General features: G+C 29.3%; 3 protein-coding genes across 3 annotated transcripts; all 3 read left to right on the forward strand.

Moving 5' to 3' along the window:
- Window positions 1-17,740: 17,740 nt before the first annotated feature.
- On the forward strand, window positions 17,741-22,419 carry LOC113378006 (programmed cell death protein 2-like). The gene is given in 9 exon segments (XM_026618494.1): window positions 17,741-17,864; window positions 20,069-20,232; window positions 20,461-20,670; window positions 21,033-21,139; window positions 21,238-21,365; window positions 21,428-21,593; window positions 21,661-21,835; window positions 22,093-22,214; window positions 22,217-22,419. Coding segments are annotated over 9 exon segments (1,377 nt in total). The 5' UTR covers window positions 17,741-17,756; the 3' UTR covers window positions 22,414-22,419.
- A 2,674-nt stretch (window positions 22,420-25,093) lies between these two features.
- On the forward strand, window positions 25,094-30,837 carry LOC113376882 (dihydrolipoyl dehydrogenase, mitochondrial; the record flags this gene model as incomplete). Its single annotated transcript, XM_026616971.1, has 11 exons — window positions 25,094-25,126; window positions 27,034-27,102; window positions 27,167-27,337; window positions 27,512-27,655; window positions 27,718-27,819; window positions 28,900-29,124; window positions 29,418-29,554; window positions 29,660-29,849; window positions 30,032-30,169; window positions 30,271-30,360; window positions 30,535-30,837. Coding segments are annotated over 11 exons (1,365 nt in total), but the record flags the coding sequence as incomplete, so codon positions are not given.
- Window positions 30,838-32,075: 1,238 nt separating this feature from the next.
- Window positions 32,076-34,500, forward strand: LOC113376881. Its single transcript, XM_026616970.1, has 4 exons — window positions 32,076-32,335; window positions 32,546-33,250; window positions 33,504-33,669; window positions 34,166-34,500. The coding sequence occupies exons 1-4, from the start codon at window positions 32,191-32,193 to the stop codon at window positions 34,320-34,322; spliced, it is 1,173 nt and encodes a 390-aa protein (XP_026472755.1). The 5' UTR covers window positions 32,076-32,190; the 3' UTR covers window positions 34,323-34,500.
- Window positions 34,501-72,089: the final 37,589 nt, after the last annotated feature.

A 72,089-nucleotide genomic window follows, 5' to 3' on the forward strand; every position in this document is an offset into this window, starting at 1 on the left:
GAGAGGACCGCCGTGCCTTTCGTCCTGCCGATCTGTTTGCAGTAACAGTTGCGACCAGGATTACACTACCCTTTTTTAATCACTCTCAAGTACCTGTACTTACAATTTTAATTGGAAATACCAAAAAATTGTATAGTCCGAAAGATTTGGTTGTTTGTAAGAACGGCTTAAATTTTTGTAATGCCTTTAAGAGTATCATTGATATATTTTTACCGGGATTATTTAATTACTTGCTTGTTATGCGTACTTCCAACCACAGGGAAGTGTTTAGAGACACTCGAGGACTTAGAGAATAGTTTTCAACATTTTAGTTGGCATTGATATTTTTGTTCAAATATTTTTTACTTGGAAGAATATTTCTTTTATGTGATGCATCAACTTAAACTTTTTAAATAAATATCAATTATTTGATGATATCAATTAAATATGCATTATATTTAAAAAAATATATGGATACTAAATAAGCCATTAAAATTATAAAAATAAATTAGTTAACTTTTGTTGGAGCCAATTATTGACTTGGAATTACAGGACAATTTAATATAATATCATATAAATTTAATATATATATATATATATATATATATATATATATATCAAGTATTATTTGGTGTAATATTAATATTGCATTTGGACTTTAGAATATATCAATGTTCTTCTTGATTTTTTCTTCTGTGTACCATCAATTTTGAGATATTTTCTAATGTATGGACCTACAGATCTATATGTCCATACATTAGAAAATATTTTGAAATATCATTTTGAAAATTTATGTTGTTCAAAGTAACTGTTAAAACTAGACAAATGCAGTGAAATTATATTTATTTGTTTTATATTTGACTGATTAGTAATTAATGTGTAAAATATTTTTATAAATAATTTCTCATAAATTAATTTAATAGTTATTCCATCCCTGCTGATAAATATTTCTGACGAAATACCAGATTAAGGTATATACGGTGTAATTTTTGTAAAAAACTTGCCCATGAAATTTTTATTTTGCATTGGTTAAATAATTCAGTTATATTTTGTAAAATCGTTTCAAAATTACAAATAAGATATTGGCTTGCTAGGCGTCCTATTTTACTCCGCCTATGGGGTAAAAAGGACCAGGTGACAAATTTTTCAAAAACAGCAAGAAACACACTTCTACAGTGATGAATTAGCTGGGAGTTTTACTGAACATAGTCAGATAGTTGTTTGTTTAATAAGTGTTATTTGTGCCACAAATTTTGTGGTAATATAATTGGTTTATTTCATAATGTAATTGCTCAAAGTTGAACTGGACCTTTGTGTTCCGTCCTAACCTACTTATGTACATGTAAATCTTCATAATATTTTAACTAAAATGTCTAATTTCTTCAAAATATTATTTACTTGAAATTTCAATTATTTTATTCAATTTCTTGAAGATATGGGATGGCGCCTTCCACAAGAATTACTGGTAACGTATACTAAAAATGATTATTATTAATTATTGAAATAATTTACTTTTTACTATTATAACTGAATATTTTACAAATCTCACATGAGCATTTGGAGGATTTTCAATAACCTTTAAACGGTGAATAAAATAATTGAAAAATTAAATAAATAATTTAAATAAAAATGAGGCTTTCTTTTTAGAAGGTTAAAAATTATAGATAAAAATAGCTATCCAAGAAAATTTAACCAATAGCAAATATATGTACGCTATAGATTTTCAAATTTTGTATATTATTCATTTTATTAATTTATTTTTCAATTCATACCTTTTATAAAAAAAAATTAACTGAAAAAAATCGATTTCAGAAAAAAAAGCACTGCTGATTTGAATAAAAGTATCTATTTCACATCTTCAACTCTGGTTTATCCTTTTGTACATGTTTCTAGGCCAAAATTATTAATTAGTAAATGTAAATATTAATTTCTTTTGGAAAGAATTTTCAAATGATATGGTATGTAAAGAATACTCTCTGAATGAAAATTATTACTTCTTGGGTTAGCTTCGTGAACATTTTGAGAACTTGTCACTCACCGATTGAGAACCTGTGCAATAATTTTAAGTACAACATGTATATTAGCGCAAGCACTTCAGTGTCGGTATTTCTGTCGGGTTTTTCGGTATTTTTATGTGATTATATGCAATATATACTGTTATGGTTTTCGGTCTGGTCATTGTACAAGATTTGCTTGTTACCTTCGGATAATAATGCCCGATAATACCTTCTCATTGTACTGCGGTGTTCTACGATAAATATCGGACGGTCATTAAGGGATGTACTTATTCCTTCTGGCCGTTGTTCGGCATCATCCCTCCTCCTGAGATGGACAATGACACAGGAGATATAGTTTAAGGCTTTCTTTTATACCTTTGTATATAATTATGGGGCCGTGAACTGTGCATCGGCTACCTGTGTTTTCGTCTTTCAACTTTCAATATGTTTGGATATGTTTATCATTAGAATAAATTGAGAAGGAATGGGATATAAACAATCGGAGCTGCAGTAGGTAATGGAAACAGGAATGAATTTATATCGGATATTAAATGGACTAAATAATATATATATATATATATATATATATATATATGTAATTTTTCAAATTAAATATTTTCATTAATTTTCACAAATGAGGGTTAATCAAGTACTCTATTCATTGAACTAATTGTGAGTAAAATGCGCGAGAAAACTCATGTTATTTTTAGGTTTTTATTTTTTTACTCGATTTTCTCATTATGGATCTATCAAGTATATTATCTTTTTATAATCCTGATTAAATATGCCAATTTTTTATAAAACTTACCGATATGCTTCAGTGCTTTTTTTAAAAGAAGGGCCCCTCAATGTTGACCAATTTTGAAAATTTTTGGTTTATAGTTTAACAAAAAGTCTTAATTCTTGTAAACTTGGAGCAGTTGTATTATTATTTTTAACTCTTGCCCAAAATAGTTTATTTACTATTATGGATCCAAAGCTTCAATAAACAAAATTAATAAAAATAAATCACAATAACCAAAAATGGACACATTTTTAGCAAAGCTAAATTTCTTAAACAATGAGCTTAAAAGCTCATAGATTTCTAACTACGTGAGATGAATGCTCTTGATAGATATGATGAATAGTATCACTCTGTTTCTGCTTGACGTTGAGTTCTGGGACAACATGTATATATATTGTTTAATTTTTTCTGGAAAGCTGGTATTATTTTGATTTTGAAACTGAACAAAAGGCTTCCCCAAGTTTATCAAAAATTATTTATTCTATTTTTATGTATATTATTTTACGTTTCATCCCTTCTTTAGGAATGATTAAACTGAAGAATTTTCTGAATTAGACACTCATTAAAAATGAACTTATACTTTTACTAAAAATAATTTTTAAAAATGCGTCGAGTTATTGATAAAACAAAAATTTCCAAGTAATTTTTATATGGGTAAAATTTAGTTTTTCTAAAATTTGTCATCTATCCCTTCCTACCCGATAGGCCGGGTAAAAAGAGACAGCTAGGTGGCCAACAGACTCAATGTCGAATTAATAGCTACATTATTTAATTAAAGCAAAATATATATTGATGAACACATTTTTTGCAAAAATTACACTTTACATAATCTTTATCTGGTATTTCGTCAAAAATATTCATCAGCAGAGTATAGCGGGAATAACTATTCATTTAATTTATCTCTTTTAAAATAGCCTTTTTTAATTTACTATTTTCTCAATATTTACACCTTTATCAGGCTAAAGTTTTAGTTGTTTTTTTTACCCCACGCATATGTAAGCTTTTATAAAGGTTGTATAAAAAATCTGTTGAATCTAACTTAAAATTAACAATTAAATAACGTATACTTAAATATTATATTCGCGTAAACTATACAACAGTGCTTACAACCAAAAAACTAAAAACGGAGGAAAATACTTTTGTGATGGATTTTCAGACATTGCAGTTTATATCATGATAGCGATATAGTTAGAATTAAATTGGTCATACATCTTTTGCCCTTTGATTTCAAATATCATTGCTAAACACTTTACTTGTTTTGAAATATTAAGCCCTGCCATATAAAAAAACCATATAAAAAATTCATGGAAAACGGGAGTGCTTTTTGTTCAGATAATCAAACTCATAATATATCTATACAAATCTGAAATTTGATCATTTTGATCTATATTTGGTTTGTACTTTGCAGGGCTGGTACAACCTTGAATGCGATGCATGCGAAAAATACGGGTGCACGTCTTAGGGGGCGCCAACACGAGATTCGGATATAAAATTTATAATATAGTTTTTTCAATATAATTTAGGGATTATAAAATTTCTTTGCATCACCTACTAATCGTCGGGCAAAGCTGTAAAAAAACCTTAACAATTCAACTTTAATACAACAGTCCAATACATGATGGGAAAGTAAAGATAAATACATAGAATTCGGCTTTTATGATATCAATTTGCGGAAGTTTTCGATGCAATTTTGGATATTTTAAATAACGAAAAATTAAATTTGCATAATCCAACATGAAGTACAAGTGTTATGTTTAATAATGAAAGGCTAGAATTTTTTGCTCTCTATGAGTTGCTCAATGGAATAAGTCGCATAAAACCCCCAAAATAAATAAGTAAAATGTTTCAGAACCCAAACATTAATATTACACATGCGTTAGAAATAATTGAAAATTTAAAAATATTATACATGCGTTAGAAATAATTGAAAATTTAAAAATATTATGCATTATGCAAACAATAATGAACACACTGAACGTTTTGTCTTAAAAAGTTTGGATTGAAAATAAGAATTGAAAAATAGTTCGGTAGTGCGACAACGATTGAACAATTTGATTATGAGTACCTACGAATCACCTCGATTTTGTAAATAAATTTAAAATCAATGTATTTTATGCGCTTTTAGATTATATTTAACTTTCTGTGTACTAAATCCAAAATTATTGAAAAGTACTTAAAAAAAATTAACGTAAATGTTTATATAATTTTAATGATAAACTATTAAAACAGTTAAAATAATAAGGGGGAGGGGGCGCTTGAAAATAAAAGGCAGGGTAAGGACCCCAGGACCGGCCCTGGTACTTTGTCATAGCTTAAATTGGCTTAAATAATAATAACGGAAAAATAAGTGAATAAAATTAATAATGCTGCAACAGTATGGGTCTTGTTAGTAACAAGATGATTTTTAATGTATGCATGTAACTCATATCGTACATGGTATTGAACTATTTCATTCAGTGGTGGATCCAGGGGGTGGGTCACGGGGTCATGACCCCCCCCGAGCTTGTCTTAAGACTTAGATAGAAAACTAATTCAGCAATAAAATTACTTTATAATGATTTTATTTATGTATTTTGTTGCCAAACATATTTTATAACTTCAATATGCAACTTATTACAGACGAACGGCGGAGCCAAAGACTCCTAAAATTTAACATACTCATTGAGAACTATAATTCAATTATGTGACCCCCCTTGTTACAACATTTTTTTTAAAATAAAATATCAATTGTCATTATTATTATAGTCTAGAAGTGCTGCAGGATTGGATTCGGCACTGCCGCGGTTCAATGTTTTGACCGCCGTTGACAATATCGGTTATTGTGTGGGACTCTAGTACATAGGTGCGAGGTGCGAGGTGCGAGTTCATCAGCGCGAAATAATTCGCCTAGGCGTATTTTTCTTTTTCGGCGTCGTCATGCACACATTTCCTTTATACGAAGCCGCTTTATTCTTCTCGAAAATCGGCGACAAATCATAGCTTTCTTCATTCGGATCAGAACGAGATGTCTGCTCGAGCGTGGACGCTAATAATTTTCTATTGAATTTTTCACACGCACGATTCAAATTTAATTATTTACTTTGTGTTTATATTTATATACTCATGTTCTGTTTCATTTCTATTAATGATAGGTAATTGCAATTTAAGGAAATTGTTCTGTTGTTTCTACTAAACTTTTTAAAAATAACATTATTTATATTTTTGGTACAGCGATTCATTGAAAAACAGTGTTTTGACACCTTTTAACATTTATAACTTGCAATAATTTTATGTTAACGTTTTTTTAATTGCTAATATTTTTGTGTAATAAACGAAAATCGATCACAAAAAATATATTTAGTAAGTGTTCAATTAAAAAAAATTGTTTCAAAGATAAAATGTGGATTTATTCAATTTTCAAATAGTGTTTAACTGTGCCAAATTATATATATATATATATATATATATATATATATTTATATATACATATATAGGGTAGAACAGGGGCTTAAAAGTCTCCGGGTAAAAACGTCCATCACCTATATCTTAAAAACCAGTAAAGTTAAGAATTTTTTAAGAACAATATTTGAAAGTAGAGGGAAAAAGATGTATAAATAGATACCATCTTGATTCTTACGACGTTGCTATCGGTGGAAAATGGCAATGTTTGAAAATCCATAACAAAAGTATTTTCTGCGTTGTTCTTTGTTTTGATTGTGAGCGCTTTTGCTTATTGTTAGTTTTCCAGACCTTAATATAATTTTTAGGTATACGTTATTTAATTATTTTATAAGTTGTATTGTTAATTTTAAGTTAGATTCAACAGTTTTTATATTACCTTTATAAAACCTCACATGTGGGTGGGGTAAAAACAAAAAGGACTAATTGGACTGAACTTTATCAGGGTAAAGGTGTAAACCATAAAAAATAGTAAATAGAAATGTGAATTAAGTTGGAAAAAGCCATTTAACAAGAGATAAATTAAATAAATAGTTATTCAAACTCTGTAGATGACTATTTCTGACAAGACACCAAATCAAGATTATATTTACATTGGTTGAATAATTAAATATAATCCATTGGACTTGTTAACTTCCCGTAGGGTAAGTTATTGTAATGGGCCGAAAATCGAAATTGAACATTTTTACATTTCTCGACGTTTTGAAAGTTTCTGAACATTTTGGCATCAGAAAAAATGGATGTGTGTGTGCGTGTGTGTATGTATGTATGGATACAACTTTCCAGTCACGTTTTCGGGCGCACGGATCAACCGATCTGAATGGTTAAAAAAACATTCGATTCCTATTGATAGGGAGAAGAGCTGATTAGTTTTTGGCAAAGGCAGGTCCAGCCCTTTCGGAGATACGGAGCAAAGTGTGCAGAAAATATAAATCGACTTTTTGAGAGTACAGAGTATCCGATTTGAATGATCTAAAAAACATTCAATTAGTAATGATTGGGAGAAGTGTTTATTAGTTTTTGGCAAAGGCAACGCCAGCCATTTCGAAGATACGTAGCAAATAAAAACTTGCAGTTTTTGAGAGAACTAAGCGTCCGATTTAAATGATTCAAAGAACTTTATGCTTGTCTTAACAAAATAATTGATTTTGAAAAAAAAATTTTGTTTCAACTTTTTTTTTCAAAAAAAAAAAATTTTTGTATATCGAAAATAATTCAGATTTTATTTTTAATTCTGACTGTAGTTCTAATATACTTTGAATAAATAATTTCAACTTTGCAATTCAGTTCATATAATTCTTATAAATATTAGACAATGTTACAATATTAATAATAATCTATTTGAAAACATTCAGTATTCTTCGAACATTTCGTTACGTTACGGGAAGTTCTAGCAATTTGCCTTAAGGCACGATGCCATACACCCAACTAGTTTTTTTTCTAGTCGTTTCATTTTACTCTGCATATAGGGTAAAAAGGAACAGCTTAAAATTCTTTGAAAAACAGCAAAAAACACATTTCTTCAAAGATGAATTTGCTGGGAGTTTTACTGAACATAGTGAGATAGTTGTTTGTTTGATGTGTGTCATTTGTTGTGATATAATTGGTTTTCTGCCTCGTCCTACCCAATATATATCATCATTTTTTTGGTAGTTCTTTTAAAAAATATAATGTTTCCTTGATAATGTTGTTGAGCATATTTGTTTAGAGGGTGCTAGAATTGAATGAAACAGGCTTCAAACAAATGATATTTAAAAAGTTGTATAATAGAGTCAAAAAATCCATATCGCATTTAGACGTTGGACGTTATACTATCATTTCTTACAAAGCTAATATTGGTATATATATATATATATATATATATATATATATATATTTATATATATATGTGTGTGTGTGTGTGTCTATATTTGTGTGTCTATATTGTGTTGCTTGTTGAAAATGAAATCGAGTGCGTCGATACGGCCGCTGCGAGCTTCGAGCTGCGAGCTTGGAGCGGAGGTAACATCTTGCGTTGGATAACAACGGTGCCCAATACAAAAAGCCCGGACGGATTTTCAGGCATCACTGATTCCGACTGATACCTTCTGACTATAATCTGTATCCGCGTGCATATCAAGCGGAAAAACTTACGAACTACCTATATGCTGTGTATATACGCCAGATACACACATCGCACTATTCTCTGAAATAAATGAAAACAAAACAAGATACAGGCGCTCGCTATTCGAGAGAAAACGAACGCGCAGAGCTGCGACTAACATTCGATTCAACAGCTACAGCGAGCATTTTAAGGTGTTCCACTGGCTTAGATATAAAAATTCTTACAATTTGTAAATATCAGAGTTCTATAGGGTTCCGTATACATAGATGACTCCAACTTTACCAATACTTTTATTAACTTTTTGTGACCAAATTTTGTTAGGTTAAAATCGGAACGGCAAATTGTAGGTGCGCTCATTCGGGACAGGGAGGCGCGGTTTACAAATTTGCTAATTTTCGTACAATTGAAAATAAAAGACCGAAATTTTCAATGTCAGATGATATTCGAATACTTTGGTATTTTGTATTCGGACAGTTTCCCATTCATAACCTATTGTTTCATATAAGCATGCTCGTTGTCTACATAATTTTTAGATATTTGTAATTTTATTGTCAATTAATTGCGAAAATTCAGTATAAACCTATATTTTATAAAATCGGGACAATCCGCGACAAAAGAACAAAATGTGAGACAACTATTGCTTTTAGGAAAACCTGGGACACAAGGTGAAATCCGGAACGTATTGTCACCTTAGTATAATTAACTAGACCATATCTACTAAAATTAGATAAGAACTGAATGAAATTTTTTTTTTTTGAAAAATTTTGAGTAAAAAAATAAAAACCTAAAAATAACACGATAACAGCTAAAGCATTTCGCTAACATTCAGTTCAAATGATTCTTTCTCGCACATTGGGCAAAAATCATGTCGTTTTTAGGTTTCAGTTTTATACTCAAAATGTTTCACTAACAAATATTTTATCTTCTTAAAATTCTGATTCAATTTTACTTGAGAACATTTTTTTTATATTCAATGTCGACCAATTTTAAAGTGTTGAAATTTATAGTTCAACAAATAATCTTAATTCTTATAAACTTGGGGAAATTGTTTTATTATTTTTGACTGTGGTTCTAGAGATGTTGTTATGTGTTATTATATGGTGGCTCTAGTAAGATTCTTGGTTTAAACTTTAAATGAACAAAATTAATAAAAAATTAACCATAATGACCGCAAATTGACTAAAGTTGTAGGTTGCATTCAAAAGCTCATAATTTTATTTCATAATTTTTTTTTAAAAAAAATCATGATAGTTAATGTCAATATTTTCACCCCGTTTCGGTTTGACGTCAAGGTCCCTGTATAAACACATTATTTGAATTTATTTTATACTATCGAGTTAGATAAATATAGTAATAATAAATGAATATATTACTAAATTTAGCCAGTTCAATATGTAATTACCAAATATATAAATGAAATATTAATTACCTACATATCACAGTACTATACGTAAATTATATAAACGCGCAATCATCCCCCAGGATTGAACAAATAGTAATAATATTTATAATACATATGAATATATGTGTCTAGTGAAATTATGAAGTGTGTGTGTATGTACTTAAAGCATACAATACAAAAAGTCAAATCAAGATAAAAATACAATAAATTTGAATTCAATCTACCTAAATTATAGATAATAATTAACTGATGATGAACACGATTCTGCGAGGAAAAATAAAACAATATGAAAATCCTTTTTAGGATCGTTATGAAAAGACAAAAATCAAAGATAACCACCAAATAAAACAATATAGATTAATTGGTAATTCAAGAAAAAAATCAAATTTTATAAGAAGTTCAAAGGAGCAACATGAAGTATCTACATAAAATACAATGGTGATTATAATAAAAACAAAACGCATGAATTAGTCTGTTATTAGATTCTAATAAGACTTTATATTTTTGTTTTAAATTTTTGAAAATTGGTTGTGCTAGTATCATTATAATCTTTAATCAAGCTACATAGTGTACATAGTGTAAAATAATATAATGACAATGATATTCTCATATAATTAAGACAGACTGCTTATAATATATATGGCTTATAATTACTATCTAATGTAACGCACTTTTTTATTATTGGTCCATTATGAATAAATACCATCTTTGATAAAAAATATACATTCGACCAATATTTTTTATTGATGGACTATATTGTATCTAGGCGGCAACTTTAAAAAGGCGGCAACTTTAAAAAGGATATATATGACGATTTGTAATTCCCTAAAAGGACTTTGGGTTTGTCGGTACATTTTACCGAAAAAAACAAGTACTTATTCTATTCCATAATCCGGGCGCTCCGGCTCTTATCTCAAAGATAAAGACTTAAAGATCGTGCGACGGCGTTACAGAATGAACTTTTATTATTGTTGTATACTTAAATATATTAATAACATTATTAATTTCTAGTCCGAAAAATAATTGCTTGAAAATTGCACGTTTTATATGTTGCCCACAGATATCATTCAAAATAAGACTTGTCTTATTGTTGTTGTCTTAGCTTAATCTTATTGTATCGCTAATAAATAAGATCTTAGTTAAGAAGATGAAATATAATTATAATTTTTACCTCATTATATTTAGATCAGTCAAAGTTCAGACCCGATTTTTTTTGTTATTTGATTTTGAATTGCAATCTGGGTATTCTAAAACGTTAAGCATAGATTGCTAACATATTTATATCTGACCAAATAACCACTGGGCCACAACTGTTCTTCCAAATCCGAAAGGAACCATATTTTTCTTAAGATTAGATGTGTATAATATACATCGAGCAAAAATTTGTATCAGCACACACACGCACGTATACACACACACCCATACACACACACCCACACACACACACCCACACACACACACATATATATCCATTTTTTCTAAGGTATGCCAAAATGTTCAGAAACTTCATTTTTCATTTTTTCCCGATTATTATAACTTACCCTATGGGAGGTTAAAAACATGCTTTACAATTTATTTGAAAATCATAATATAAATTCAATTCAAATTTTATTCTAAATATTAAAATTATAAATATATGATATTTTCATATAAATTGAAATTTTATTTTTATATTATATGTAGAACTTATTATTTTTATTCAAATTTTTGATATATTTATAGATTATTTCTAGCTTATCGTAAGTGAACGTATATTATTTATTGCATTGCAACTGTGTTTTTGTATTCTAGTTTAGTTAATTAATTTAGATTTTTTAGATTTACAATGTTTTATTACAGTATAATTACGGACTAATACCCTTGCGTATTATTTTTTCATGATTAATATATAAAAAATTATATACATTATAAAAATTGTTAATATGCAATATGTAAGAAAAATAGTGATAAAAATTTGCAATTCTTTCAAAAAAAAGTTTGCAATTTTCTTTGAAAAAACATTATATTTTATTTATTAATTTGTTATAGAAATAGTTTATATAACAATTCCAACGTTGTGGAACTACTGGTTCAAGATTTTACCCAGATTCAATATTAAATGCAAACCTTAAACGCCACCATCTAACCATGAATAACCAGATCAACACAGTAGCTTCATTGTATTTTATTTTTGTGGCTCGGCATTACAGATTCGTCTTACAATCTCTTTTTGTATTTTTTATTTATTCGCAATGCGTGCACATTTTTATTTTGATTTTTTTTAAAGGTTTCGTATCAAAGAGGTACGAAATGCTCCCTAGCTTTGTCTTTTCATATCTGAACTATTTTTTTCTACACTAATATAGATACCATTGTAAAACATAATGGCCAGTTCGGGTTTTTAAAACCGCATATATTTTTTTTATTTTATCTAACAGTATTTAAGTTATCACTTGAATCTAACGGTAGTTAATAAAATCGACAGCCCGCACCCAAAACTGATTTGTAATAATCATGGAAATTTATAAGATTTACAATTAGAAAACGATGTAAATAATTAAAGTTGTGTATTTATTTAAAACATATCCTAACGAGTATTTTTATGGTATTTTGGTAAAACACTTTGTAATATAGAGTACGGTTGCTTAAGTCGAACCCCCTCAGGAAATAATGCTGTGAAATTAAGTTCATAGAAAATATTTGGCTTTAATTGAATCTTTATTTAATTAGAATATGATTAACAATGACGAAATTTTAATTTTTTTTATTAAAATTTTACGTTTTTTTTTTAAATGTAATGCCTTAGTCGTACCACCTACAGCCCGAATCGTACTTACCACTTATAAACTGAATATGATTTAATGTAAGATCAACATTAAAATAAATCTCTGCATTTTATACACGTGATAAATACTTTTGTCTATCTTTCTGTCTATATTTTATGCTATGCCTAATTTGCTTTTCCTGTTGATTTTTTTAGAAGAAATTTGTTAGAAGAATGTCGAGTAAGGCTGTGGCGTTTGAGCACGTTTATATTAAATCCAATTAGAATTACTAGGGGAAGTATGGACAAAATGACTTGGTGTTTTGTTTTCTTAATGATATTTATTTATTTAATAATATTATAATGAATCTCAATAGTTTACTTTTTACTCATCTTAGATTTATTGAATACCAGCAACATAGTCTTTTAATGAAGTATGATAACATATATATTAAGGAAAAATGCAATCAATTACAATAACTATTTTGTTCACATGGTATGGACAAAATAGCATATAAGATAACGACATACTGAGATACTAATTTTAAAGAAGACACTTCACAAATAAATTCTTTGATAAATTTTTTGACATCAGCGCATGACCCATGATCCCAAAGGGAACAAATCATAGTTCGTAACCAGCTTTCGAAGGGCTGAGACAAAAATGAAAAAAAAAAATTATCAAATACCTGATTATTGCAATAAAATTTATCGAAATCACTAGTACTAATGTAAGTTCGGTGATTTTAATAAAAATAATTATAAGTAACATATAAGTCTCAAAAAAATACGACAAAACCATCCTCACAATAAACTTTTGAAGTCGTGATACACGTTTGAACTGATTAGGGGCGTCCATTGAGGGGCGGGTTGACAAAAAATCACAAAAAAATACGTGGGGGGTCTAATAAGATATCACGTGTATGTACCTTTTACCTACATTTTCAAAAATAAAAAAAAAATACGTTTTTTACGTAAATTTATACGGAAAATTATATGTAACTAAAAATACACGTGATGTTTGGTCGGGGAGGGGGGTAATACTAAATATCACGACGTATCATCAAGGAGGAGGGGGATCCAAAAATTCCTAAAAAATCGATCACGTGATTAATGGCAGCCTCCTTACTGCGACAAGACTGTGACAATGACGCTCAATATCTGACAGGATTTGATTATGGATTTCTTCACGTCATACAGTCGCGGAAAAGTTATTAAAACTGTCCAGTTTTTAAATAAGGCTTCTTTGTCATTTTGTCCATATATACCATTTTGTCCGTATTTTCCCTAATAGATAGAATATTACGTCTAATATATGTCTTCATCTCTGCATTTTATTTAATATGGATATAAATAAAATGCACAATATATTTTGTACTATATCATATTTTTAGTTTTTCAATAGTTTCTATCGACTAATGCTAACTAAGTCTTTTTAGTAAAATTATTTATTATATACTTTCCCCTAAAAATACTTTATATTAAATTATAATTATATTACTATTAGGAGATTAAGAAAATTAAACCCATTAGATTTAGCATAGTTAATTTACATTTTAGATTTATAATTATTTTGTGTGTATATATTACAAATGGAAAATGTCTACTACCGGGTAGTATTTTAAAATATTACTCTACAGTCTACACTTTAGTCATAATAATTGCTGAATGCTTTCTAGGCAGATGGAATTGGGTGGAAATTAAAAAAAAAATATAATTATTTGTCATTGGACAGAATGGTATTTCTAATATAATATAGATATCAATCTCTGCATTGTTATATAACTACAAGTATCATCATTAGATAGAAAAGCAAAGTAAGAACTATCTCTCCACCGTTCAATTTTTTTCCTACAAAGGGTTTATTACCTATTTTATGGGTGTGTAAATATACTTACCTCTTCAGAATTCATAAGGTCTGTTAATAAATATGTTCAATACAAACATGTATTCATTCGCCAAATATTATGCCGGCGACAAATATGATCCCATTCATATTGCATTGTTGCCGTCTGTCAACTGTCATAAATTTTCTATTGGGGGCGTACTTGACGAGGGCTGAACGATGGATTTGTTTGTATGTTCAAGGAGAAAAACATACTTAAGTTATTTTATTGTATTGCCACTTCTAATTTCCTAAATTTATTTTTGAAATTATATTGAAAAAATATGATTGGTTGAAAAATTATTCTGAAAATAATTTTTTACCTTGAGATGTTTTAAGTACTGAAACTGATTGCAACATATAGAATACTAATATTTTATTATTTAATAATAAACTTGAATTTTTGCTATGACTACGATTGCTGTGAAATTATATTTGTAATTTTCAAGGAAATTGAAATATATTATTTTTTGTGTTCATTCTTCTATGTAATCAAATTATTTTAACAAAAATTAGTTATGCAAAATATAATATATACATATCAGGTAAAAAGTAATTTGTTTATATATGGATTGTTGAGTTTCTTCGTAAATTAGTGATTAGAGCTACAGGATTTCAATGAAACGGTTCATTTTTGATACCCGCCCCGGGCAGTCTGATGTCAAGCAGTAGGAACATCGGTTTTCACTTCGATATATAGATAGCAATACGTTGAAAGAAGAATAGCACTTCCTCGGTATAGCTGCATAAATAAAAAATTCATCATTATTACTTAATGTTTATTAATAATATTTATTTATTTATTTATTTATTTATTTATTTATTTATTCATAAGCAAGCCGTAATCAATAATAATAAATATTATTTCAGGCTCTTGTCAAAATTGTTATTATTATTATTATTGTATTATATTATATATTATTATTATATATATATATATATATATATATATATATATATATATTATGAATATTAAATGCACGAAATGCCGTAATAATCGTAATATAATAAAAATATTTTTTATTTCTAATCTAACCGATTAATAAAGAAAACCTTATTAAATAAAATTTAAAAATAAGATCATAACACTAAAACTAACTAATTCTAATATATTTCTTTTAAAATCTTATAAGAATCGAAGTCTGTATCAAAAGAATACAATAGGATTTTCTCAACATTGGGTAGTTCCGATAAGAGTTTTAGTATCTTATTAGAATCATATTTATTAGAATCACATGAACAGTGAAATTAAATAATTAGTTCACAATCTACACATTTATTGAATAACAATTGGCATCATTTTATTCGAAAAGATCTTGCTTTTGTTCTAATATATTGAAATATAAATTTTATCAGTTGAAATTTTCAAATGAAAACTGCTGGGACTTTAAACTTGGTGTCTTGGAAATCATTCAACAGTCTGTTAAGAATTGTCATCTACTTTATCTATTTAATATTTTCTCGTATAACTTAATTTTGATATGCTGTAATTGAAATAAGTTTGAATTAAATGGAAAATGAAATTAGATGTTTACGGTAAATTTTCCATAATAAAATAAATTTGAAAATTAATACAGTGATACCGCGCTTAACGCTTCCTTGTTTAGCACTCTTTTATTTCAACCCGGGGATTCTTTAAAATATGGGAAAAATCGTAAAATTTGCGGAAAAAACGATTTTAAATGAGTTAAATGTGGAAGATCCCGAAAAAATAGACCAACTACTAGTCTTTCAAATAATAATGATAGGGAAGAAGGGCAAATATTTTAGTGGTGCTTGTAAATAATTTTGTGAACACTATGAGTGAAATTATGGATCATTTTTTTTAAATGATCCAAATTTCGGCTTCATATTTTGAATTCAGAAGATGCTTTATCCACTTAACAACTTTAGAATAAAACGCAAACTACATTAGATGCTATTTGACAAAGAGTCAAAAATTTGGAAACACAGAATACACTAAATGATCGGAACTAGATAGTATGTAACTAAATTTGTTTATAATTATTTTATTTTTGTGTAAAATTTTATGAATTTAATGTAAGTTATAGTAATCTCAAAAAAATCGAAAATAAATTTTTTTCCGTATCTTTACGTTTTAAAGTTTTCTGAGCATTTGGCATATTTTTTAAAAAATGGATGTATGTGTGTGACACAAACACAGTGTGTATGTCTATATGTGTGTGTGTGTGCGGATACAAATTTTCGTCGGCGATTTCGGGAACACGGATCAACCGATTTAAATAATTCAAATAACATTCAATTTGTATTGATAAAGAGACGTGCTGATTAGTTTTTGGACAAGGCAGGTCCAGCCGTTTCGAAGGTAACAAAACTTGTGTTAACAAAATGAAGAAATGATTAAATTGTTGGGAAGGCAGGTCTAGCGGTTTCGGAGATCAAGTCAAAAAGCATTATTAGACATATGCACATCAAATTATCAGATATTTTATAGAGATTGTAATAACAAGTATAAATTTTGTCTACATTTCTGCGGGCTCCGTAACATTGTTTGTCCGTTAGACTGCGACGCTGCGCTTACGCGCTTCGATATTTTGTCTCTATCCATATTCAGCGCGATTGCTTTGAAAAAAGTTCAAAATTTCCAAAATATTTGAAAATATAAAACAATATTGATTTTTTAAAAAAGTTTTTTTTCAAAAAGTCTTTTTTTTTAATTTCAAAATTATCAAAAATCAATTTTTTTCAAAGTTTAAAAAGATTAATTTTTGGTATAGAATGTTCCAGCAATTTGCCTTAAGCAATTTTCCTATTAATCACGTGAGGTTTTCAGGGGGAGGGGGCGTTTGACAAAAAATTAAAAAATATTACGAGGGAAAGGAGGGGTATATTGGGGTATCACGTGTACTTATTTTTTAACTAATTTTTTTAAAAAAGTTCAAACATTTTTAAATAAATTCAAAAATTGTACAGTTTTTTCGCGTAACTAAAAATACATGTGATGTTTGGTGGGGGAGGGGGGTAATTCTGAATATCACCATGGATCACCAAGGGGGAGGGGGGTCCAAAAATCCTTAAAAACTCGCTCACGTGATTAATGGACGTCCCCTACAGCACGATGCCATACACCACTAGTTTTTATTAAAAATTAACAGAGTTATTATAACCAATTTTTTGTTATCTTCTCCTAACTTCATTCCTAACATGTTAAAATGACCCCTTTAAGCGCGGTTTGGCTTTACGCGTTACTTTGAGAAAACGTAACTCCCGCGTTAAACAGGGTATTACTATAAATTTTAGGGGGATGTTTAGGAGTAAATATGGCACTTCAGGCCACATCTATATTGAAAATGACAAAATAAAGCCATTTTACATAGTTCTCCTACCCCATGATAGATGTCACTTTTCTTCAACCGTCCGGGTAACAGTAGGTCACTGTCGAAGTTGCTCGCGTCAGTTCATCATGGCAAAACATAATAATAGAGTTTATTTAGGATATGTAGATGAATATATAAGTGATAAACATGCATCTTTATTAAATAGTTGTTTAAATAAAATCGGTGGTTATGCTGTGAGTGAATTTTGTTCATAATATTGTTATAGTTATATATGTATTATTTTAGTTCTATAGTGTGACAATCGATAATAGCACGACCTAATTATTCATTACAGATAATAGTACAGATTTTTTTGACAAAATATATCCAGTTGTTTTAGCTGTGATTTTTGAAACAATTATTTAGTTTTTAAATCTTAATGTGTGCGTTTTTATTTATATTGACAATAAATTAAATTTTTTGAGGTTAAGCACATTTGTCTTGTCTTTTAAATTGACATAAATCAATTTTTATAACCATTCAAGTTGTTTCTAATCTTTATGTAAAATGTATTTATATATCATATTATTTTGATTTTAGTTAGTTTTTATACAATGATTCCACAAACAAAATGATACAAATGTTTAGTTAGTTTTTATACAATGATTTCCTAAACAAAATGATACATTATTGCCATCGATGTGTAGAATTTGTATACACATTCAATTTTAATTTTTAATTAGTTTTTATACAATGATTTCATAAACAAAATGATACATTATTTGTATATACATTTAATTTCAGAATGATATCAGAATTTGTATATACATTTAATTTTCATTTTTAATTAGTTTTTATACAATGATTTCATAAACAAAATGATACATTATTGCCATCGAAGTGTAGAATTTGTATATACATTTAATTTTAATTTTTAATTAGATAGTTTTTTTACAATGATTTCATAAACAAAATGATACATTATTGCCATCGATGTGTAGAATTTGTATACACATTCAATTTTAATTTTTAATTAGTTTTTATACAATGATTTCATAAACAAAATGATACATTATTGTCATCGATGCTCAGAATTTGTATATACATTTAATTTTCATTTTTAATTAGTTTTTATACAATGATTTCATAAACAAAATGATACATTATTGCCATCGAAGTGTAGAATTTGTATATACATTTAATTTTAATTTTTAATTAGATAGTTTTTTTACAATGATTTCATAAACAAAATGATACATTATTGCCATCGATGTGTAGAATTTGTACATACATTTAATTTTAATTTTTAATTAGTTTTTATACAATGATTCCATGAACAAAATGATACATTACTGCCATCGATGTGTAGAATTTGTATATATATATTTAATTTTAATTTTTAATTAGTTTTTATACAATGATTCCATAAACAAAATGATACATTATTGCCATCGATGTGTAGAATTTGTATATACATTTAATTTTAATATTTAATTAGTTAGTTTTTATACAATGATTTCATAAATTAAATGATACATTATTGCCATTGGTGTGTATAATTTGTATATACATTTAATTTTGATTTTTAATTAGTTTTTTACAATGGTTTCATAAACAAAATGATACATTATTGCCATCGATGTGTAGAATTTGTATATACATTTAAGTTTACTTTTTAATTAATTAGTTTTTATACAATGATTTCATAAACAAAATTGTACATTATTGCCATCAATGTGTAGAATTTGTATATACATTTAATTTAAATTTTTAATTAGTTTTTATACAATGATTTCATAAACAAAATGATACATTATTGCCATCGATGTGTAGAATTTGTATATACATTTAATTTTAATTTTTAATTAGTTTTCATACAATGATTCCATAAACAAAATGATACATTATTGCCATCGAGTATAGAATTTGAATATACATTTAATTTTAATTTTTAATTAGTTAGTTTTTTACTATGATTTCATAAACAAAATGATACATTATTGCCATCGATGTGTAGAATTTTCATATACATTTAATTTTAATTTTTAATTAGTTTTTATGCAATGATTCCATAAACAAAATGATACATTATTGCCATCGATGTGTAGAATTTATACAATGATTCCATAAACAAAATGTTACACTATTGCCATCGACATGTAGAATTTGTATATACATTTAATTTTAATTTTGTGTGTAACTATGTATTTTATAGTTCCATTTAAAAATTATTTTTGAGTTTTCTTTTAACTAGAAATTTTTATTATTTTGTTTATTTATATGTAATATTTATGGGCTATGCATACTTTTAATATTAATATTATGAATAACATTTTCAGTTCATTTTTTTGATCACTTTTTTTAGAACTATAGTATTTATGTTTTACACATAATATTATTATTATGAATAACGAAGTTAATTTTTCTGCCAGATAATATTTTATTATTTTTTTCTCAGGATTGGCCAATCAAAGGTGTTACAAATCGTTATCCATGTGCCCTATGTGGTTTGGAGAGGCCGCTTGTATTGCAAATATATGCACCTTTAGATGGTTCACCTTATCATAGGACATTATATTTGTTTGGATGCTTTAATCCGCATTGCTGGAATCAACCCCAGAGGTATAAAAAATGAAATATAAATAAAGTAAAAGCTCATGAACAAATTGCACAATATTGTGTCAAATTTTTTCTTTTGTGCCTTTCTTTAAAGTATTTTGTAATAATCTAAGTTTAGTATCATTATGTGTTATTTGTTTAAAGTCGTTTCTTTCAACTCAAGTTTTCTTCTTGCAAGAATAATTTATAGAGTTTGATCAAATTATTTACAAAGATCTTTTATTCTTTTAGCTGGACATGCATTCGATCTCAAGTTTTAGATGCTTCACAAGAGGAGAGACTAAGTCCTCAAACTAAAACATCCTCCAATCTTTCTGTGAAAGGTTTAACTGATATTTCTTCCTGGTGTAGTTCTGCCGATGATTGGGATTCCAATAACTCTCCAAGTGAGAATAATGATGAAGAAAATGGAAATGTTATTCAAGGCAACAATAATCAGAGGTAGTTTGAATTATCAATAGTAATCAGTGGTAATTAGGGACACTAGTTAAAGTGAAACTAAATTCGTCACAAAACTATTAATACATATATTGAGAAATAGGCTGAGAAGTATGACCCATTCTTTTTACACTACTTGTGTATTTTGAATATACATGCTCATCTCTTTTTTATAATTGTGATTTTGTAATATAGATAATTGACTATTAACAATCTATAGTTTTTATTATTATGCCAATTTCTATAATACATTCAAGAGGAATGATGTGTGATTTATCAATATTAGAATATCTCAATTGTTAACTCTTGTCATCTTTGATTATTTGACTACAATATTTTTTAATCATAAGCTATCTTTAATTTAGAATTTCTGATGAAGATGATGAGAGTGGCTCATTGGAATCGGACAGTATTGAGCATAGTTTAGGAAATATGGTCATAGATGATCGTAATGCTAATGTTGGAGCTCAGGGTGAGTTTGTTACAGCATGAAAATTTTGTTGCTTAAGGGTATTCATTGAGTTAAACTCAAATTGTATGAAATGGTTTTTGAAAAATATTTTGTATCAGGTGGTGGAGCGGCAGGTCGAGTTGATTCGTCAAGTGCCTCAGCTGAACTTGAAGGAGATGAATCTGAATTAGTAACAATTGATTCACCAGTTGCTCCTCAGTGTGATATTTATGCAATGTTGCATTGTGTAAGTTCAAATTATATTAATAATGATTTTCAGTGCTTTCATGTTCCATTTCCTATGTTCAGATTCCTGATATAGCTGAAATCAATAAATTCAAGGATACATCATGGGCATCATTTGCTTTTGAATCATATTTTATTGCAGTGGACGAAGAGCAAAATGAAGAAAGTTCAGTTGTATCTGATCATATCCAAGAGCTTTTACATGAATATCAAATGAAAAATGAAGAATGTAATTACAAATTATTATTTTGATGTATTATGTTTGATTTAGTATATGATTATCATGTATGTTATAGATAATTTAGGAAGTCCTGGTAGTCCGGAAGATGCAGTGGGTGCTTTTGCTCAAGTTGCCGCACCAGACGATCAATCACAATTAGAGGAATATGAAAAAAGTGGACCAGCTCATGGTGATATAACCTTTCACAACTTTTTGAGGCGGATTCAAAAAAATCCAGGACAAGTAATTAGGTGAAGATTTCACAATAATTTTTGTAGCTTAGTAAAAATCCAAGCAAAATGAATTTTTATTAAATTATTTAAAAACTTGCCAAGGTTTGTTTGGATTTTATATACTTAAAATTTATTATCGGGAAATAGAATATGATTATTTGGTAACACTAGTCACTTATATTTCTAGATGCAAAAAAATATACCACAGGAACTTGTTTACAGTTTACTAAGTTTTGAAAATATTTAATGCTGTCATAATTTTATTATTCATTCAGATATTGCCGCGAAGGTACACCGCTTTTGATGAGTTATTTGGCGGAAAGTTCTAAACCTAGTCAGTGTAGTCATTGTGGGGGTGATATGATATTTGAAATGCAAGTGCTTCCAACACTTATATCTAATTACGTCTTGTGCAATCACCTGGAATGCATTTAGAATTCGGAACCATCTTGGTTTACACATGTAAAACGAGTTGTTGGAGCAGTGGTGCTTCTTCCATGACTGAAGCAGTATTCTGCAAAATGAAAAATACTTCAAAAAATAATCACATTAATGTATTTTCTACTATGAGTAGAGTTCGGTTTTCTTTATCATAAAATTTTAGGTGGAATATCAAAGTAGATATTTAGAAATTGATAAGCTGTTTGCAATGTATTTTTACAATTGATTGCAAATAACAGAAAAATTTCTATTCTATAGATATAATATGTGTGAGTTTCGTATTTATTTTTATTCTCTTTTGATAAAGAGTAGTTTATACTTTTACCATATTATTTTATGCACTACATTGTTGTCTCAGTTTTGATTTGTAATGTATCGTAGCACATGGAACTTGATTTAGCTATTTACTACATTAATTGCTCGTTTTATTGCTTTTGTTTTGTTACTTATTTATTTTTAGTTTGTTATAATACTCCATATTGTAAGATTATTAAATTTCCAAAAGAGCAGTTTGTGTTTTTGCCTGATAATACGATTTGATCATTTTGTTTTCTTGTCATTTTAAGACATTCTGAATCGTTTCACATCAAAATTGGAAAAATTGGGTGTGTGAAACAATTTGTCAACTTTTTTTGATGTACGTAAGAATTTGATGCACTGATTTCAAAAATTTAATAGCCATTTGAAGAAACTTGAGTAGAACGTGCGTTGATTAATTTGCGAGACTATCTGCCGAGTCGTTTTACAGATTTAGCAGAAAAATGCAAAAAATTCCGTACATGTTTTCGTCAAAAATTTTGAACCGATTTTGAAATTCTAAAAATCATTCAAAAAAGATGTCATCAGTTCAGAATCGTGCTATTTAGTTTCTGGTGAAGATTGGTTGGTCGTTTCTACATAATAAATTGTTCAATACTTTTTTTGGCAATTTTGGTGAAGCATCGTATGATACATGATGAGAAAGTTCATAGTGTTAATGAACATCTTAAAATATTATAGGTCTAAGAAAAGTGGTTTAATTATAAGAATTCATCAACGTTTGGAATAATGGGCCGTGTTATCGTGATAACTATAAATTCAATCGTCATAATCTTGAAAGTTGATCAATCTTAATTCGTTTCGATTATGTCTATTATTTATACCCATATTAGGAAGTTTTTGCGAATCGTCTCAGGGATAAACGTTATGAAATTATGATAATAAAAATAGCAAGTTCTGCAATTATCTGTGACAACTTCCACCATGATATATGTTTTTGTTTCTTTGACTAATTTTTTTTAAATTCCCGTAGGGTAAGTTATTGGAATCGCCCAAAAATCGAAATTGAAAGTTTTTACGTTTCTTACGTTTTGAAGGTTTCTGAAAATTTTGGCGTACTTGAAAAAAAATGGGTGTGTGTGCATGTATGTATGTATGGATACAATTTTTGTCTACGTTTTCGGGCGCACGGATCAACCGATTTGAATGGTTCAAAAAACATTCGATTCCTATTGATAGGAAGATGTGCTGATTAGTTTCTGGCAAAGGCAGGTCCGACCGTTACGAAGATACAAAGCAAAGAGTGCAAAAAATAGAAATCGAGTTTTTGAGAGAACGGAGCATCTGATTTGAATGATCTAAAAAATATTCAATTCGTAATGATGGGGAGAAGTGGTGATTAGTTTTTGGCAAAGACAGGTCCAGCCGTTTGGAAGATACGGAGCTAAATGTACAAAAAATGGCAGTATTTGAGAGAACTAAGCATCTGATTTGAATGAGTCAAAGAACTTTCTGCTTGTGTTGGCAAAAGAATTGCTTTTGGAAAAAAAAATATTTCAAAAAAAATTTTTTGTATTTCGAAAATAATACAGATTTTAACTTATATACTTTATATAAATAATTTTAACTTTGCAATACATTTTATATAATACTTATAAATATTAGACAATGTTACAGAGTGTTTATAATAATTTATTTGAAAACCTCGAATCGAATCCTCGAATTTTTTATTAAGTTCCAGCAATTTATTTGGTTTAAGGAACGGTGCCATACACCACTAGTTTGTTTTGAAATAAAAAATTGAAACTAAACAGATTTTGTTATTTTCGCACATCGGACCGTTACGATGTTACTTCCGGTACCAATTGGTTAGGTTTTTTTTTGTATTGTTTGCGTCTTTGATTGTAATTTGTGATAATATTTCTAACGTAGAATTTTGATGCTTATTTATCTATGTCTGATACATTTTGTGCATAACGTTCTTATATATTTCTATAATAATGTTGAAAGCCAAAATTCCTTATCAATCTGTGCCACCGATTTCAGATTGTAGTGTTAGATGTCAAGGTTGCCATCAGATGGCTTGCACAATTGCGCACGCGAGCTGTCATTGTCATTCGACGATTGCAGATGTTTCAATTTTGAGTTAAAGTTGCCCTCTTTACCGACTCGCTCTCGATCGAGAGCCGTTTTTCGAACTAATTGAGTAAAGGTGTACTGCAAAATGATTTCAAACGTTTGTAATTATTTATCCACTCCATTAAAGGTTTGTTTTATAATACATTATCCGTTTGGAATTTGCTTCACGTAACATTGTTAAGTGTTTATAAAAATTATGTAACATAACCCTATTGTTATGACTTTGAAGTCTCTCTTTGAAGCCTTTTATCAATCCTTCAAGTGCTTTACTGGAATTATAAAATATGTCGATTTGCGTTAGTGTTTGTGTGCTTAAGAGTGAAGAAAACCCTCTTATTATATGCAATGTGTCAACTTTCATTACTATAATGTAGGAGAAAATTTAAGTTTATTGGTATTTTTAATTTAAAGTTGCGGAGCTCACCTTTAAGACATGTAGCAGCAATAAAAGCAGCCCAACTGGGCATGAAAGTGAGTCTATTTCATTAATAAAAAAAAAATGGTCCTTGGTATTTGTTCTCTGTATTACTTCTTATTCATACTTTTGCAATGAAACAATATCCTAGTGAATATGATTTAGTTTGACACTGACAGCTTTACATTACACACATAAGGTTGTTCGGAAAGTCAGTTCGTTTTTTTACCACTTAGGTTTTAACTATATTATTTTGAACCTAAATTTATTAACTTAAGCCTTATAATTATTATATGATTTGAAAGCTTATATTTTGAGGTCTGTGTGTAAAAAATTCTAATCAGTTACACGCTGTAGTTTTTGGTTGGTACCATTTTGAATACGAAAAGAATTAAGCAGCATTTTCATCATATTTTACTCTTTTGCTATAAAAATGGTTAAAATACTGTTTAAATCAAAGTTAAGTTGATCCATGTGTATGGAAATGATGTATTGATAATACAACAGTGCCAAAACTAATTTTCTAAATTTTATTCCTGGTATTTTGATGTCCAAGATGCATCACATCCAAGAAGTAGGGATGAAGCTGATAAAGACATGAGAAAGGATTTAATTGATGCTGATCGGTGAATAACAATACATGAAATCCCATTGAGTTCAAATTTATCAAATTTAACAGTTTATGTTTTGGTCTGGGATTTTCCTCGAAAATGAATGTATGGTTCTCATAGAAAGAAACCTGTGTCGTTGCACTAGCATCTGTGATTCGCCTTTGAAAAGCCCTGAAAATTATCAGGTTTTGAAGCAAATTATCACTAGGAATGTCAAATGGGATGTAAAGAATACAATATACGCAATTGCCCATGAAACAAAAAATAAGAATCTACTCAAAACAGGCGTAAAGCTGAAATTTTCCAGAAAAAGGTTATGCAGTATGTTTGGTAAGATTTTAAAGGAGTCGTTAATTTTTCAGCTTTTTTAGGATAACATAACGGTTAATTTGGATGTCTTATGTCATCAGCTGGAATAACTAAATGATATACTTTGATAGAAAAGGTCAGAATTAACCCATAAGCACGGTATAGTATTGTATCATGACGACCCAAGACCTCACATAAAGTTGTATGGGTAATGGGACATAATGCCACATTCATCACAGTCTCTAGACCTGCCATAACCGGACCATTATTTGTTTCGGTCACTCAAATTTTTAGGCGGTAAAACCTTCACCTCAAATGAGGAGGTTAAAAAGCACTTTGATCAGTTTTCTGATAATAAATGCGGTTCGATCAAAACTGTTAATACATAATTTATTAAAGTATTTGTTTATTGTATGAAAATTATTACATGCCAACATGTCTATAAAAAACGAAGTTACTTTCCGAACAACCTAATATTATGAAATATAATTATTAAATGTGATCATTTATGTCGAGCTAAATCATGAAATTATAATTTTAAAATAAAGAACTTCTTATGCATCAATGAGAAGTTTTAAGCCTCTATTCTATTCAATACTATGTTGAAACTTATAACAATAGGTGATTCATAATAAGTTTGACTAATTTTATTACAAATTCTATTTTCTTTTCAGACCGTCAGTATTGAAAGAACCTACATTAGGTGGAACTTGCCTTAATGTAGGATGCATTCCAAGTAAGGTATGTAGGTATGTTTTGTTTTACTTATATTGTTTATTGTATGAAAATTATTACATGCCAACATGTCTATAAAAAACGAAGTTACTTTCCGAACAACCTAATATTATGAAATATAATTATTAAATGTGATCATTTATGTCGAGCTAAATCATGAAATTATAATTTTAAAATAAAGAACTTCTTATGCATCAATGAGAAGGTTTTAAGCCTCTATTCTATTCAATACTATTTGTAAACTTATAACAATAGGTGATTCATAATAAGTTTGACTAATTTTATTACCAATTCTATTTTCTTTTCAGACCGTCAGTATTGAAAAGAACCCTACATTAGGTGGAACTTGCCTTAATGTAGGATGCATTCCAAGTAAGGTATGTAGGTATGTTTTGTTTTACTTATGTTACATTTTGTGATTATAGAGAAAAAATATTTTAGGCCCTTCTCAATAATTCTCACTATTATCATATGGCACATTCGGGTGAATTAGCAAAACGAGGAACAATAGTTTCTGGTGTACAACTCGATTTACCCACACTTATGGGAACGAAACTTACAGCAGTTAAACAATTGACTGGCGGCATTGCACAATTATTTAAGAAGAATAAGGTAAATATATTTTATGTGGCTATATGAAAATAACTTTGAGAGAATAATTATATTGGAATCTAATAGTTCAAGTTTGAGTAAGTTGCACTAATAAGTTTTTAATTAATACTTATATTCAGAAAATGAATATTTTTTAGTTTCACATCATAAATTTATTATCTATTTTTTATGTAGGTTGACTTAATCCATGGTCATGGTACGATTACCTCTCCTAATGAAGTCACTGCTACCAAAAATGATGGTACCACAGAAGTAGTAAAAACAAAGAACATTCTTATTGCTACTGGATCAGAAGTCACACCATTCCCCGGAATAACAGTAATAACTATTCAGTAACAATATTTAACTATTAACAATTATATATTCATTTAACTTTGCAGATTGATGAAAAATGTATTGTATCCAGTACCGGAGCACTGTCTTTGGAAGAAGTACCAAAAAGAATGGTTGTAATTGGTGCAGGAGTCATTGGCTTGGAACTGGTAAGATATTATGTTTAATCATCTCTTATTTAATTTAAATGAAACGGGCGAAGTGTGTGTGTAAGGTTCTTACGGGATTGAAGTGAAACTTATTTGCTATTGTACAAAATGACATTTAGGTAAAAATAAATACATCATATAACAATTTTGAATAATGTTTATTGATAATATGGTAACACTTGTGCTGCACACATTTATTATTGTCAACCATTATACACATTTATATAACGATAAATTATAAATTATATATTTATAATAGCATTAAAGATATGTATAATATTTAAAAACAATAAGATAATTTAAGTCATACTTCAAATATGACATGATCGGTTTGTCATTGTAATTAGCATTTAGAAATGAGAAATGAAGTTATTGCTGATTAATAAATTCTATAATCGTTCACACAGTGGATTATGTTAAACATGTAAATTTAACATATTTAAAACAAATATTGTTTTTGCAACTTTACTCATCATGTAATTGTGTTTGAAGAACTTTATGTAATTAAAATGAACACGCATTCATTGATTGATTGTATTTTTTTTACTTTTTTGCTGGCGATATAATCTCATTATTTGAACAGCTGTAATATCTGTCTTGCCTAAAAAATATTTTTCATTTTGATAACCTCAAAGATTTATAGAAACTATGAATAATAAAGAAATAATTTTTTATCAATAAACTTTCGTTTAGTATTCGCCACAAATGTTTAATTTGTTTCATTATTTTCAAGGAACAGAGTAAAATATTCTTCTGATTCAGGCATTTTTCATTAAATCAAGATTTGTACTACGATGTAACTTTAAAATGTTTATTTATTTATGCCGATTTCTTTCTTGATATCGGTACTCATACAACGTTGATGCCGATACGCATACAACGACAGATCTCTTTTCACATACACGACGACTAATCACAGTCGACCCGTATTGAAATGATTTCATCGAGAGCAAATGACGTACAGTTAGGGCGTAACGCAATTTCCGTTGCTGTTGTGCGGATTTACACCCTAGTCGCGCCTAAAGAAGTTTTACTTCAAAAAATGTATATTATACTCATGAAGCTGATTATTTGTTTTAGGGATCTGTTTGGAGTAGACTGGGTTCTCAAGTGACTGCTGTGGAGTTTATGACTTCTATTGGTGGAGCAGGAATTGATGGAGAAGTTGCCAAGACTTTCCAAAAGGTTTTAACTAAGCAAGGACTTAACTTCAAACTAGGAACTAAAGTTATGAGTGCTAAAAAAGAAGGAAATGTCATCAAAGTAGAAGTTGAGGATGTCAAAGATAATAGTAAAAAGGAAACAGTAAGTAATTGTTGTTAATAATCGAATAAAACACTAATTTATAATCAATTGTTTTACTAGTATATGTTTCAACAAAATTCAAAATATTTTGACACATCAAATTTTATATGATTATGCATAATTTGTATCTGTTTTTTTACAAGCCTTTTACAACAATCTAAATTTAATCTTAAAGATAATCTGATTCTATGAATTTTATACATTTGATAATATTGTCTTATCTGTATACATATTTAAATTTACTAGAATGTAGCCAATATCATATGATAAATTAGATTATACTTTCATTTTAGTTGGAATGTGAAGTCTTATTGGTATCTGTTGGACGCAGGCCATATACTGAAAGACTGGGACTGGAAGAAATAGGAATTGTGAAAGATGATAAAGGACGCATACCAGTTAATGGAAAATTCCAAACAGTTTGCCCAAGGTAGACAAATATATTAATTTGGTTTAATTGGACATTATTAGGAAAGAAAAAATATATAACATTGATACAAATGAATGTATTTTAAATGTTTCATTATTATTATAGTGTATTCGCAATTGGTGACTGTATTCACGGTCCCATGTTAGCACACAAGGCAGAAGATGAGGGCATTGTTTGTGTTGAAGGAATGAATGGTTATCCAGTACATATCGACTACAATTGTGTTCCTAGTGTCATTTATACCCACCCTGAGGTCGGCTGGGTTGGCAAAAGTGAGGAGGATCTTAAAAAGGAGGTATGTTAAATTGATATTATAATATTGTTTCTTCTCTTACATTTACTGAAATTCACTGGTTCCTTTACAAAATATTATTTGATGCTGTGATAATGATTCTAATTAGTTGCATATTTTAAAATTGGTTTGAAGATGCTTATTAGTTTTTTTTTTTTTCTTAAATCTTGATCTTTTATTTTTAGGGCATAGATTATAAAATAGGCAAATTCCCATTCATGGCTAACTCCAGAGCGAAAACAAATAATGATGTTGATGGATTTGTTAAAGTACTAGCAGAAAAATCTACAGATAAAATTCTTGGAACACACATTATTGGACCAGTAAGTGTAACATGGATCTTTATTACTAATTTAAATATTTAAACCTTAAAATGAAAATTGCTTTTCTTAATTATACATTTTGAATTATTTTCCATTTTTAGTCTGCAGGTGAATTGATCAATGAAGCTGTTCTAGCTATGGAATACGGAGCCTCTTGTGAAGACATTGCTAGAGTGTGCCATGCGCATCCTGTAAGAATTATTCTACATTTGTTTTTTCATTTTTTTTTCTATGCAGAGAATATTTTGCCAAAAGTTTATTTATTTGTGCATTTATTTTTCATAGTATTTTTAATTTTTACAATACTTTTTCAAAGCATTTATTACTTTGTTTACAACATGATTCAATAATTGAATTCTTTTCAGACATGTGCTGAAGCTCTTCGAGAAGCAAATTTGGCTGGCTACTTTGGAAAACCGATTAACTTCTAGTGATGCTGTGAGGATATTTTGTATAAATAGTTTTATAATTTTAGTTCAGCTATTATTGATGAGAAACATTTATAAAACTCATTTGTAAATATTTATAATGAAAAACCTTGTATGATCAATGATTTCATCATGCTTTGCAATGTGATTGTTGAGCACAAGTTTTATTTATATTGATTATATTTTTAAGTATTTCAATTAATATTGTTTCATTGATGTCTGCAACCAATAATTCCATGTTATTTTTCTGTATTTATTTTAAAAATATTACATTTAATAATTTAAGTATATTGTGAGATTTATATCAGGTTTATTTTTTTATGATTTGGATTAATTACACGTAATTTGGAACTAATATATTAGTTCCAAGAGCTAAAGGAAATAGAGAATATTTTCGTTCGATGTAGTTAATTCAAATATAAATAATTAGGCTTGATTTATTCATTTATTGTTAATAAAAAAAAAGATTTAAAAGAATTTTAATGTTGTTTTTGTTAATTTTCAAGATAAATATTTATGCTGTTACTCAAGTTATGATTTAATTGCAACTTTTTGTAAGAGCTTGCAAATACGTTGGTTGCATTAATCTACATAAAATTAATTGGTGAAAATAAAAAGTACATATATAACAAAGGTGGATCCTCATAAATAAGGAAGTCCACTTATTTTTATGCAAATTTTACTATGCTACTTCATTTAAGATGGCAGATTGCTTACCAATAAAACTGTTATTTATTTATTTAAAAGATAATACAAACAATAAGCACTTTAAATGGGATTGCTAAGTTTCATAAACTTCATTTCATTGAAGATTGAAGAAAGGAGAGAATGAGACTTTTAAATGCAAAACTACAGTTGTTTGTTTCCTTACATATAATTTGCAATTACTCTTTGTTACGAATAAAATTCTGAATTCGTTTTAATAGTATTGATTTTTTTAGTTTACTTAATAATGAAGCTATACTGTTTGCTTAGTTATCATATATTTTTATTATTTATATTTTTAAATAAGTTGTAATTTTATTTGCAAAAATTGAATACGTAGCTTTATTAAAGTTTTTGAATTTATAACATTAATATTTAAATATGTAACGTTGTAAATTCAACGGAAAGTGTGTTTTCAGAGCAAAGAGTAATTTGCAGATTCGTAGCAAAGAGTAATTTGCAATTACTCTTTGTTACGAATAAAATTCTGAATTCGTTTTAATAGTATTGATTTTTTTAGTTTACTTAATAATGAAGCTATACTGTTTGCTTAGTTATCATATATTTTTATTATTTATATTTTTAAATAAGTTGTAATTTTATTTGCAAAAATTGAATACGTAGCTTTATTAAAGTTTTTGAATTTATAACATTAATATTTAAATATGTAACGTTGTAAATTCAACGGAAAGTGTGTTTTCAGTTATGGCAATCCTGACATTACAGATTTCATATGTCAATTTCATATGTCAAATGTTTTGCGTGCACCAACGTTTTGCGCGGGTGATGCATTCATTTAGGTTAAGTTAGGCTTGCTTTTGATGCTCAATTATTTTAATGAATTTTATATTTTATTTTGTTGATAAGTGTAAATAGTATTTTATTAAAATGGAGCCGATGACATTAGGTAGCCCTTCTAACAGTCCAGCACCTGAACAATATTTGCCATGCTTTCTTCTTGGCGACAATAGCTTTTCTCAGACACCTAGGAGAAATAGATTGTCACCTGTACAAGATCGCAGCCTAACGTTTGGTGAGCACTGTTTATTGAATTATTCTTATAATAATAATAACATATTTTTGAATTTGAAGATTATGTATTAAATAAGAAATATAGTGTAAAATTAGATTGTTAATTTATTTTAACTTGGAATTTCAATCTAAAGTTTATGCTTTGTGATTTGTATTTGTTTGATAGATTAATATGCTTATTATCATTGTTAACATTAAAAACGATTTTCAGGTAATATAAAAGGTCCATCATCATTGTCGAGTAGTGTAAATAATGAGTATGACAAGCAGAAAAATGTATCTGCCATAAAGTTCGGACCTCCTATCATTGACCTCTTTGATGATATGCCCACAACATACAAATTACCTCCAGATGCTTTTACTCCTGATTCTCTACTAAAACGAGAGGGGGCTTCTAATCATAAAGACACTAATAGAAGTATATATAGTCCTGAAAATAAATTTTCAGTCACTTCTAATCATAAAGACACTAATAGAAGTATATATAGTCCTGAAAGTAACTTTTCAGTCATTTCTAATCAGAAAGATGCTAATAGGAGTATGTATAGTCCTGAATGTAACTCGGCATTAAATACGTCATCCATGCCATACCAATTCAATTTGAACAACACAAGTGTGGCATATAAAACTCCACAGTTTACGAATTCACAAATGTCGGCAGCTGAAGTATTTAACAATAGCAATAATATAAATTCGTCTGCTTATGGTTCAAAAAGACCATATCCTTATAATGAGACAACTTTTCAGTCGACATATGATACATCGATTGGAAGTAATAATTTAACTTATAATAGTAATTCAAATTATAATTCTAGTAGATTTATAGAACAAGAATTCTGGGTGACAATTTTTGGCTTTATGCCTGAGATGCATATGGAAATAGCTAGTTTTTTCCAAAGTGTTGGAAACTTTATAGGTAATTCTATTAATTCATAGTTTGATATTATTAATCATATAATAAGAGACATACAAATAACATTACAGATAGATTATTTGTTGCAACATTGATTTAAAATTTTGATTAGTTCTATAATTTTAGCAAATGTGTTTATTGTGCATGCAAACTTCCTGAAAATTACTGCATTTAACCGATGGATTTTTATTGAAACTTTATGATAAGGATCAGTATTTAGTTTTCTAAACTATCATTTTTTGAAAAATAATTTTAGACAAATACGTGAAGCCAGATTGTAATTTCCTTTGTTTAAAATATGCGTCACGATTAGAAGCACGCCAAGTTCTCACTTACAATGGATATTTATTTAAACCTGGTATCATTATTGGAGTTATGTTATGTGATAATCCTGAACTGGTGGGTCAGGATGTGTCAACTATGTAAGTTGAATGATTATAATATTATAATAAGTTTATTATTTAGGATATATAATTATTTAGGATTAGGAATAGTTATTAGAAGTTTAAAATTGATATATTTGGCTTTATTTTCTTTTATTGGGCAAGGCCTTATATATAAATTTTAAACATTTGTGGATCAGTAATATAATTACACTATAAATTTTGTTCTATTCATACCATATATTAGGTATTTATTTTAATGAACTAACATGCAGTATATGCTTTTAGTATAAATGGTAAACTAAATCTTTTATCAAGATATGAACTTAAGTACTGTTAACTCACATTTCTGTAATCACATATTTTAATTTGTCACTATTTTATACCCGAATGCGATACCAATTAAAATCTTAAAATTCCTTCATAGTAAAAGCGATGAATTATCTGTAAAATCTTGAAAACTCATTTGTGTTCATATAATACATTGTAAACATTGAGTATTGATGGGAGTAATCAATATGTTATTTCATTTTAGTGGAAATATTGATTATGAAAGTAAAGCTAAATTGGAAAGATTAAGGCATATGTCTCAGACTGCGAATAGATCACCTCCAATAGTACAACGTGCCAAGAAGAGGAAGAATGATGTTGGATTAATAGGTAAAGCCATTGACTACATTATGAGTTGGTGACCTATGATTTTGTACATATTTTAACGTTTTATATTTAAATTGTAAAGTGTTTAATTACAATTGAACTTTCTGTTCTTCAAAATTGAGAGCAAGGGTTAACTGTACGATAAATTGAGCCATAAGTGTTGTTTACTGTAAATAATGAACAAAATCTAAGCAAATATCATTAATATTATTAACGGGTATCATTATCATGTATATTTTGTATAAAGTTTTCAAATCATTTGTTTAAATATTATCAAATTATAATATTCAAATATATATATACATTAGTATTTATTATGTTTGCTATAGTTTATAATAAAACGTACTTGGATTGAATAATTAATGTAAGTTTGTTATGATAATTGATTTTAGATGAACAGATGATTCAATGTCTCAAGTTTAAACATGAATTTTAAATTTAATTTGGTCAAGTATGATCATAATTTTTTAATACAATGTTTTAATGATATATTAAAACATTAATAATATTTCTTAATTATTTGTAATAAAGTATATGTTTGAGGATCTCTTTCATAGCGCATTTCCAAATATTTTAAATATTTTGAAATGTTTTACTTATGCTTCATAACTAATATAATGCATAAGGTTCTGATTTAGTATATGAATATCAAAAATGTAAATTTAACAAAACTTCTTTAATGTTTTAATAATCAGTTTAAATTAAGATACTATCACCTTGACATGTCTCCATAGCAACAAAATTATTGCTATGAAGATATTTTTATTTTTATATTGATTTTAAAATGATTTAGCAGGCTGCAAGCAGATAAAACATGCAATATTTATAAACCTTTGCTAAATATCTAATTAATAGTTAGTTTTAAACGTTTGTTGAAGTTTGATATAGGGTTTTATTGTTCATTTAGGTCATAGACCTTATTACATGGACTGCTAGTCTTCATACATTTCCCATGTTCAAAAGTGTCAAAACATGAAATGAATGTTATATGTCAGGTCTTTAACAAGAAAGGAAATAAAATTTTTTGGTTGCCTTTCATATCCCTCAGATGAAATGTTCAATTTATGTTTATTAATAGAACAAATTATTCGAAATTCATCGGATATAAAGTACAAAAAAGATTACAAAAGTTTTATTATCAAAAAATTGGGTATTTTTGGGCTTGCACATTTTTTCAATTCTTTCCAAATATAAGAAATGGTTTACGTTTAATTCAAATGTTATAAAATTTTCCATTTCAATCAAAAATCATAATTTTTGTTTACATTTCCTTATTTCTTCATCTCTTTTACAATCAATATTTCAATATACTTTTCTAGAACCTAGAAGATCAGAATGCATCTCTGTGCATGTAATCGATACATGGTTATTGTGTAACTGATATTCAATTAATTATTAATGCATATTTAATTGTATACTTAAAATATATCTACAGAGAAACTTGCAATAATAGAATTTCATCTAATCAAACTTGTAACAAACGACATTTAAGCAATCGCGAGTATTCGACGGTTCTCCGCAACGCTTGTTCACCTGATGACGTCACTATCGTATTTTTATGTTTTGAGACATTTTTGCACTTGTACGGCAGTCCAGGTATTATAAGGTCTATGATGTAGGTACATGCGTTAAATTTTTTTTTATATAGGGAAACTATGGACAAAATGACATGTTTTGTTTTTTGATATGATATTTATTCATTTTTTGGTATTATAAACTGTCTCGATCGTTTTCACTCATCTTTGGTTCATTGACTACCAGTAACACAGTCTTATAATTAAGTCAGAATAAAAGCCCACTGAGAGTGAAAAATAAATTGACTCTATACCTGATATTAATTAGACCAGTACTGTTGTACTCAGCTCTTGTATGAAATGCGACAACAAAGACTAACTTATGGAGACTACAGATCATTCAGAACAAGGCACTGGAACTATACTAGACAATATGAAGGTGCAACAATATAAGACAATGAAAGGCTAGATTTTTTTTTGTCTCTGGAATGAATTGCGTAATAGAATAAATGGCATAAAATCCTCAAAATAAATATGTTAAATATTTCGATAAATCGAGAGACCCACTGACAAGGCACTACTATTCTACAAAATACATACATGAATAGACTAATGTATCTATAATATCAACAGGGTAAAGAAGCCCACTGGGAATTTTTACCTCAAATATAGGGATTGCAACAACATCAACATCCGGACACTTATTTAGACCAATCGAGAGACCCACTGACAAGGCACTACTGTTCTACAAAGTACATACATGAATAGTCTAATGTACCTATAATATGGACAGCACAAAGAAGCCCACTGGGGAATTTTACTTTAAATATAGGGATTGCAACAACATCAGCATCCGGACACTTATTTAGACGTATCGAGAGACTCACTGACAAGGCACTACTGTTCTACAAAGTACATACATGAATAGACTAATGTACCTATAATATTGACAGCACTAAGAAGCCCACTGGGGAATTTCATTTCAAATATAGGGATTGCAACAACATCATCATCCGGACACTTATTTAGACGAATCGAGAGACCCACTGACAAGGCACTACTGTTCTACAATGTACATACATGAATTGACTAATGTACATATAATATCGACAGCACAAAGAAGCTCACTGGGGAATTTCACTTCAAATATAGGGATTGCAACAACATCAACATCCGGACACTTATTTAGACGAATCAAGAGACCCACTGACAAAGCACTACTGTTCTACAAAGTACATACATGAATTGACTAATGTACATATAATATCGACAGCACAAAGAAGCTCACTGGGGAATTTCACTTCAAATATAGGGATTGCAACAACATCAACATCCGGACACTTATTTAGACGAATCGAGAGACCCACTGACAAAGCACTACTGTTCTACAAAGTACATACATGAATAGACTAATGTACATATATTATCGACAGCACAAAGAAGCTCACTGGGGAATTTCACTTCAAATATAGGGATTGCAACAACATCAACATCCGGACACTAGGTCTATTCATGAGAGAAATAGTTTGGTATAGCAAACACACTATGCCAAATTATATTCTGATTGACCTATAGCTGCAATTGGACCATAATGAAATGAATGGACATATTGTTTTTGTAATTATTCTTTTTAACATAATTACTATGTACTTTATTCACTTTGTTTTAAATATTGTTATGTGATATTTCTAAGAAAGTGTCAACCTTTTCTTTTTAGGTCACATGTATAATAAGATACTTTTCTATCTATAAACAACTTATGTACCAATTCACCCTAATTAGGTTGAAACTATAATAACATATTTATTAAGGAAAAATGCAACTGATTACAAAAACCATATTGTTTATATAGTATGCACAAAATGACATATAAGCTAAAAACATAGTGAGATGCAAATTTGTAAGAAGGCTGTTCACAAATAAATCGTTCGGTACTCTGTGGTCATCAGCATATGAATCATGAGCCCAAAGAGAACAAATCATACATCAGAAATAGCTATTGTTGGGCTCAGAACGGAAAAAGAAGTCTTCGGACTGTTTTAGATGTAGTTACAGCAGAAATTAAGAGCCAATAACCTTTGACCTTATTGGCTTTAAATGAACTAATCTGTAGTGCTTGCAAAATAGTACTATGTCATTTTGTCCATTGTATTAGTCATTTGGTTTGAAAGTGAACAAAAATGAATGAATGATTAAAATCCTATCAAACACCTGATAGTTGCAATGAAATTGATACAAATAACTAGTATTGGTATAAGTTTATTGATTGTAATAGAAATAATTACAAATAACAATAATTCCAAAAAAACATGACAAAAGCATCTTCAAAAATAACTTTTGAAGGCGTGATACACATTCAAACAGATCACTTTGGCAAAACTGTGACAATGACGCTCAACATCTGACAGGATTGTGATTTTTATATAAGGCCCACCGTGCCATTTTGTCTGTATTTTTCCTATATATGTATACATATTTTGGTTGTTAAATTATAATTATATTTTAGTTATACTTATACAATTTTTCTGCCACAATAGGTTATAATGAATATTTAAGTAATAATTCTAAGCATATATGGAAATCTATGTGTAATTATCTTCTTCGATGGTTAAAAAGTTTTAAAACAAACTTCACTGGTTGTTCCTATGTAGATCTGGATTTTGCTCTTGTATTACATAAAAAATAAGAAAATATGTTAATAGGCCTCAGCTAATGGTAGTAAAAATTTGATTGTCTTAAGAATCTCGTTCCATGCGTAGTTTATCGTCAACAACAGGATAGTGCTGGTTTCTTGAGGTGCTTCGGTGCAAATTAATTTGTGGGCAACTTTGAAATCGATTTATGTTTCTAATCGGTTCTTGTTGAAAATCGTATATATTCTGAGGCATTTGGGGTATTTGAGGTATTTGAGTTGCTAGAGTTGGTACTTGAGTCTGAATCGGAGGACCTGATGCGTTGAATAGCCATAATCGATCTCCTACGAACATTGGTCGGGGTGCTAGATATCCTAGTGAACTGTAATACTGCTGGGCTAAGATTTCTACATCGTTTGTGTATTTTCTTTTCCACTTGGTGCGTCGGTTTTGAAACCAGATTTTAATCTATAAAATGAAATTATTAACACTTGATTAATATTACAGTCATTTTATTTTTGTATTAGTTGTAATATCCGAAATTTGATTGAACTTATAAGTGTAGTCAGATTATCATATTTTAATCGTTATATACCATGGATGCTATAGCAATTTGCTTGCCCAAGCTAATTAGTGACTACGGAAAAAGATAAGATAATGCTAAAATACCTAACGAATCAGTTATCACAGGTATGATAACTAATTAACAAAATAAATAATTGATAAAAACAAAATTGATTTTAAAATGTGAATGCTATAGCATTCACGTCATTCAGCATCACAATGAAATAGTCCAGACATTTTAATAAGTTTACCTCAGAATTCGAGATACCCAGCTGTAAGTCTGTAAATACTTGTATATTGACACCCTAAAGTTGTCTCAAAACCTACATATGGTATTGACACCCTACCATATGTAGGTTTTGAGACTTACAGCTGGGTATCTGGAATTCCGAGATTCTTACCTAATTTAAGCTTAAATGACTGGACTAAAAATGAATGCTATAGCAATCATGTCCGCGGATCTGATAATATTACATTACTACTTTGTTAAATTCTGAGAGAAATCTTCTAAAAGCGATTTGATTGTATTTCTAAGTGCAAAATTATAACTAGAATTATTATAAATTAATGCTTGTTTAGCAGTAAGTCAAAGCGGTGTAGCATAATTTCTGTTTGTATTTTTTTATGTTTAATGTGCTTAAAAATAAAAGTTGCTATAATTTGTCGCAAGTACGCCTCATTTTTATATATTGATGTGGGATGATTTCGAAATCAATTAATTAAATAAATATTTGTTTCTAATTATTATAAGGCTTTGAAATATTGCATATGCACCTTTTCTTTGTTAGAAGCCAAGTGAAGCGTATGTTTTATTTAAAATCTGCCAGCGCTTTGTTAGATTAATTAAAATGATTTTAGTTAAAATTGAATAAAATTACTTTATAAGGTTTCTGCAATAATGTAATTTAGTTCAATGATATATTTTGTGTATTGAATTGTTAAACGAATAAATGTCAATATAAATGTTTACCTGGGTTTCTGTTAATTTCAAACTTTTTGATAGTTGTGTTCGTTTGGAAACTGATAAATACTTGTTGCGTTCAAATTCTGATTCCAGTGATTTTATCTGTGCTACTGTAAATGCTGTTCGAGGTCGCTTTTTTCTTTCATCTGTAAACAGTAATTAGTTTGTTATTCCTAAGACTTTAATTATTTTATATTAAAAAATGGATTGTATTAGAAATAATATAAATAAAAAATATGGAATAAATAACTGTATCTCTATTAGTTTATATATATAACGGAAAATAAAATCGGTGTACAATAAAGCGTAAGGGACTTACAAGTAGGGAATTTGTCTACAAATGTTTTATTCAATGTAATATGGGATGGGCCATTTAAAGTGGAAGTATTTATTTCTGAAAAATGACATTAAAAAAATATTTTCATTTCGATTTTATTTTATTTTAATTCAAGAAGATATTTCACAGCTTTTAATGATAAAATAATGTTATTTCATATATTTCTTCAGAAATAAATGCTTTAAAGGGCACTTTCACTTTAAATCGTCCTGTATACGCAAATTTATTCTTGCTGGTTTATAAAATAAATCTAGTACTAATAATTCTATAAAAAAAATCTGACTCCAACAAATTAAATATTAACTCTGAAATGATCCAAAATTCCTTTATAATTTAATTACATTAAGTAATCTTAAAAAGTATATTTATTATTTTTGAAAATTTAGCTGCGTATATGTAATTTAATCGTAAAGCCAGTTTTCTAATATAAATTATCTTTTTTTTCTTAGAATATTACTGCAGTTATAAAAACTGGCTTCAGATATAATTTCGTTATTTTTAATGTAAAAATAGTGGTATGGTGAACCTAAATAGATTAGTGGTCTACTAATCTTTGTACTATATATTGAATACAATGTAATAACGTCTTGATTTTGCTGGTTTATAAAATAAATCAAGTACAGTAGAATCTCGATTAACCGGACTAATTGTTGCCGATAAGCATCCGGATAATCAAATGTATGAAGAATAATGTCGTGTATTTATTAAAAATAACAAATACATACATAGATATCAACAAAATAATATTTAATAGGAAATTGAAACTTCCTTATACTAAATTGCAGCATAAATCGAGCAAAAAATAAAATTGTAGGTGTGTACATGCATATAAATTAGTCGCGGTAGTCCGGATAATCGCGAATCCGTATAACTGAGGTCCGAATAATCAAAGTTTTACTGTAACAGGATTTTTTTTATACAAGACATTGATTTAAATTAGGCAATAAAGTTGTCAAATGATTAAATAGTTAGAATCACTGAACCTTTTGAAGTAACGGTGGTCCGGTAAAGCTAACAATTTTGGTTTGGTTTTAAGCGTGTTTATTCGAAAACCATCGCCGGGCAGGTTTCAGTCCTGCACATCATGGTCGACCAGAAGTTTGAAAATGCAAAAACAAAAATTTAAATCTGTTCCTGTCAGCTGTCAGCACAAAATTTTTATACGATTTCATTTATGCTTTGAGAAGTTCAAAAATCAAACTGCCAAGAGATTTCAACCTTTTTAAACGTCTGAGACACCAAGATGTGCAGGACTGATACCTGCCCGGCGATGGTTTTCGTACTTGGAATGCTAAGAATCACAAGTATAATTTTGTTAAGTACAGTAGCTTTTAGTCCATTGAATGATTTAAACATTATTAAAATCTGTGTCCATAAAGAAGCTCAGCAAAACAATGTTTGTTTGTATGCAGTCATAATGAGTTTCGGTTTTAATTTTTTTGCATATATCGTCCGCATTTGATTTACGTTTCCTTTAATGCCGTGCTAAGAAAAAAAATAATAGCTCACTTAATGTCACAGTACATATACAAACATTTGGCTATGAAATTTACGAGAGCAATCAATCAACTTGACAATTAGTCGCCAGATAAATGCTTCGAGTTCAGTGAGCGCAGATGGAACAAGATTAAAAAAAATCCAAAATACGACGCTCATTTAAATGTCATAGAACATTTACTTCGCGTTATTTTTCAACGCGGACTCGCGTCATTAGGGCTAATTTTACCTCTTCGACTTGACTCCGTTTTGCATATGGGCGAGAGGAAAATCATATAGACTTGGCGCTCGAAAGCTCGGTTAAACTTATAAGCGATTCGTCAATTAATTGATTCTTAATCGAAATAATCATGATGACATAGTAAACGAATCATAATTTTTACATGGTTTTTAATTTTAATTTTTACTTGATTATTAATATTGCAGTAGAATATTTAGATATAAAATTATATACAGACAAACATTTTATTAACTTTGTTGCTCGCGAATAAAATCTCATATACTTCAATTGCTTCAATTGTTTATAGTGCGTACTGGCATTTGCAATGAAATGTAATATCATATTAGACCGCGTATTGTTTATTTAAAAACAAATGAACACATAAAAACTATTTTATTGTTGATTTGAGATAGAAGAAGAAGCAAGGTTAGAAGAAAGAAGAAGGTGAATAAAAAAAGGATAATAGGAGTTGAATAAAATTAGAATTAAGAAGATAAAACAAGATTCGGAGAGAGAGAAGAATTGAAGAAGTAGTTAATGCTACGAGTTGAGTAGAATTTGAATTGTTGATAGAAGAAGCAAAGTTGGAAGAAAAAAAGAAGAACGAAGAAATAGGAGTTGGATAGGAGAAAAATAGGAGTTGAATAAAATTAGAAGCAAGCAGATAAAACAAGATTAGAAGAGAGAGAAGTATGAAAAAGCGGATAATGCTTCGAGTTGAGTTGAATTTGAATTGTTGACAGAGAAAGAAGCAAACTTGGAAGGAAAAAAGAAAAATGAATGAAGAAATAAAGGAAAATAGGAATTGAATAAAATTAGAAGTACGAAGATAAAACAAGATTAGGAGAGAAAGAAGAATAAAGAAGTGGTTAATGCTACGAGTTCTGTTGAATTGTTGATAGAAGAAGAAGCAAAGTTGGAAGGAAAAAAGAAGAATGAAGAAATAAAGGAACATATGAGCTGAATAAATTTAGAAGTAAAAAGATAAAACAAGATTAGGGGAGAGAGAAGAATGAAAAAGTGGTTAATGCTACGAGTTGAGTAGAATTTGAATTGTTGATAGAAGAAGAAGCAAAGTTGGAAGGAATAAAGAAGAATGAAGAAATAAAGGAAAATGGGAGTTGAATGAAATTAGAAGTCAGATTAAGAGAGAAAGAATAATGAAGAAGTGGTTAATGCTCCGAATTGAGAAAAATTTGAATTGTTGTTAGAAGAAGAAACGAAGTTGGAAGGAAAAAAGAAGAATGAACAAATTAAAGAAAATAGGAGTTGAATAGAATTAGAAGTAAGAAGATGAAACAAGATTAGTAGAGAGAGAAGAATGAAGAAGTGGTTAATGCTCCGAGTTGAGTGGAATTTGAATTGTTGATAGAAGAAGAAGCACAGTTGGAAGGAAAGAAGAAAAATGAAGAAATAAAGGAAAATAGGAGTTGAATAAAATTAGAAGTAAGAAGATAAAACCAGATTAGGAGAAAGAGAATAATGAAGAAGTGGTTAATGCTACGAGTTGAGTGGAATTTGAATTGTTGATAGAAGAAGAAGCAAAGTTGGAAGGAAAAAAGAAGAATGACGAAATAAAGGAAAATAGGAGTTGAATAAAATAAGAAGTAAGAAGATAAAACAAGATTAGGAGAGAGAGAAGAATGAAGAAGTGGTTAATGCTACGAGTTGAGTAAAATTAGAATTGTTGATAGGAGAAGAAGCAAATTTGGAAGGAAAAATGAAGAATGAAGAAATAAAGGAAAATAGGAGTTGAATAAAATTAGAAGTAAGAAGATAAAACAAGGTTAGGAGAGAGAGAATTTGAATTGTTGATAGAAGAAGAAGCAAAGTTGGAAGGAAGAAAGAAGAAAGAAGGAATAAAGGAAAATAGGAGTTAAATGAAAATAGAAGTAAAAAGTTAAAACCAGATTAGGAGAAAGAGAGTAATGAAGAAGTGGCTAATGTTCCGAGTTGATTAGAATTTGAATTGTTGATTTGAGATAGAAGAAGAAACAAGGTTATAAAAAAAAGAATGGAGAACTGAAAGAAGAATACAATATTAGAAGAGAGTGAAGAATGAAAAAGTGGCTAATGCCCTGAGTTAAGAAGAATTTGAATTGATGACTTGAGAAGAAGCAAAGTTATACGAAAAAAGAATTAATAAAGGAAAATAGGAGTTGAATAGAATTAAAAGTAAGATAAAACAAGATTAGGAGAGGGAGAATAATCAAGTTTTGAGTAGAATTTGAATTGTTGATAGAAGAAAAAAAGTTGGAAGTAAAACGATTGCCTAGCTCTTCGATTATATAGTTGTCTTAACTTATTTACCGAATACAAAGTGATAATATACATGTCAATTAGCGGGAAAGATTGCTTGTAACCGCCGACATGAGCGTGAAAATATTTATATTCGTCTTATTTAGAAAATGTTGAGGATGATGAACCTTAATTACTTGGCGGGACTTCAAACTAAATGAATATTGTCAATAAATAAATAATTTGAACTTGCCATTGTCTGCGGATGTTCTATCCATATTATTTGATTTATCTGAAGATTCGTTATACGTCTCGCTCTCAGCGCAGCTACTTTCAGTAAACTCCTCATTATCTGTTTGATATTAAAAATATTAATAATACACATTAAATGGTGAGAAGATAATTTTATTATTGAAAGTTTTCGGGTAAAAAAAATAAAAACCTGAAAATAACAAGATACTCTCGACTCATTTAGTATAATAAACATTTGAACTGACTGTGAGTAAAATGCATTTTCAAAAAAATGTGATTCTTTAGGTTTTTATTTTTCTACTCAAAATTTTTTAATAATGAAATTAACATTTACAATCATGATTAAATGCGCTTACATTTGATGAAACTTGCCAACACACTTTAGTATTTTTTTTTTGTAAAGGATAGCATCTCAAAGTCGACCAATTGTAAAATTTTTAAATTCATAGTTCAACAAAAAGTGTTAATTCTTAAAAACTTGAAGCAATAGTCTTATCATTTTTACCGTCGTCCTAGAAATGTCACGGTTCCAAAGTTTAAATGAGCAATGTTAATAAGAATTATTAATAAGAAGCTCTAGGTTGCACTTAAAAGCTCATAATTTCTAAACAAAGTGAGATATTTTTTTCTACTTTTTTCACGACGGTTGAAGTCAATATTATCACCATTGTTTAGTTGACGTTCTGGGACACCCTGTATAATTAACACAAAAACCAAGAGTGTTTGGCCATTGGGTTGCCCTCTTGAGAAAATTATATTTTTGTTAAGATGTATGTCAGAATAAACCGTTTTTTTGTTTTATTTTGTTCATTTTAAAATAACAGCTTATAGAACACGTAGTTCTCATTGCTGTTCAAATAAAATGAAAAAAATATAGCAGAAGCACTGTTAAAACATTTTTTTAAACCACATTTCTTAAATATCTCATTGTGCAATTATATTAGTTACAGTTTGATATTAGATATTATCCTTCTCGATTTCATTAGATACCTTACTTATGAATAAATTTCATATTAATTAAAAATATTGTTTGTTGGGTTTGATTGATTTTTCGAAGGACCAATGGCGTGAACAAATTTTTCGAAGAATTTTGGCGTGAACAAATATATAACCTAATCAAGGAGATAACGATTGCTTGTTAAAATATAAATAATCTTTTATTGATTAGTATTTTTTGAGCAACTCAGAATTTTATTTTGCAGATTGCCTGGCTCAGAATCATTTTTTGTAAGATATCATAAAAATTATTCGAGTTACTTTTGCAAATTAGTCTGTTACAAATTCTTTTGTTTCTGTATAACACAGTTTATATTTTTTATTTTCTCTCAATTACGATGATTAAACTTTCGGTCTTTTCAGAATTTCGGAAATTATTCTTAATTTTATAATATAGAGCAGGGCTTCTTAAACTTTTGTCATTCGCGACCCCATTTACGATTGTCAGTTTTTTGGCGACCCCATACATATCAAAAAATAAATTAATATTTTTAAATGATTATGTTATTTGGTAACGATATACATATACATATACATATATATATATATATATATATATATATATATATATATATATGGAATTTGTTGAGAACATACAAAAATCAAGCCATGATGTTATAAAATGATATAAATATTTGACATTAAAATCTATCGCGGCCTCATAATTTTCCTTAAATGGGTTCGCGACCCATATTTTAAGAAGCTCTGCTTTAGAGGGATTTTAATGTATAGAATTTAAGCTTTTTTTGGATCTGGTTACCTTTTTCTGGTTACGTGTAGAAAATTTCTAATCTTTTTAAGTTTATTATATGTTTCTGTAAAGTTGATCATAAAATCCTTAATTTATAAAATTTCAAGAATAAATTTAAAATTTCAACATTGTCTGAATTGTTGAAGATTTGAATTCAAACTCATAACGCCTTGGCTATGTAAAACAAATTATGCATGTCCATCTATAATATCATCAAGTACGTTTAAATATATCCATCTAACAAAAAAATAGGTAAATATATAATAATTGTCTCAACACATTTTTTAAAATTTGAATACAAAATCAGTATTACAGTTTCATGCAGTTTTAACAACAATAAATAATTAAATATTTTAATATAATATAACAACAAACACATACCATCTTCAGAAATGCTAACATCAATATCTGCATTTGTTTCGACTAAGAAACTTGTTTCAGATGTGGTTCTATCAGATGTCGTGTGATTTTCAAATACTTCTTTTACACTTTTATCTACAAACTGTTCACAAAAACTTTCAACATTCACAAAACTATTATCTTCAGTACTATAAACACTATTAAGTTCATCATCAGATTTTGATTTCTGATCATCAGTTCTTGATAAAATACTATCAATAGAAAACGAACACTTTTTATTCGTTACGCACTTAACTTGAACTCCACCATCCACAAGACTTGATTTATCCAAATTTTCATTTATCTGATTTGAAATATCCATTGTAAATAGATTATTATAATGTTTCCTTAACTTGTTAAGTGTGAACTCTTTAAAGACGATCTGAAGATCTTCGACAAATTTTCAAATTAGTCGATGTTTGGTTTTTTGGTACGCCCAGATTTGGTAGGCGGAGTTCTTGAAAAACTAAAGATAGAATCGACTGTTCCGCTCTTGAGTACAAATATATATTCAAGTTGAATTATAGGCGGGTTTGTTAAACGATTATGGTACAGTCGACTATCTTAGAACATAACTCTCAATTAGATCATTAGAAATATTTATTAATATATATTACAGTATGGGACTTAGTTTATTTTGTTTGTATTTTCAGGGTCCAAGAAGAAGCTCAGCATGTTTTTAATAGCTGTAATAACATATATGGTGGCGACATTGGTGGATAAAATGTTATAGAATGCTGGTATATTGGGTATGTTTTGTTATTATACTATATTTAATCTGTTTTTTAACTTCCCGTAGTGTAAGCTATAGTAATCGCAAAAAAATCGCAAATGAAAATTTTTATACGCTTCAGAGACTTCTGAACACTTTGGCATACCTTAAAATAGATGTATGTGTGTGTGTGCGTGCGTGCGTGTGTATGTGTGTGTGCGTATACCAATTTTTGTCGACGATTTCGCGAACACGGATTAATCTATTTTAATAATTCAAAAGATTCTTACTGATAAGGAGAAGTGCTGATTAGTTTTTGGCAAAGGCAGGTTTAGCCGTTTTGGAGATACGAGGCAAAAAGTGCCAAAAATTGTATTTCAATATTTGAGATAACGGAGCGCCCGATTTAAATAATTCAAACACCATGTTACTTGTACTGACAAAATGAACTATTGGTGAAATTTTTGTAAAGGCAGGTCAACGTCTCCGGAGATCCAGTAAAAAAAAAGAAAAATAATACCATTTGGTGGTCAAAACTGCACATTAGAGATATGTACATCCTATTATCAGATATTTTATAAAGTTTTTAATAATAAGTCCAAATTTTATGTGCATTTATATGGGTTCCGTATCAATGTTCACACGCTACACGTCTACGCAGCGCTCACGCGCTTTGATATTTCGATTCTCGCTATGCAGTGCGATTGCTTAATGAAAATGTTCAGAATTTTCAAAATAAATCAAAATACAAAAAAAATTGAAATATGAAAAAAACAATGTTTTTAAAAAAGTCTTTTTTTTTCAAAAATTTCAAAATTTCGCAAAAATCTAATTTTCACAAAGTTTTGCAAAGTTTTTTTTAATAATTTAGTTTTCGGTACGGGAAGTTCCAGCAATTTGCCTTAAGGCACTATACCATGCCACACTAGTTGTTTTATATTGTACATTTTAAAATTTTCATTTTCAATGAACTTTTTGGCCTTACGTAACTAAAACAACAATTCTTAACCTTACATTGCCAAAAGCAATTTTAAATTAAATAAAAGATGAAGGGGTTGATCTGCCGTAAAATAGGCCAAAATATTACTATATACTGTCAAAATGCAATGTATTTGATGTGCGATCAGACGTTTTACACATGAAATGCAACTTCAATTATATGTTATTATGCCAAATCACAAATATGCAGTTATGATTACACAGTTTTTTTGACATTTATGCGTTTTATAGATAAGAATTTCAATCTAAAACGCCTGATCGCACAGCAAATACATGGCAGTATTTAGTATCATTTTGTATGAAAAGCGCTAGGTAATATAGCATTACCATAACATTGGTATATTTTACGGCAAAGTTGGCCCCGTAATTTATATAATTTATATAATTTAATTTTTTTAGAAACCCGAAAGAAAATTTTCATTGGGATGCAAAATTATATCAGCCTCTTAACGTCATAATTTTGAAAAAATGAGAAAGGATGCTGTAAATTGGGCATGTAGCTACTATATGTTATTATCATAAATTCAAACGATGGAATGGATGAAACCTATTCCTTATCTATGGGCCAAACATATAGATTCAAACTTTGAAATTGATGAGCATTAATCTGTTGATTGATTCATACATTTCTCTTTAATTTTATTAATAGCAGCATTATATTGTATAGAAACATATTTTTTCAATTTCAGTATAAATTACAAGCTATCTTGTAAAGAAATTCTTTATTAGAGATGGTAATACACAGTAAAATGCTAAACCAATCGCGGGTTTGATGTTTATCTCGCCCAGCTCGATATCAAGCAGTATGATATCAAATTTCCACTTGAGGTGAGATATCAAATGATTACATTGATAATGCATATTAAAATTTGATGTTAAAATGTACTGTTAAGTGTATAGTCCAAAAAACAAGCGATACTATAAGATTTCTGAATGTCATGTGGTCAAATTGTAATTCAAAATAAAAATAAAAAAGAATTTTTTTACTGCATTCTCAACGGCTGATTATGTAACTGTAAGTTATTGTAACGGGCCAAAAATCGGAATTGAAAATTTTTACATTTCTCGACGTTTTGAAGGTTTCTGAACGTTTTGGCATACCTCAGAAAAAATGGATGTGTGTGTGTGTATGTGTGTGTGTGTATGTATGTATGGATACAAATTTCCAGTCACGTTTCCGGGCGCACGGATCAACCGATTTGAATGGTTCAAAAAACATTCGATTCCTATCGATAGGGAAAAGAGCTGATTAGTTTTTGGCGAAGGCAGGTCCAGCCGTTTCGGGGACACGGAGCAAAGAGTGCAGAAAATACAAATCGACTTTTTGAGAGAACGGAGTATCCGATTTGAATGATCTAAAAAACATTCAATTAGTAATGATTGAGAGAAGTGTTTATTAGTTTTTGGCAAAGGCAGGCCCAGCCATTTCGAGTTTTTTGTTCAAATATATTTTTTTTTTAAATTTTTTGTATATCGAAAATAATTCAGATTTTATTTTTAATTCTGACTATAGTTCTAATATACTTTAAACAAATAATTTCAACTTTCCAATTCAGTTTATGTATTTCTTATAAATATTAGACAATGTTACAATATTTATAATAATCTATTTGAAAACATTCAGTATTCCTCGAACATTTCGTTACGGTACGGGAAGTTCCAGCAATTTGCCTTAAGGCACGATGCCACCCACCCCACTAGTTTAGTACTTCCATTATCTTCTAGGTTAAATTTTAAAATTGATAGCACTAACTTTTATTATGATTATGTTTGACAAAAAATCACGAAAAATCACGTGGTCGGGGGAAGGGTCTAGTAAGATATCACGTGTATTTATTTTTTAACTAAATTTACAAAAACGAAACAAAAATTTTACGTTTTTTTTCGTAAATTCAAAAAATTCATTTCGAAAAGTATATTACATTATTAATATTATTATTTATTAATAATTAATTATATTATTCATTAAATAAAAATACACGTTATGCTTGATGGGGGAGGGTAATTCTAAATATCACGACTTATCACTAAGGGTGGGGGGTCCAAAAATCTCTAAATAATCGATCACGTGATTGATGAACGCTGCCTAACAGCTAAATAGGATACCATCATACCTGGATTATGTCTAATCATTAGATGGGCCTTTAATTTAGACATTTTTTAGCTGCGACCAAAAATTTGCTGAGTTTAGTATGGAATAGCAAATATATGAATGAAAGTATCCATAAAATGCTAAAAGACATTAATATCACTTTTATTTATTATTTTATGTCAATAGAACGCATAAACACTGTTTATACCGAACCTTTAGTGAACTGTTTCGATTTGCTTTTCTCTGTAGTTTTTGACTCGATTTTTTACTCTTGGTCTGTTTGAATCTGTTTAAATGATCATTTTTTTCCCGTGCAGCCAATGAGGTTTTAATAGGCGTGTCGTCTTCTGCTCAAGATGTTTTAAAAATATAAGGCGAACGCTCGCTCTCATACAAGAGTAAAAGTGATTTGATTGTAAACACACAAAAGCTGCCTAAGTGCCTACTATATTATGATATAAGGCTGAGCGGGGTTTAAAGGTTTGCGGTTAAAAAGGTCCACCACCGATATCTCAAAAACGAGTAAAGTTAATAATATTTTTAATAACAATATTTGAAAGAAAAGGTAAAAATATGTATAACCAACCATCACCTTGATTTTAACGACTTTGCTATCGGGAGATAAACGGTAATGTTTGAAAATCCCTGACAAAAGTATTTTCTTTTGTTGTTAGTTTTTTGGTTGTGAGGTTTACGATGCCTGAATATAATATTTAAGAATTCGTTATTTGCTTGTTTTATAAAATGTGTTGTTAATCTTAAGTTAGATTCAACTTTTTTTTATATAACCTTTATAAAAGCTTATGTCTGGTTGGGGTTATATGGACCAACCGAACTTTTACCCTGGCAAAGGTATAACAAAAAGAAAATAGAAAATGAAAAAGTAAATTAAGTTAAATAAAGCAATGTTACAAGTTATAAATTGAATAAATAGTTATTCCAAATCTGCTGATAAGGATTTCGGGCTAAATACCAGATAAAGGTTATTTACAGTGTTATATCTTTAAAAAATGCATTCATGACATCTATATTTTGCATTGGTTGAATAATGTAGCTATTATTTTGTAAAATCCCTTTAAATCAAAATAAGACATTGGACTTGTTTGTTTCCTGACCGTCTCAATTTACCCCGCCTATAGGGTGAAAAAGGACTATGTGGAAAATTTATGAAAAACAGCAAAAAAACACATTTTTACAATGATGTATTACAATGATATATATTAGCTGGGAGTTTTACTGAAAATAGTCAGATAGTTATTTGTTGTGATGTAATTAGTTTGGTTTTCACAATATAATTGCTCAAAGTTGAATTGGAAATTTGGCCCCGCCCTACCCTATATCTGGGTGATTTAGTTTTTATATTTTTTTATATTATGAACAATTAACCAACACTATCCATATATACCCATTCTCTTTGTGATGAGTATATTAAGTATTTTTACAGCAAAATCTCGTAAGGTTCGTTTTTACTTGGAATTATATTTTAGATCGATAAGGAAAAGCAAGCTTTAAAGGTCAGTACCGTAAAATGCTCCACCACATCGATATTTTCAAAACAAGTAAAATAACGAATTTTTTAACAACAATATTTGAAAGCAGAGGGAAAATGATGTATAATCAGTTATCACCTTGATCGGGAGAAAAACGGCAATCTTTGAAAATTTACAACAAAAGTTTTATTTTTCGTTTTTAGTTTTTTAGGTCTAACTTGGCCCTATATTAAAACTTTTTTTCTCTTTCTACAAAATCGTGTATTTCAGACATGGCACATCTAAAACTTCCTTGCGTCAGATACATATGACTGACATGGAAATTAACATGTTAATAATTATATGATTCCTTCAATATTCTAAAAATGTATTTTAGTTTGCTGCTGGTTTTTCTTACCCCTCTGGTTAGAGATCCGTCCAGTTATATGCAGACCATGTTAAAATTCTGAACAAATTTTCAAACACGTAGAAAAGCAAAATGATTTGCATATATTAGATAAAAATATTTCCAAGTGTAAAAATAATTTGCTTGACTTTTTGTTGGCTGCGGTGAATGCTGACGGAGGCTATTATCCTAACCGTGATATTGTAGATTTGAACATAAAGAAATCTGTTTGATCATTTATCTTGCGCTTAAGCAATTTAAAAACTATATTTAAAATTATGTATGAGATTCTATTTTGCGTTTTTATAATTTTCCTGCTCGACCCATTTTATTTTATTATTTGACACATATCCAATATAAAAAGTGAATCCAACTAGCTGTAAGTGGAATTCTGTCTTAAGGCAATTAGGGCATCGTGCCTTAAGGCAAATTGCTGGAACTTCCCGTACCAAAAATTATTATTTTTTTTTAAAACGATTAACATTTTTGAAAAAAAATTACTTTGAAAAAATAAGATTTTTGAGAAACTATAAATTGGACAAAAAATTAGTTTTTTTTTGAAAAAAAAATTTTTTTTTAAATTTTTTTTTTTTTTGAAAAAATTTTTTTTTTTTTATTTTGACATATTGTGGAAGATCTGAACTTTTTTTTTAAAGCAATCGTACTGCTTTAACTACATAGGGACAAAATATAAAGCGCGTAAGCGCCGCGTCGCTGTCTAACGCATAAGCATTGGTACGGAACCGATAGGAATGTTAACAAAATGTATACTTATTGTTAAAATCTCTATAAAATGTCTGATAATTTGATGTGCATATGTCTAATGATCATTTTTGACCGCCAAATGGCTCATTTTTTTACTTTTTCCTCTATATCTCCGAAACCGCTAGACCTACCTTTATGAAAATTTTATAGATTCTTCATCTTGTCAATACAAGTGAAATGTTTTTTGAATTATTAAAATCGGACGCTCCGTTCTCTTAAAAACTGAGTTACCGTTTTCGGAACTTTTTGCCCCGTATCTTCGGAACGGCTTGACCTGCTTTTGCCAAAAACTAATCAGCACGTCTCCTTATCAATACGGATCGAATGTTTTTTGAATTATTCAAATCGGTTGATCCGTGTTCCCGAAATCGTCGACGAAAATTTGTATCCGCACATACATACACACACTTACATACATACACACACACATACACACACACACACACACATACATCCATTTTTTCTAAGGTATGCCAAAATGTTCAGAAACCTCTGAAACGTAAAGATATATAAAAATTTTCATTTTCGATTTTTTTGCGATTACTATAACTTGCCCTACGGGAAGTTAATAATTATCATTATGGAAAGCTTTGACTTCAAACAAACGTGCGCTGTTTTGTGACAATTAGGGTTTGATTTAATAATCACATTATCCTACTAATTGCTGTTTTGTGTCATATTAACGTTTCTAACAAAGCAGCAAATTTGCGATTATTTATTTGGCAGCTATTCCAGTTAGAGCAATACATTCAGTTTTAACTAGGGAGCTAGATCATACATTGAATTTTTATTTGAAAGCTGATAATTTAATTTACTTTTAATATATTAAATTTAAATGTCCATAATAAATAAATTGATCAAAACGTTGCATTTAGTATAATGATATTATTAATCACATCTTTGGACTCTGTTGAAATTCCAAACTCTTGTTATTTAAAAAAAAATCATATAAAATGGTATTGTTATCAGTTTTTCCATATAAAACAGCTATTTCTATGCAAAGGACAGAAAAGTTGGCAGAATTCGTTTTTTAACTTCGAAACCACTTTTGGGTTTGAAACTTACTTTGGCCAGCTTTATAAGAAGCAGCAGTAATATCAGATTTGTACTTGAAATTATAGATCTCAAATAGGTCATCAAGTCAAAATAACTTTTTGGGGGAATGGTAAACCAATGGGTAATGCAACAGTAATTTTAAATTATTCCCACATGATGTTCCTAAAAATACAATATTAAAATTAAAATTACAAATTGCATTCGTTGAATAATGTAGCTAATATTTTGTAAAATTCTTCTAAAATTAAAATAAAACTTTGGACTCGTTTGCTCTTTGGCCGTCCTAATTTACCTCGACTATGATATAAAAAGAACCAGGTTACAATTTTTTGAAAAACAGAAAAAAACATTTCTACAATGATGAATTAGCTGAGAGTTTTACTGAACATAGTCAGATAGTTGTTTGTATGATTAATTTTATTATCTTCCCGTGGGGTAAGTTATAGTAATCGCAAAAAAATCAAAAATGATAATTTTCATATATCTTCACGTTTTAGAGGTTTCTGAACATTTTGGCATACCTAAGAAAAAATGGATGTGTGTGGTGCGTGCGTGTGTGTGTGCGTGCGTGCGTGTGTATGTGTGTTCGGATACAATTTTTGTCGACGATTTTGGGAACACGGTTCAATGGATTTGAATGATTCAAAAAACATTTGATTCCTATTGATAAGGAGACGTGCTGATTAGTTTTTGAACAAGGCAGGTCTAGCCGTTTCGAAGATACAAAGCAAAAAGTGCCCAAAACGGTAACTCAGTTTTTAAGAGAACGGAGGGCCTTATTTTAAAAATTCAAAAAAACATTTTATTTGTATTGACAAAATGAAGAACTGATCAAACTTTTGGGAAGGCAGGTCTAGCGGTTTCGGAGATCTAGTATAAAAAGTAAAAAAAAAATACCATTTGGCGGTCAAAAATGATTATTAGACATATGCACATCAAATTATCAGATATTTTATAGAGATTTTAATAATAAGTCAAAATTTTGTTTACATTTCTATGGGTTCCATACCAAGATTTATAATGTTTAACCGTTAGACTGCAACGCGGGCTTTACGCGCTTTATATTTCGTCTCTAAAACAGCTACGCAGCGCGATTGATTTGAATAATGTTCAAAATTTCCAAAATATTTCAGAATATAAAAAACTTATTTTTTTCAAAAAATGTCATTTTATTCAAAAGAGTAAATTTTTTTTTAAATTCCAAATTTCTCAAAAATCAATTTTTTTCAAAGTTTAAAAAAGTTTTTATTCTTTTCTATACAATTTAATTAAAAAAGTTTTTATTCTTTTTTATACAATTTAATTTTTGGTACGGAGGTTCCAGCAATTTGTCTTAAGGCATGATGCCATACGCAATTAGTTTCAAAATTTAAATTACGCTACGGGAGTTGCAGCAATTTATCTTAAAGCACCATGCCAAGCACCACTAATTTTGTTATATGGTTATTAGTATTGAGCTTATATTGTATTATATTATTATTGAACAGCTCTCTTACGATTTTCCCCTGGTTTTCGTCGATTTTGACTTGAAATTGATTACTATAGGCTAATGAGCTGGCACTGCGCGCCATCCGAATTGTTCCGTCTCATTAGAGACATCAACACATGTGCACGTAGTTAGATCTTTGACACGTTCGTATGAGTTACAGGACGAGATGTCTTCATTGCGGAACGATCGTAACATTAAATTTGACACCGAATCTGTTTCATAGAACGACCAAACATAAAACAAATATCAAATCGTATCTCGTATTTTAGGAGAACGTTTTTTTTTGATCGTTTAGATTTTTCATTCCACAAAAAACTAAAGATAAATTTTAATGGGTAAAATATTGACTTTTTGTGAAAAGTTATTGCATAGTAAGAGATTTTTTGTGTTTAGTCAAGATGTTGGGGAGACTGGGTACGGTTGTACCTGGGTACGGTGGTGACAGTCGTCATAACAGCTAAACTATACTGATTGTTATACAGGGTCTAAAGAAGAGAGTTGTAGTATGTTTGTTCGAACAAGTTTACATCATAGCATTGAGTCAGCGCCTTACATTAACATGATTTGTAGACCGCATTACTTTTAAACAGTCAAAAGTAAGTTTTTATGTTCGAAATCTTTCAATCATAACTGTTAATTTCATACACTTAGATTACTTTGCTTATGATTGTGCTGTAAGTTTAACAATAGTAGTTAATTACCAGCAATTAGTTTTTGCGTAGATAATTTAGCTAAGTCATAACGATGTTTTAATTCAAGTGTGTGTTGTGTATGGTTATGACTAATTTTGTGGGTACGGTTGTGACGTGCATTTCTTGTCCTCTTTTGGGTAAAGAATAAACATATAAAAAATTAACTTAACTAAAACAAAATATGAAAGAGATGGGGAAAAGAAAATTTAATACAAGAATAATAAAGATTTCACAAAGTTTTGTTTAAATGATTATATTGCATTGTGTTACATATTATTGTTATTAACGACAATAAAATAGTTATAAACCAATTTTGTGTTTATAGCCATTGTTGTTTGACCTATTTTTGAGCCGGTCACCATTTTTGACCTTTGATTTTATGACCAATCCATCGTATTTAACCCTCCGTCGGTCGGCGTGGTCTGGCCAGACTTTTTTCGACTTCAATTAAAAAAAAAATACATCTAGTAATCCTATCGACTTGAAATTTCTTGACTTTTCCTAAAATTTTATTAGCTGTCTATCAATGAAAAAATCAGGACGAAAAAATGTACAGAAGGATAATTATAAGGATATTAACTTTTTTATACTTCGAACGGTCGGAAAGGTCTGTCTAGACCACCCATACATTTTGTATGAAATATACGCTTTTTGATATATGTAAACCAGTATTTTGTCTTTTTTCATGGTATTTTCTATTCAAACTGCGTTGTTTATATTCTTTGCTATGTGTTCTAACATGAATGTTGAAAATCGGATGAGTAATGCACACATTCATTTCAAAGGCGCCGAAAAAGAATAAATATTGTTTTTCATTGATTTATAACAGAAAAATTAACAAAAAAGCAACGATTTTTTTTATATTTTTTGATTTTTTTTATATAATCGTTAATACATAAGACACCAAAAACTCATTTATCCCATATAATTGCATGTAAAATGAATGGTGACCTTTCTGACCGTTCGAAGGTGAAAAAATATCCGACCGACGGAGGGTTAAAGATAGTATTACAGTAATTCCTTGTAGACAAATTACAGTTTAATTTGCTTTTCTCACAGCTAACTAGTAAATTAACAAAATTATTGCTGATCAGAAAAAAATGGCACAACCGTACCCAGTCTCTCCTACGCATAAGAAACAGTCGAAATTGATCAATTTTACCTATACCTATTTACAATAGATCGTCAACTTGCATCAACTTTTCAGCATCCAGTATTCTTTTATAACATAAAACTTTTAAATTGCTTAAGATGTCGATTTTGAAAACTACTTCTAGCACTTAAATCGTATGAGATAAATATTTTTATCTTTCTTATAACACGAAAGTAAAATATTGTAAAAACGCTTCTTATTGCTTATTTTTAAAACGCTGCTAATTTTTAGGAGAACATTAATTATAATGTTTTGTATACAATCAGTTACACTTTTTTACACATAAATCTCATTGTATTAATATTTTTAATTTTTTTTATATATATTTATTAATTATTCGATTATAAATTAATGTATAAAAATACAGAAGAATGAGATTTATATAGATTCACAATATATACACTTACACATTATAATCTTAGCCCATGTATAAATTTTGTTAATTATTTTAATAATTAGTTAAAATTTAATTTAATTTAGTAGTTAAAAGATATTTGATCATCGATAAAGTTGATCATTGTATTAAGCACATTAAAATATCTAATTTATATTTTTGGTACTTTTATTAAAGGGTTCCCACAAAATTTTTACTGCTTACTTCTAATTTTTAACAATTTAGCAAATAAAATGGCACAAAATTTTCTATTTTTTGTAAATTGTATTAAAATAATTTTTAGTATTTATTATAGTATTCTTTGTTCTAATATTGTGAACAAGAAGAGAAATTACAAATTACTGCTATACATGTTCTTAATTCAAGGGTTTGTGAAATCTTATATCGAACTGCATTTGATTGATGGGGAATAAAATAAATAAAAAACAGTAAATAATTTTGTATGCAATGTATTGTCTTGCGGATATTTACACTATTTAATTAACCATTTCAATTTTTTTCATTTGGACCTTAATTTTAAACACGCATTTTTTACATTTTACATTTTTATGATTAAAGTTAAAGCAGTTTTAGTAACGATTTTGATTATTTGTTGGGTATCTAAAATATATAATTTTATTCAATTGAGCGCCTAATTTTTCAAATTTGCCTACCTTTGCAAGGTCTCTCATAACTCACCTACCTTCATACCATTTGAAAAATAATAGAATATTACATCATTACACATTCAGTCAAGCAGAAGGTTGTATCGTATATCGGGTTTGCAGAAGTGGTTCGGCATTTATTAAAAAAAACAACGTTGCTTTTTAGTTTTATAAGAGTTCTTGATAGTAAGATTTGATTATTTTGTATAGTGTTTTGCATCATAATATATTTCTAAAATTTCTCCTAGGAGTTATGACTCCAATTGGTGAGTTTGAAGTAGTATGTAAATTCTTAGTTGCCAGCCTCCTGATTTGTACAACATAATAGTGATGGTGTCTCAAATATACTTCTACTTATACGTTATAAATTATTATGTCATTTTAATGGAGTTTTTGATAATTTATCAGATTTGAACTTTTTCGTTTCAATAAGTATTATATTTTATTCTCCGATCGAAATAGAACGACCGACGACGCCATCTACTCTGATCCGATTGTTAAACTGAATATCTTTTGTTGAATACCTTAACTTATTAATGATTTAATATACAAAAAGCCCTTTTTACCTAACTTTTTATAGTTTAGATTTTTTTTTTTTTTTTTTTTTTTTTTTTTTATTAAAATGGTCTCGTTTTATCCAAACATTTTAGCCAATATCCATTGAATACATATTATAAAATACAATACTATACATTACAAAATATTTCTTCTGTATGAATATATAAAAAACGAGAAAAATTATTAATAACATATCTTCATTAACTTGATTTCTATAAGTCACTACAATTTTATATTGCACTCATTCATGAAATCCAGCAACACTCTATATATTCCTATATTACTCTCACTAATAATGTGTCTTGCATTTATTGGAAATTGTACTTTTAGCTGTTGTAGTCTTTTATATAATTTCTTCCGTTCATTTTTATATAATTTGCAATTCCAAAATATGTGGTCCAATGTGTCTAATATGATACTACAAGCACAAAATGGGTCTTCTTTGATACCGATTCTGAATAGATGACTGTTATTCCTTGTGTGTGATAGCCTTAGTCTACAGATTGTTGTTATTTCTCTCCTATTCCATTTAATATTTTGAAACCATGTCCTTCTCGATACCTTCGGGTTACACGGTTGGTAAAGTCTTCCTTTCAAACGTGAGTCTTGATCGAATACCTTTTGCCATTGAGACATTCCATTTTTTGTAACAATTCCTTTAAGGTCTACTGCAGGAATTTTATTTACAATCGAGGGTGTGCTATGTGCATCTTTGGCCAGCCCATCCGCGATCTCATTTCCGATGATATTCGCATGTCCTCTTATCCATATTAATTCGATATTATGCTTCTGTTTAATTAAATCTTCTATCTTTCTAATACTGTCGAAAATTAGTGGATTGCCAAAATATTTAGGTATATTTAAAGCATGTAAAGCAGATTTACTATCTGACAAAATTATAACTTTTTTCAATTTATGTTTCCTGATTAGGTCTAATGCTCCATTAATGGCCATCACTTCCGCCGTGAATATTGTAGCCCAATCGGGCATTTTAATTTGAAGTTGTTTGTTTTGACTTGGGATCCAAACTGCGCATCCAACCCCATTATCTGTCTTTGAACCGTCGGTATATATTTGAATAAAATTTTTCCATCTTGAATGCATTAAGTTGTTCAGTTTCAGATTTATTAATTTCTTGTCTATCTTCTTTTCATTATCGAAATTATCTGATAAATGTATGTACTTTTTAGGTAACGTGCCTTTCCAAGACATAGTGAAGTATGTTAATCTGTTATTTACCATCATTTCTTCTTCTAGTGGTTTAAGTGTATGGAACCCAGCAATTAAAGGTGGTATTGGTTTTTTGTGCCAGAATCTATTTTCAAAATGCAGAACTGCAAGTGGCTCTAAACAGTTGTATATCCATGCATGATCATAATTAAATTTTTTAATCAAAAACCTATTAGTTATAACCTGTCTTCTTATCTCTAAAGGAGCTTCTGCAGCTTCAGCCAACAACGAATTTGTAGGTGTCGACTTCAGTGCTCCCAAGCATATTCTTAACGCTGCATATTGTATTCTATTTAGTCTATCCATTATCCCTTTAGAACTTCCTCCATAAATTTGACATCCGTAATCGAAATGGGGTCTAATAACGGCTTTGTAAAACGAGAGACAGATATTGGGATGTGCACCCCAAGTGGTGCCAGTTACTCGTTTTAGGATATTAATTCCTTTTTCACATTTAGCCAACATTTCATTAACGTGTTTGTTAAAGGATAATTTTGTATCCAATATCATTCCTAAAATTTTGATGTTCTCCAATATTTTAATTTGAATCGAGTCTATATTTATACTGATGTAATTTCTTGGGAGCCTATGCCTAGTGAATAGAATGCATTTAGATTTTTGAGGTTCAAGTGTGAGTTTATTGTCCCGCATCCATTCTAAATCTTTTCTTAAAGAGCTGTTCATTTCATCACTACATTCCTGTAATGATCGCGAAGAAATATACATGACTAAATCATCTGCATATTGTAATTTTTTCACTTTTGTCCCTTCTGTCTCTATGAAATCCGACGTATAGATGTTAAATAATATTGGACTTAAAATCGAGCCTTGAGGGATACCATTAAAAGTTATTCTTGGACCTATGAGTCGATTCTGGTTTCTAACATAAATCTTTCTATCGGATAGAAGTGACATAATAGTGTTAGTAATTTTGTTTGGAATATTTATTTTTGTTAATTTATTTTTGAGTATTTGGTGATCTACATGATCATAGGCTTTTTCAACATCTGTCGTAACTAATAGAACATATTTGTTTTCTGTCAACGCGCCATATAGATCCACAAGGAGTTCGCTGAGTAAATCAATCGTGCCTTTTCCTCTCCTGAAACCGAATTGATATTTATTTAATATTGTATTCTTTTCTATATACCATTCTAATCTCTTTTTTAGAATACTTTCAAATATTTTTGAAAGGCAAGGTAGTAACATTATTGGTCTATAAGACTTATAATCACCAGGATCTTTTTGTGGCTTTAGTATGGGAACTAATACCGCTCTTTTCCACTCTTCTGGAATCCAGTTTGAAAGCAATATATAATTGAATATCTCAATTATTAGGTTTTTTAATGCTTTAGGGCTTCTGTTAATCATGATATATGTTATGTTGTCGAATCCCGGAGAGCTGTCTTTTTTCTCCTTTAGCGCCAGTTCAAGTTCCTCATATTTGATGCGTCCATTAATTTCTTCGTGTTCATTGTCATCAATCCAGTCTTCCGGCCGTTCTTGATTAAATAGGGCAGGTCCAGGAACAAAATCGGGAGTATGGGTCTTAAGAATTGCCTCGTAAAAGTCATCGTTCATTTGATGATGTTGGTTCTGTCTATTATTTTTATTATTCAATTTTTTGATAGTGTTCCAAATTTTGTTAATATTTGTATTCATATTGAACGAATTTATTAACTCACGCCATTTTTCTCTTTTCTTTGTTTTAAACAGTCGTTTAGTTTGTGCTATTACTTTTTGTAGACTCAGGTAATTTTCGTAGTTAAATTCATTTCTTAGTTTCTTAAAGGCTTCGTTTCTTCTTCTTGTTTGGATCTCACAGTCATTGTCCCACCATATGGCCGGTTTAAAGGTATCCGATACTTTATATTGTTTAATGTGTTTTGCTGCCGCCTTATTTATGGTATCTTGGATAAACTTATACTTTTCTTCGCAGTTCGAAGGAATTGTTGAGGTCTCCAGAATATCTTCAATCTCTGATCCATATTTTTCCCAATTTGCTTGTTTAGTGTTCCATTTTCTACCGGGATACCAACGCATCCTTGTATTAAATTTGAAATGCAACTTTATTATAATTGGTAAATGGTCAGAACCAACATTTTCAGGAATTACACTCCAATGAATCCTGTCATGAATAGATGTCGAGCAAAAGGATAGATCAATGGCGGAAGATTTTTTCTTAATAGTCTGTATAGTCGTATGAGTTCCATCATTCAAGACAACTAAGTTAAGACTATCTACAATATCGTACATTATAGCACCTCCACTGTCTATTATTTCGTTTCCCCATGCTATGTGTTTACTATTGAAATCTCCGGTGACGATTAGTCTAACTGGAATTTGTTCAATAAGATTTCGGATTAAATATAAATCCTTTGTGGCTTGAGGTGAGCAATATATGGATACCACGCAAAAGGGGGTAGTCGATTTAATTATAACAGCAGTCATTTGGATATCCCGGTTGTTCTGAGAATGTTTGAATTCCTCACAGATAATACTGTTTCTGATCAGTATGGCTGAGCCACCATAACCATCCTGTCTGTCACTTCGAAATATTTTATAATCTTTGAAGTTAAATTTTTGTCCTTGTTTCAGCCAAGTTTCTGTTAGAGCAGCAATATGAATTTTCTTATGGTACATCAGGCTTTCTATGATTTCTTTGTTTGCTAGTAATGACCTACAATTTAGTTGAAGTATATTAAAATTGTCCATGTTTGTTTATTGGTTTTAATTTGCAGATGCTATCTAAAGGGAGTCTTCTATATCTTCTACCTTCCGTTAGAATTATCCTCACATCCTTTGTTATGTACTTGACTTACATTACTTATGCCTTTATCTGTTTTATTAGCCTGGTTTAAATATTTACCAATGGTGTGGATATCGTATTTCAGATTATATATAATTTCCTCTAATTCTTTGCAATCTTTGTTTCTCTCAGATTCTATTTTTTCCCTTAACTTCATTGCCAGTTCTATGAAGTGATTTAGTTGTCTTTTATTTTCTTCAATCTTATTCGTTTTATTACTGTCCATGACATCGAATTCCTGGGTTTTCTTTTGAGATACTTGTTCTTTATTACTTCGGCCGATATGTCTCAAGTATTCTGATCGGCGTTTTTCTATAATATTTCTTGGTTTTTTAATTACCATTAATCTGTCTTTTTCGATATTTAATTCTTGTTCTTCTAATGTATTTAATATCTCATATTTATTATTATAGTTGTTCATAATTATATTACTCCTTAGTTTTGGGAATGATGAGTTATATTCCAGATTGTATGGGTTGCTTTTAACTGCATCCACATATCGATTCTTCTGAATCATCCTTTTTGCTTCTAAATATGATATATTGTGAAGAGCCATTATTTCTTTTATTTCCTTATTTAGTTTAAAGAATTTACACTCTTTGTTATTTGCCTGGTGCTTTTCTCGACATAAAGTACACTCAAACTCTGTGGCGATATGACATTGTTCGTGGGAATGTTCAGCTGCACAATTTTTACATCTTATTTTGCTCTTACAATTCATTTTTATATGTCCAAACCGCCAGCAATTATGACATTGTATCACTGATTGAATATATGGACTAACAGGACATCTAACAGAATACATTGATATAACTTCTGGCAAGTAGTTTCCTCTGAATACCAGTTTAACCGCTTGACTTTTTAGATTTTGCTTATCTACATTTCTTTTTTTAATACATTTGATGTCTACTACTTCAATATCTGATCTGATCACTTCCTTAATTTCCTGCTCATCCATGTCCGGATCAACATTGAAAATAATTCCGCTTCTATATAATTTGTGTTTCGGAATATACGTTCTTATTTTGAATTTTTCAAGAATTTTTTCTTTTATTAGTTTATTTGCATACGTGTAATTTTTAAATAATAATTTGATTTTATTTTTTCCAATTTTTGTTATATTTATGATATTTTTACTTATGTTTGGTTCTTGTTTGAATAACATTCTTCCCAATGCTAGATTGTGAAATCTTCCAATGTTATTGTCAATTGCTTCGGCAAATATTGTATATGGTCCTTCATCATTCGAATTATAAAAGTTATTTTCTTCATTATTTGCAATGGTTTCTTCTTCTATCATTTCGCTCCAACTTTTGTTATTTACACTCGCATCACAACTTGGGGTTTCTTTATTTTTATTATTATTTAACACTAACACTTCACCATCCTTTGTTTCGATTTTTACAATTTTTTTAATTAATTCTTCCGATATATTGAACTTCTTTTTATTCGAATTACGTTTGAATTTTTTATCTGATTTATATTTAATATCTTTATTCTTATCCAAATTTGTGATATTTATCTTAACTATATTTTTCGAACTGCTCGGATTATTAGCTGAATTTTGCACTTCATTACCTCCGTTATTAGGTTGCTCGTAATCACATTCGTAAAACTCTGACTTATCACTATTCATTTCATCATCAATATAAATTTCCTCATCGTTAATAATATTCATCGACCTGACTATTTGACTACCTGTCTCGATTTCCGAGCTGTTAATCCTCTTATCTATACCTGTCGAAACCGGTAATCCACCCGGTTCGAATGGTTTATAATCCATAGAACTGCCTTCAATATTTCTATTACTCAGGTATATAACACTAGTTTTATTTATCTTTAAACGATCCGCACTCCTCGGTGTCCTAGTCGGAACTGTGTATAGTTTAGATTAATTCTTACATAAATAAAGGATACAAATACACAGTGACATAACTGATGCGTCCGAAAGGGAACCTAAAAATGTCCGATATCAACGTGTGTTTTTTAATGTCAATGTTTAGATTTTTTTTAAATAGGTTTCAATATTTTTAATTGTTCCATAAGCTGTTCTTTATTCACTCACGATCAGTAAGAATATATCATCAATACATATTTTAAGGGCTCGCCCGTAGGTAAGCGGTTAAGAGCGACGGGACTTGATTCAGAGGTCCCGGGTTCGATACCCACTTTGAGCAACCTGTTGTCAGGCAGCAGTGATAAGGATTTTCACTTGGAAATATAGATAACAATATGTTTCCAAGTGAAAATAGCCCTCACTCGGTATTGCTGCACCAATAAAATACTCGCCCTGTTACAGAAATTATAATAATAATATATCAAACGGAGATTGGGTTGCCATCAGACAACTGATTGGGTTGCCATCTGTTGAACAGACTAGTATTAAGTCAAATCAGCACAACAGCTTATAGGACTATTACGTTCTGATTGCTGTTCAAAAATAATAATAATAAAAAAAAACATATTACTAAAGTTATATTTTGTAAGTGAAGCATCAAGGTTCTGAATCCTGAAACGGTGTTTAAAGTTAGGACGATATGTAACAGGCGATAGTTCTTCTAATTTTTTTTTAAATATATTTTAAGCTTCCTGTGGTCTTATGATAAGAACTTAGCCTAGTAACTAATGATTCCGGCGTTTGAAACCCATCTAGGCTAGCTTGATATCAAGCTGTAGCGGCGTCAGCTTTTCACTTGTGATCATAGTTCTAAAATATGATGACAAGTGATAATAGATTCTAGGGGCATTGATACAATGTGTATCTTGTCAGTATTTTCTTAGAATAATCGAATAAAAATAACATCAGATATAAAATAATCAACCACTGGGTTGCATTCTAACAACACCGCGTTAAGGATTCACATCACACCAGCTCACCGAACATACATTATTCTGATTGCTGTGGTCCTGTGTGTGTGTGTATGTATGTATGTATGTATGGATACAATTTTTCGTCCACGTTTTCGGACGCACGGGTCAACCGATTAGTTTTTGCCAAAGGCAGGCCCAGCCGTTTTGGAGATACGGAGCAAAGAGTGCAGAAAATAGAAATCGAGTTTTTGAGAAAACGGAGCATCCGATTTGAATGTTTTAAAAAACATTCAATTGGTAATGATTGTGAGAAGTGTTTATCAGATTTTGGCAAAGGCAGGCCCAGTCATTTCGAAGATACGGAGCTAAATGTGCAAAAAATGGCAGTTTTTGATAGAACTAAGCGTCCGATTTAAATGATTCAAAGAACTTTCTGCTTGTCTTAACAAAATAATTGATTTTGAAAAAAAAATTTAGTTTCAACTTTTTTTTTCAATTTTTTTTTTCAAAATTTTTTTTTTGTATATCGAAAATAATTCAGATTTTATTTTTAATTCTGACTAAAGTTCTAATATACTTTAAACAAATAATTTCAATTTTGCAATTCAGTTTATATAATTCTTATAAATATTAGACAATGTTGCAATATTAATAATAATCTATTGCAAAACATTCAGTATTCCTCGAACATTTCGTTACGGTACGGGAAGTTCCAGCAATTTGCCTTAAGGCACGATGCCATTTACCACCAGTTTTTGTTTTATATTGACATTGGTTTATATATATTACTATTTACTCTTATTCTAGTTCAAACTTTGACCAAGGTTCATAAACAAACTAGATACCCGACGATTTATGACTCAATTTTCCTAGTATTTACATCTAATTTAAAACTTCTTTGTGTTATTAATCTAATTCTGTTATTAATAAATCACCGAAAACCATATGTCTAGCATTAATATAGACTGATTTACAGTTTTTTAAAAAATGTGACATCAATTTTGTCGCTCGTAAATTGATCCTTGCAGAATATTAAATCTATTCAAAATTAGATGTCCAATTAATTGAAAATATCGTAGTTACTAGAATTCGGCAGGGCAAACTTACATCGGACGCATTAATCACAATCAGTGTCTTGGCACAGGATCCTATTTTTTACTCGTTCGTTTTTTTCGGCAACACGCAACAAGTCTCGAATAACACGAGAAAAGATTTATAATTATACCATATGCGAGAAGAAATTGGTCCAAAACTTTCATTTTTTAATATAAATAAAATACGAAAGTGGTTTAGGTTTGTTTATTGATGGGCATTTAAATATATTTTTTAACTTCCCGTAAGGTAAGTCACAGTAATCGCGAAAAAATTGAAAATGAAAATTTTTATATATCTTTACGTTTCAAAGGTTTCTAAGCATTTTGGCATATCTTAGAAAAAATGGATGTATGTGTGTGTGTGATACAATTTTTCGTCGGCGATTTCGGGAACACGGATCATCCAATTTGAATGATTCAAGAAACATTCGATTCCTATTAATAAGGAGACGCGATTGCTTTGAAAGGTATAAAAAAATCAAATTTTTCAAAAAGGTAAATTTTTTACAAAAATTTTTAAAATCTCAAACATCGATTTTTTTCGAATTCTGAAAGAAAATTGAATCTTTTTTAAACAATTTTAATTATTGGTAGAACTAGCGATCAGAACTATTTTCAGTTTTCTATGAGCTATTGCAATGTGCTTTCTACCACATAGTTGTCAACAATTTTTGTGATTAACACGTTCAGGCCGGGGCCAATTTTGGTATGTTTTGCTGTAAGGCGGCGCATAGTCATTTCTTTCGAAATGCGGGTCACCGGCGGCCCGCGCCGGCGTAAACGTGTTAAAATTTTAGTTACTTCTAATTTTGATGTGATATATTAGAGCAATGCCTGAAAATGCACTTTTCTTAACTAGGAAATATATTTCCGAATGAAAACGAACATCACTATTGATTGATATCAGGTTGTGTTGTACGTACGCGGTATTTGAACTCGAAACTTTAGGGTTAAAAAGGCAGAATGCATTTCGATCGCAAAATATATTTTTTCAAATTCTTTTTTAACTTTCTGTAGGGTTAGTTATAGTAATGAACCAAAAATCGAAAATGAAAATTTTTGCATATCTTCACGTTTCAGAGGTTTCTGATCTTTTTGGCATACCTCGGAAAAAATGGATGTCAGTGTGTTCTGTGTGTCCTCAATTTTTCGTCCACGTTTTCGGGCGCACGGATTTGAACGGTTCAATAACGACTCGATTCCTATTGATAGGGAGATGTGCTGATTAGTTATTAGCAAAAGCGAGTCCAGTCGTTACGGAGATACGGTGCAAAGATTGCTGAAAATAGATTGAGTTTTTGAGAGTACGGAGTATCCGATTTGAATGAACCAAAAAAGATTATATTTGTAATGATTGGGAGAAGTGGTGATTCGTTTTGACAAAGGCAGGTGCGTTTTGAAGATATAGAGCTAAATGTGCAAAAAATTGCAGTTTTTGAGAGAACTAAGCATCCGATTTGAATGATTCGATATGCAAAACTTTTTTGCTTGTGTTGACGAAACAGTTGCTTTCGGAAAAAAAAATATTTTAAAATTTAATTTTTTTGCATATCGAAAATACATCAGAATTTAATTTTAATTCTGGCTAAGGTTCTGAAGCTCATTTATATACTTTAAATAAATGATTATAACCTTGTAATTTAGTTATAACTTTCACATATAATTCTTATAAATATTAGACAATGTTACAGTTTTTATAATGATCTATTTGAAAACATTTAATATTCCTCGAACATTTCGTTACGGTACGGAAAGTTCCAGCAATTTGCCTTAAGGCACGATGTCATACACCACTAGTTTATATCTATTATTTAAGTTCTAGGGTTCTATGAGCTGTTGTGATGATTTACTTTAACCCTCCGTCGGTCGGCGTGGTCTGACCAGACTTTTTTCGACTTCAATTAAAAAAAAATATATACTTTTAGTAATCCTATCGACTTGAAATTTCTTGACTTTTCCTAAAATTTCATTAGCTGTCGATCCATGAAAAAATCAGGACGAAAAAATGTACAGAAGGATAATTATAAGGATATTAACTTTTTTATACTTCGAACGGTCGGAAAGGTCTGTCTAGACTAGTGATGGGCGTTGAATCAACGAACGGTTATTTTCAACCGTTTCTTCTTCGTTAACTAACTAACCGTTTCGTCGCAACGAAATAACTAGTTGAAAATCAACTAGTTTCGAAACAGTTGAAAACATGGCGGCCAGTTAGTTTTTTCAACGATATAGGAATTCGTTTGTTGTCGAAAACGAACGTAGGCAGGTACCTGCGTCGGAAAGGATCAACCAATACTATGAAAATCGCTTATTGTTAGGCTACTGCTTGCAAATGTACATGTACATCTTAAAAGAAACTTGCAACACGCGCCAAATCGTTTAATTTTAGAAAATCAGTTACATTTATTATAGTTTTCAATGGTTAATATTTTTCATGAAAATCTCATAGCATTTGTCTTGTAATAATTTTTTTAAACTAAACCTGAAAATTGATTTTTATTTTTCATAACATTTTATATAACCATACATTTTTATATTGCTATTTTTATATAACATGTAAATTCGATGTTTTAGTATATGGCTTTGCTGTAATGAAAATATTTAAGTTTTTTAAATTAAACCTTTATTTATTATATATATATATATATATATATGTGTGTGTGTGTAATAAATGTGACAATTCACATTTATTTCTTTTTATTCATCAAATCCAACGTCAACTTGACTTTTATAAGAACAAAGTTCATATTACCAACTTTCAATGAAACAGTTATTTCAACTATCAGTTTCTTAACGTTGCCAGCGTTGAATCGTTAAAAATAACTATAGTTGAAAAATAACTAGTTATTTAACTAGTTGACGAAACCCCGATAACCGTTTCGTTTCGTTGACGGCAAAACCGTCAACGACCCACCTCTAGTCTAGACCACCCATACATTTTGTATGAAATATACGCTTTTTGATATATGTAAACCAGTATTTTGTCTTTTTTCATGGTATTTTCTATTCAAACTGCGTTGTTTATATTCTTTGCTATGTGTTCTAACATGAATGTTAGTATTTTCATGACGAGAGTTCCTTGAAAACCTACCAAACTTATTGGTAGTCGCAAACACTGAAAATCGGATGAGTAATGCACACATTATCAACAATTTTTCTACCCGTACTGCGTTCGAATTTTTTTTTGGCAAACCTGTAGTGAAATTATATTTTCACTTTGAGTTTTACAGCTCATTTCAAAGTCGACGCACCTTATTTTGTTTTTATTTGAATTTCACATTCATTTCAAAGGCGCCGAAAAAGAATAAATATTGTTTTTCATTGATATAAAACAGGAAAATTAACAAAAAAAGCAACGATTTTTAATATTTCTTAATTTTTAACTTCCCGTAGGGTAAGTTATAGTAATCGCAAAAAAATCGAAAATGAAAATTTTTATATATCTTTACGTTTCAGAGGTTTCTGAATATTTTGGCATACCTTAGAAAAAATGGATGTATGTGTGTGTGTGTGTGTGCGCGTAGTATGTATGTGTGTGCGGATACAAATTTTCGTCGACGATTTCGGGAACACGGATGAAGCAATTTGAATAATTTAAAAAACATTCGATCCGTATTGATAAGGAGACGTGCTGATTAGTTTTTGGCGGAGGTAGGTCTAGCCGTTTCGAAGATATGGGGCAAAAAGTGCCAAAAACGGTACCTCAGTTTTTAATAGAACGGAGCGTCCGATTTTAATAATTCAAAAAACATTTTACTTGTATTGACAAGATGAAGATTTGATCAAATTTTTATAAGGGCAGGTTTAGCGGTTTCGGTTAAACGAAATTAATTTATTATAACAATGAGTAAATATAAATTTTTAAAAACAGATTTTTAATTTGCAAATAATGTTTTAAGGTTTATATATATATATATATATATATATATATATATATATTTTCTCCAAAAATCTCTAATAAAAATTTCCAAAAGAAGATACAATTTTAAAATTCTAAACGAAATTAATTTATTAAGACAATTAGTAAAAATAAACTTTTATAAGTAATTTTTTAAATTATAAATTTACACATAAAATCCTTAAAAAAATTACCAAAAGAAGAAACAATTCGAGAATTCTGAACGAAATTAATTTATTTTATTAATAATTAAATATAAACCTGATAAAATAATAAAATATAAAATAATATATCAAAAAAAATTGTAATGTGGCGGTGTTTTGTGCCTACCTTTTTTTCTATTCTTTGCAAAAAATTATCCTGAACAGAACCGTCATCCTGGTAATAATTCGGTGTGAATTAAAAATAATTAAATAAAACACTATAAGCATTTAAAAGTAAGTAATTTTAATAATGTGAATCATAATTCAATTATCAGTTCAATTTTCATTGTAGTGCTTGGTGATAAACGATGTTTTTTGTTTGATTACCTGGCGCATAGACAAACAAATCTGATGGTTTTCCAATACGGGAACAAACAACATACAATTTTCCATGTGAGAAACATGGGTTTTCTAAATTAATACCACAAACACTTAATGATACCAAACGCACTGGAAACGCATTGGGATGCATGATGCGAGAACATCTTCTGCTTTATACTATCCTTTGAATATATTTGGTCGATATTTAAACAATATTATAAAACTGTATAAAGCCGATTGGCGTATAAATAAATAAATAAATAAATAAATATTTTGCAACATTGTAACCTTTAATCCAACCTTTAATTGAAGATTGTGAGGTGACAATCCCAGCAAATCCAGCGAGTTTAAAAACACCGGTGGATCGTCTTGGTTAGTTGCCGAATCAACTGATTCGCCTGTAATTTGTTCTTGAATTTTGAAATTTAATTCATTTACATCAATGTTTTTGGCTGCCAATACAGCTCATTAATTAATAGAAAGTTATTTCTATGTTTATATAAATAAATTAAAAATTAGATTATCAAAAACTACACAAAATGTCATGACATAGATCATTGTTTTGTTTACAAATTGCATTGCCTACTCGATTAAAGAAGAAAAGGGCTGTTTTTAGGGTTTTCCCGGCAATTATTCGTTTTT

The sequence above is a fragment of the Ctenocephalides felis genome, unplaced genomic scaffold (genome assembly GCF_003426905.1).
Source record: "Ctenocephalides felis isolate EL2017-DRISC unplaced genomic scaffold, ASM342690v1 CF-g0.4_SCAFFOLD_01886, whole genome shotgun sequence".
Taxonomy (NCBI): domain Eukaryota; kingdom Metazoa; phylum Arthropoda; class Insecta; order Siphonaptera; family Pulicidae; genus Ctenocephalides; species Ctenocephalides felis.

Coding starts and splice junctions, on each gene's coding strand:
- LOC113376881 (XM_026616970.1), top strand. CDS start 32,191: ATGGAGCCGATGACATTAGGTAGCCCTTCTAACAGTCCAGCACCTGAA. Junction 33,251..33,503: donor AAGTGTTGGAAACTTTATAG/GTAATTCTATTA, acceptor AAATAATTTTAG/ACAAATACGTGAAGCCAGAT. Junction 33,670..34,165: donor GGTCAGGATGTGTCAACTAT/GTAAGTTGAATG, acceptor ATTTCATTTTAG/TGGAAATATTGATTATGAAA.